The sequence below is a fragment of the Medicago truncatula genome, chromosome 6, assembly GCF_003473485.1.
Source record: "Medicago truncatula cultivar Jemalong A17 chromosome 6, MtrunA17r5.0-ANR, whole genome shotgun sequence".
Taxonomy (NCBI): domain Eukaryota; kingdom Viridiplantae; phylum Streptophyta; class Magnoliopsida; order Fabales; family Fabaceae; genus Medicago; species Medicago truncatula.
This window is the reverse complement of record NC_053047.1, coordinates 8,265,920-8,338,008: the sequence shown is the minus strand read 5'-3', so window position 1 is coordinate 8,338,008 and position 72,089 is coordinate 8,265,920. Positions and strand designations below refer to the sequence as shown.

Below are 72,089 nucleotides of genomic sequence, written 5' to 3'. Positions count from 1 at the left end.
CAAAATTGATGGTAACCAAAACCAAAAGAACGCAATAATAATCTCGAACAAAATAAACATCAATATGAAGGAAGAAAAAGGAAGAAAAACACAAAATGTTGTTTAAATTGACTTACTCTGGATGAAAAAGCAACTCTTAATTCATTCCACTAATCAAAAGAGTAACTTTACTCCATGTAACAATCATTCTCTAACAATCACATTGTAAATTCTTTTTTTTTTTGACTTTTCATATTAAAAATAAGTTAGTTATATCATTAACTGAAATATATTTTAAAAAAGATCAATAAATTTATTAAAAAGTTGTAGAGAGTTTTACAATCAAGAACAAATAACTGTTTCAGAATGGAGCTACTACATGCCAAATAGGACAGTAGGCACCAAACGGTTATTCATTTTCCATGATAAGCATTAAGCATCATCTAATAATAGCTCACAGATGGGAGCTATCAATGGTTATTTGCTATTTATAGCTCCAACGGTTATCCTGCAGAATCCAATTCATCTATGTCATCGATTATCACGAAGAATGATGGTACTGGTTCCACGAGCAGCAGATCCGTAAGAGCCCCTGCATTAATTGGAGCTGGTGTCTCAGGGTTTTTGTGTTTTGCAACAACAGCATCAGCTATCAATGGTCTCACGAGGGCATCCTTTGTTCATATATATGATCATGCTTCTTGAGTTTGACATGAATTTTCCCTATATTTTTAATTTATTGATCATTCTTTACTGAGTTTGAGCTGAGATTTCCCTGTATTTTCATATTTCTGGGTTCAAAGATATCATTTCCAAAGTTTGACCGGAGTCATGCATTCGCTTCCCATTCGTTAACAGAATCAAACAGCTGATGTTTTCACCAAGCAGCAAAACCAAGACAATTTCACGATTGCATTGTCAAGCTTGGGATGGAAGACATCTACCAACCTCCAGCTTGTGAGGGGGTAACAACAGTAAATAGATCAAAGATGAAGAAATAACAAAACTTGACGCACAAGTTACTTAGATATCAGTGCACGTCACCTTCTCGATAGCTTACATGTAGTTAGTTGTGACAGTGAAGTATGAGCTGGCATTATTGAATTGTATATAAGCTCTTCTCATGTACAATTTTGTTATAATGAATCATAAATAACTGATTTTTTTATCTCTCAGTTCATCTGCTGCTTCTTTCTTTCATGGTTTAATTTTTCTCTGATATGTGTTAAAGTGATCAATAATATTTATCATGCAATGTTTTATCTTAAAAGAATCCTAAGTTTTTACTAGAATGTTATTTTCTAAAAGGAATTGTTCTAAATTAATCAATAGAAGTATTTCCTCTTTCTTTTAAGGCCTTTTTCTTGGCCAGGAATCTGTATTTTGCTTTTACTGCTCTATGCCACCATTGCATATTCAAAGTTTCAAACTGAATTTTGTATAATTTCTATATGAATATTAATACTAATTAAGTTAATAAATTTTACTACTTTTTATCGAGAGCAGGATTCGTCGTGGTAACCAAGATTATACTCAAGTGTATGCGTTCTGTCATTCTATGCCTTTGATATCATACCGTGATTTGGATGTAGACACCAAACGGTTATTTATTTTCCATGATGAGCATCATCCAATTTAATCTTTCTCATTTACTTTTTTTCTTTTTCCCTTTATGTGCTCTTCTCTACAGCCACACGGCATTTCTCATTTGATTTCCTCCTCATCCCACAAACACCTCAACCTAATAGTTTTAGTATAAATAGGACTACAAAATCAATCATAGAAAAAATCACAGAGCAAAGTGTGAGAGAAAGGGAAATCAAATCTTCAAACAAATTCACCATCTTCTTTTATATTCTCATTTCTAATCCTGAACCATATCTTTTATATTCTCATTTCTAATTATCATTATTACTTTATAAATGTGGTTTTGGTTTTTCATATTAACTATGCATAATGTAAATTTCATACAACTTTGATCTGCACTTACATTTTGAGCACCATGTTTACTTTCCTATCCCTTGCTTGAAACATAATATTCCTTTTAAAGTTAATTATATCAATGTTAGTTGGGGAGAGTCTCATGGCTTAAGTAGCACATTGAACACTTTTATCTACTTATTTCGGGACTCCTAACAATCACTCATGCTATAAGTTATGAAGGTAAGAATTTATGTAGAATGATGTTCAAAATTGATGTTATTATAGTGGCAATCATATGTTTTCGCTATATATTTCGTCCAGATTTTAATGAAGAATCCGTCAGAACATTATGGAAACAGTGCGAGCTCACAAATTATTATCCCATTTTAAATTTGCGAGCTCTCAATATTTCCATTAAGGCTTTCCCGGATTGTTTTTTCCTGGATTTGGATTGACCATAGCGAATTTCAATTGACACTTTAATAACACAAATCAATATACAATCTCAGATACAAAGCAATTTAGACCTTAGTCAATGTCTTGATGCCTATAGAATCCTAAATGGGGTATCATGACAGATTCAACCATGCAACATGGTCAAACCGCAGTTGCATGAGTTGGCTTGTCACGACCATACCATCCCTGTTGACATTGTGTTTAACGTTAAAATTAGCTATATTATTAATCAAAACCTATGATATTGATTATAATTATTGCACTACTTGTCTTTGTTTGTTTGCCACTTGGCTTCTGTATGTGCAGAACTTGCAAGTCCTATGTTAGTATGAATTATTGGAAATCAGGTTGGATACTCAATGTATAGTAGTATGAATTGGACAGTTACGCGTTGAAAAGATAAGCTACATCTGATCATGCTAAAAGAGCATAATTATTTTTAGCCAGTCTTGATATATTGGTTTTGATATTATTTGAATCTTTTACATTTTGCAACTATAGGGAAGGCTAGGTGTTGAACATAAGTATGTGCCTTCCTTTGATAATGATAATTGCTTGCTTGAAATGATGAATTGAACTTGTTGAGTTAAGTATGCTAATTGAAGAATAAGATGAGTAATCCTTTCATTAGAGACAAAGCTGGAGTAGTGTCTACCGTAGAAAATATTGTAGATTCTTATTTGAGGTAGTTTTGACATGTATTGGTTAGACAATTTGAAGCATAAAAAAATGGAATATCAAGGAGAACATAACATGTTATATAATAGCTAAATTTTGAAGGAGACTATACATAATGATAGGCTAAACAAAGTGGGATGTGAATGTAAACAATCTGTTATTCGATATGATTCATAAAATGTTATAATGATACATCATTTAATTTTTGCAATCGACAACACCTAATGAGAATCTAATCTTTAATTTTTTTGGTCGATAAGACCTAATGAGAATCTACTAAAAATAGATTTAAACTCGTGTAATGTAACGCTTTTGTATTTATATTTCAAAAACCATAGTAATGGAGAAAATGTATAGAAGAGAAAACGAAGAGGATCTTAACCTAAATTCTCGTGACTAGAATGACACAAGGGTTTGACACTGTTAGCACTTTTTCCAACTGCACTTCAATTTCATTTGAAATGCTTAGTAATCACTTTGACTCGAATATATTTTTGTTACAACTTTGACTCGGATCTATTTCCAATTTTAATTTTGATATATTTTACTGTTTTTTCCTAGTTACATATTTGCAACTAAAAATCCATAATTTTGGTGTGTCGTGTGTTTGTTGAATCTCACAATTCTAGTCCTTTATACGAGTGTGACGAATTTTTGTTATTCTTTGCTGTGTCTGTTTGCATTCGCGACGAAGAGCTATATCCCAAGACTGTGTTACTGATTTAATTGCTTCTAGATTGAATATTATGTTGTGTTTTCAGCTCTTAATTGGAATTGATGTTGTCTACAACATTGTTTTCTGTTGTATTTGGGGTTTACCTTATTGTTTTTTGTATTGAGTGTTTATCTTAGGTTGTATTGAATTTATTTGGACTTGGAGTTGTATTTGGCATATCTTATGCCATTATTGTTCTGTTTTAATATACATTTTGTTTTTACAAACAAAAAAAAATTAGTGAATTAGACTCACTATCTTTATCTAAAGTGAATTCACTTATTGATGAGTTAAAATTGACTAGAGATATATAAAATTGATTTTGACAAGTAAATTTGAATTTGTCTTCAAAATGGATTTTAAATTGGAGTTATTTTTTATTTTAGAATTGAATTTTATACTTAAATTTATTGTTCAATTCATTTTTATATAAATATATTCTTTACATTTGAACTTCAAGCCACTTTTAAATCAATTTTTGTCAGAATTGTTTATAAACTTGAACTATAATTTGTACCTTTTGTGTCTAAACGTGATTTTTATACTAAAGTTTATTGTTCAACTCACTTTTAAATAAATATATACAAAATATTCAAATCAATTTTAATCAAAATCAAATATTATTTCATTGGCTATTATGTATGTGAGTAAATATGAGTTTGATGACTTTGTTCATATATCTTTTACTTTAAGCATTCACCAATCTCTTAAATACACTAAAGTCACCTACCTCCAAAGTCATTCAACTAAAATCCAAGTAAACATAGAAGGTGGCACATGGAAGAGAAAATAAAGCAAGAGACTTAAAAAAAAATATCATGATACTTTTTCTCTTTAGCATCATCCAATTTAATATTTCTTATTTACTTATTTTATTTACGTACTCCCATGTTTAGCATCATCCAATTTAATCTTTCTTATTTACTTTTTCTCTTTTTCCATTTTTGTGTTCCTCTCTAATATGTGGACTCACCCCTTTGCATTTTCTGCAGAATTTCATTTGGCTTCTTCCTCATCTCACAAACAACCTAATCTAATTTGAGTGAGTATAAATAGGACCAAAATATCATGATACTAAAATCACATAGTAACATATAGATAGAGAGGAAACATATGAAGAGAGTAAATAACTCTCACCTCGTCAAACAAAATCACCATCTTCCTTTCTTCAATTAAACTCCTCAATTTTTGTTTATTTCCTCTTTCTTTTTTTTCATTGATTGTTTTAAGTTTTAACTCTTGTATCACTTAGGTTAAGTCCACTCATGATTCCTTTTTATTATGTTTTTGATTAGGATTCGCGTGTGTGTATGATTTATACTTTGAACAACTTTTTTAAGGAGAAAACTTAGGTACAATTGCTTAGGTGCTTTTCGTATGGTTCTTAACTAAATTCACCGTGATTTCCTTAAATCCATAATTTTCTCAAAGTTTGTTATATCCAAAAAATATGTATTTTTAGTTAAGAACCATACGAAAAGCACCTAAGGAATTGTATCTAAATTTTCTCTTTTTTTAAATGCTGAACACTATTTTGATTCTCATTTCTAATTTGATGCATTTCTAATCTTGAACCCTAATTTTATTACATTAGAATAAAGATAAAGATATCTTTATTTTTTTTTTATAAAATATTAAGACATCTTGATTATTATTTGATAAAAAATATTTATTATTGTTATATGTTTTATTTTGTTTACTACTACTACTATACATATTATTCCTCGGTGACCATTTTCACTCCATGGCCAATTTCTACAAAAATAAATTGGACCTCACTAGTACATAATCGTTTTCTTGAACAAACCAAACAATTTTCTCACACTAACTCAAACATCAAAAAAGCAAAAAACATATCAAATTTGTGTTTCTTCTCATCTTGCTTTAGTTCTCTGGTGTGTTGTACTCTTTCTGTGTTTAGAATTACCGTTGGTTCTTTTTTTTCATTTATTTACTGTGGCCCCTTTGCAAGTTTTGTCTGATGTTGTTTAGTGACTTTGGTTTTTGCATATTGTCTGTAGTATCACTAATTTTTGTATAACACTAATTTTTTTCATCTCGGTTTTTGAAGGTGTTTCTCCACATTTATGTTCAAAATTAGATTTTCATTTTAACCATTTTTCTTACTATTAAATTTATGTTTTAACGTGTAAAGGACGATTTCTAATGTGAACAGTGGTTCTTTGAAATCATAGGGTTTAGTAATCATTTCTTTTAGGCTTAAATATGTATTACATCCTTGCAATTAGGGGTCGTTTAAAAATTGGTCCTTGTATTCACTAATCCTTGCAAATTACCCTTGCAAAGTTTAATCATTTAAAATTTGGTCCCTGAGCCCAGTTAATTATTGCCACGTCGCTGATTAGCTGATGTAACTTGCGAAAAGACCAAAATACCCCTGCTTTAATTTCTTCCTTTTCCCTTTCCTTTTCCCTCTCACGCACCTTCTTCCTTGGTTGAACTTCATCTTTTCTTCTTCTCCACACCTCACGCACCTTCCTCTTTCTCTTCCTCCTTCCTCAATTCTTCACTCCCTCTTCTCAATTCATCTTCCCCATTCAACCTGACACAACACAAACCAGAAACCAGCAGCAAAAGCAAAATGAAAATGCTACCTCAAGCTTCACTTTTGTATTATTACGACAAACACAAAAACTCAGTCAAAGTTTCGTTTAATCCAATTTCAAATGCAATTTCAAATTCAGTTTCAAGATCAAGGTCTTTGAGGAGTGAATTGAAGGTACCATAGTCTAGGGTTTTGAATGAATTACCAGCGGATTGGTTTTGAATGAATTGTGCTCCTGTTTTGAGTGAATTCTTCCTTGGTTTTGAATGAATTGTGCTCCTGTTTTGAGGTCAAATCTGAGTTTGGATTCAAGGGAGAAGAAAAAAAAAATCGAAGAAGGGAGAAGAAGAAAAGATGAATTCAATGAAGATGAAGAAGGATGAGGGTATTTTTGTCCATTCCCATGCCATTTTGTTAATTTGATGACGTGTCGGTCATTAAGTGGGTTAAGGGACGAAATTTTAAATGATTAAACAATGCAAGGGTAATTTGCAAGGATTAACGATTATAGGGACCAATTTTTAAACGACCCCTAATTGCAGGGAGGTAATACATATTTAAGCCTTTCTTTTATCATTATTATGAAGATAATTATTGGAATATCATAGAATGGGTATGGTTGAAAATTTGACTATCTTGCACCGGCTTATGCCTATGGTTGAGAATGATGTGTTGGGCTTGACCGAATCAGAACAAATAAGATTCTAACTAACCAAAATGTTCTAGGATGGTGTGGAAATGATGGCAATGTCAGTTGGATTAATCTCACTGGCACTATTATCTTCCCTCACCATCATTGAACATCTTCATCAGCCATAATCTTATTTCGTTTTGTTTCGGTAAAACCTAACACATCAAAGTTAACTTTAAGCATCAATTGATCTAGGAGTGTTTATTTTCCAACCTCACGTGTTCCTCTATATTCCAAGATGGTGTATATCTTGATAATAATGAAAGCAGAATTGAGGATTAAAACTATGATTTATAAGAATCATTCTTCAAATTAGAAAAGTAACTTACATATTAAAAAGAGAAATCTAATATTAATAGATATCATAACTAAAATGAAAATCTAATTGGGACAACATACATATGCGGAGAAAGAAACAACTTAAGTAAGGAGATAAAAAATAAGTATATACAAAATTATTGATACTACAAACAAGATGGAAAAATCAACTTCACCAAACAATATCAAACAAAGAAAACATGCTAGGGACACAATATCTAAGTTGATGTTCATGCTTGTATATGGGTAGTAACAGTTACTGAAGAACTTCATTATACTTTTTCAACAATTGCTCGCCATTACTAATTAGGATCATAGAACATGGATTTGAGCCAGGCTGAGCTTTGACTTTAGAAACTTTCTTCTTAAATAGAAGCTTATCTAGAAGTTTAGGATAGGTTCTTGGATTGGTATGACCAGTCTAGATTTATTTTTATTTTTTTTTATAAAGCTAGACAATGAAATAAATGAAATCAGGAGAGGCATGAACCATATACAAAATTAATCCATGGAAAATCTAGTAAAAGGCAGCCCTAGAGAATCCCTATAAAGGTAGGTGGCTACAAAGGGAGGGGGTGATCCCACCATTGTGAAGAGTACAAAGCAAGGCTTTGGCCATTTTTGGCCAAAGTATCAGCCACTAAGTTGACTTCTTTGAGCGCATGAGAAAAAGAGCAATTGATCTGCTTGCAGTAATGCATACAATTATGCCATCTAGCCTGCATCCTCCAAGGCACACCAACCTGTGTATTGAAAGCTTTGAGCACACTGAGAGAGTCAGTCTCAACGTAAATATGTTAAAGGTTCATGTTGGTTGCTTTCTCCAAGGCAAACAAACAGACACTAAATTTAGCTTCTGGGGGAGTTGCGTGCCAAATATTTTGAGCAATATAATATACTAAATATATATAGTTAGGTTCACATACCTTAATCATTTGGTCACGCAAATCTACAGCAGAGATGCCCAAGATTGAAGCATAATTTATATCACATACTGGAAACCTAGCATTATCAAACTTATGCAAAGCTTGCACCTCCATCTTGTATTATTTTTGAACAAGTAGAACATTTTATTTAGGTCATTAACAATGAATACAATTGTGGTGATTTCTTGATAGTTGCCTAATAAAGCTCCATAAATAAATACCTCGGAATGGCCTTATCATTTTTGTGGTTATCCATACATGTGTATTTTCCATTTTCCAAGTTGCAAACTTTGGTACAGTCTTTACATCCATCATACGTCTATCCATATCGGGTGGCATTCAATTTTTTATCTCTGCAATAGTGACATAGATGGTTTCGTGAAATAATAAACAAATTAAGAAATGATATGTTCAACAATAGTAGAAATTGAATGATATATAATGTATAAATTAAACAATGATGTATGAAATTAGTAACAACGATACATACATTCTGGATTTTATTTATTTCTGAAGAAAAAAACTCAGAAATGTAACTATGGACATGATATTAGGTGGTTGTGAAAATTGAGAACCTTGAGTAAATCAGGAAGCACTCTGAGTTGGAGCATCATTATCAATTGGAAGAACTTCAAACCTGCATTGATGGAACAAATGCGAATCAATGAAGAAAAAGATACAATAATTAATTTGTAATAAGTAAATATGAGTTACCTAGTTTTGAAGTCATTGACTTGAGGTAAATAAGGATTAAACAGAACTTGAATTCCATCCCAGGTATTTGTGAAACCAAGAGGATAATTGTCTAAGACACATTTAATAGTATATGAGTTTAAATGATAAATGATAAGAGAGAGATGCAAATTAATAATGATAAGCATATATATTGGTATAAATACATTGTGTTGCCTTAACCCTTGCTTATCTGATAACAATGTAGATATGGTCAATGTAGATATTGTCAGAAAGCATTTGAAAATTGCTTGGCACAATCGTTCCACATGCGTGAAGCAAATTGGAACTACAATAATTTTTTTTTTTGCAGATCCATGTTATAATAGTGAACTAACATTGATATATGAGTGATATAAACAGATACAAAGTTGATAATACTTAGTATCTTTTAGTAAAAATGTAATAGATTTGAGTTTGGGTCCACTCATGTTTACATTGGTAACTTTCTCAAAGGATTCAATAGAATTTAAAGAAAATAAGAATAACGGAGAACCTAAATAGTTTGTAAGAAATAAAGAAAGAAGGTGTTATAGGAAATACCTACCCACTAACAAATATGTTATGTATTCCCCATCAAGCATTTCCCCAAAGGAATTGATGGGAAATCTTGTTTAGCGATGATTGCGACACCTGTGGCAATGAGTTTGTATGGATGCATAGAAGCTTTGACCACAATGTCATTGTTGTTGACCATAATGCGGAATTTCATAGGTTCCATTATAATGCGGAATTTCTTTAAACTCGGAAAAGGAATTCTCTAGGGACAATAAGCTTAATCTTATCACCCTGCATATTAAAGAAACACTTTAGTTGGGTGAAATAATTGGACTTCATTGAAATCAAAGGTGAAGTAAATAGTATACATGTGCATCCATAATGACCATTTCAAAATATTCTTGCTTTCATTTGTTGATAACAGCCAAATATCAACAATCCTAACAGACAATGTCCATACATCCTTGGAATCACCAATGTCTTTGATCTCATCAAAAGGACGAGAATTTACTACACGGTCTTCCATCTTATGCATAGAAATGCAATGATATGTTTAAGAATAATGTTTAGGATATAAATGCAAGATGAAAGTTTTAGATGAAACTTCTTAAATGAAGTCTAATGGAAATGCTTTTAAAAAACGTACTTTACGTAGAAGATGTATCCGATGAAGTTTCATTAGACTTCATTTTAATCTCAAATCTATATGTTTTTTTAAAGTATTTTCATGAAACATTTAAAAACATGGAGATGTGAATCTTTGTGAACACATAAAAAAAATAAACCATAAAGGCGATGTTGCTATAAAAACTGGTGAAGTTCATAAAAAGTTTAACACATGGTGACTTTCATAAAAACATGATATTCAACTCACCTTTTAAAACATAACGATTTTGAAAGAAAAAAAAACGATTTTTAAACATGTACTTAGAATCAACGATTTTATAAACCTAACAACCAAAAATGAACGATTTAGAGGTCTTCACTTGAAGGATATAAAATAAACATAGAACAACAATTTTCAGCATAAACAAAAAAAAAAAACAATGATTTTAAAAACATGCATTTGAAATATAGAGTTCTTCAGTGTAAAGATATAAAAAAAAAAAAAAAAAAAAAAACACCATGCAAGCAAAATACAATGGAATCGGAAAAAAAAATCAAAGCATATACCATGCATTGAGTTGGATGTTTGAGTTTTAAAACCTGGAATCAATCTCCCAACAAGGCAATTTGGTTGAAGCTTCATGGAACCGATGAAGTAGGTACGTAGATTGGGAAGGAGAAAGTGTTTTTGGTAAAGTATGAGTACGTGTGTATGTTGGGAAGGAGATGTTGGTTTTAGCAACCCAAGTAAACGCTTGCATGCCAAGGTAGGGGTGGATAATAGGCTGCATTGCTATGCGTTTCCTCAAAATCAGTGTTTTAGTTTTAAAAAAGACGATACTAACTCATGTACAATGCCTACGATTAGTTGGAATAGCAAGCTTAAAATTAGAAAAATGTCGAAAGTTGAAATGGATGAATCATAAGTGATAATAGGCAGCTAAAATTCTCGAAATAACCCCAGAAAACAGTTAAATAAAAATGGAAATAGAGGGTTAGTGAAGTATTTTTGGTAGCCATTTGATTTTATAGATATATATTTGATTCACCATTTTTCAGATCTAAATTTTTCATTTCTCATAATTGTTTATCTATTTTCAATTTCAATATTGAATTATAATTTATTGTTTTTGTACTCGTCACAAAACTAAACTCGCCCTCTTTATCTATTGATTTTTTACCTTCATACAAATAGAGGTTTAATGTATGTTTGATTCACTTTTGCATATGTTAAAAGTGATTATTGTGATGAAAATTGATTTTGTCACAATAATTGATTAGAACTTGAAATTAAATTTATTGTTCAACTCACCCATGCACAACATATTCTAATATAAACCACTTTAACTTTAACTCAATTTTAGCAAGAACCCGTTTTAAAAATTCATTCAATTAAAATCAATTTTATAAACGTGACACCAAACACTAGTTCAATGGAAAATGGTAATGTTCTTTCTTGACAAGGTAGTTTGTGTTAGTCGATATAGATTGTAGCACATGCCAAAGGAAAAAAAGAAAAAGAAAATAAAGAGGACAATACACAACCAAACAGTTATTTATTTATTTCCATTTTCAAAATCATCCAATTTAATCTTTCTCATTCACTTTTTCTCTTTTTCCATTATTGTGCTCTCTCTACTCTGCAAAAATATCAACAAACACCACGAGCCTATGTCACCTTAAGCCATTTCTCATTTGGCTTTTTCTTCATCTCACATAGAATTTAACCTAAAATTGAGTGTAAATATGACCATAATTTCATTATACCAAAATCACATAGTAGCATATAGATTGAGAGGAAACAAGCAGAGAAAATAATTAGAGATGGAGAAAACTGTCACCTCTTCAAACAAATTCACCATCTTCCTTTCTATAATCAAATTCCACATTATGTTACATTCATTATTATCTTAGGTTTATTCCATTCTTCCCTTATTATTATCTTTTTTATTATGTTATGTTACCTTTACATTTTTGCATTACTTTTTTTTTTCTTTTAAAGAATGATCAATGTTTGAAATATTTAACATGATAAATCATCTCATAAAACACTACAATTTGAAATTCAAATTTTCCTATGTTCCTTTTCGGGCAATGCTCATTTAATTTATGGCCAAGTACTTTTCACTATATATTGAAAATTGTTGCTCCCAGATGAAAATTTGCTAAAAAATTTCATCAAAATGACTTAAATAACCATAAGAATAGTTAACTATTGTTCGCTCTTTTCGCGGCGGCAGTTAACTGTTGTTCCAAATATACATATATAAAAATAAAAAAAATCCAACGACACTTACTTTTATATATATATATATATATATATATATATATATATATATATATATATATATATATGAATATTTGGAACGGTTAACTACTATTAGAGTTATTTAAGTCATTTCCATGTGTTTTCTTAGCAAATTTTGATGCGAGAACAACAATTTTCATATATATTTGTGTACTTGGGACTCATTTTTATTTAAATTTGCTTGAAGATGTGTTGGACCAACCTTGAAAATGAGTATGATTGTGTAGTAATTTTGAGAAGTTAGACGTTCTTTGTTACGTGACAAGTTATTTTTCTTTAATTAACAAAAGTCTCTTGTTCTAAAAGATGCACCTATTAGGAAGAAAAAATAACCGATAGAATTTAAAATGGATTAATATGATTTCAACTATTTAAATTAAAGTTTCTTAAAAAAAAGCTATTTAAATTAAATTAACTACATTAATCCCATGAAAAAGTAACTACATTAATATTTACTATTTCAAAAGATGAAATAGAAGACCGCTATGATTGATGATCTTCTTTATGAGAAAAGATCAAAGGATTATAATTAACAAAATTAATAAGTTCTATGGTGAACATATACAATGTTCGTCTACCATATATATTTGGGATTAAAATTTATAAAAAAGGGATTAAATCAACTCGCAGAAAACATATTTAAAGGACCAAAGTGACGTTTTAGAAGTTATGGGTTTAAAAAGAAACACATAAATTAATTAAGGATCAAGTGTCCAATCAAACCTTAATTTAAATAGTTGAAATCACGTTAACCCATTTTAAATTTTGTTGGTACATCCTTTCGAACAAGAGACAACATTTTTATTAATTAAAGAGAAATAACTAGATGCGTAACAAATACTGTTTAATTCCTCTAAATGACACCGGGTTAATCGTGCTTTACCCCCTTGTAATATATGGTATTTTCGGGTTTGACCCCTGTAAAAATTTTGTTTTGGTTTTTGTCCTTGTAAAATTATTTTTTTCTAAAATACCCTCTAATAGGCCATTTTTAGATTTTTTTTCCATAAATTTTGGTTTTTGAATGGCCTATTAGAGGGGTATTCTGGAAAAAAATAATTTTACAAGGACAAAAACCAAAATAAATTTTTTACAATGATCAAACCCCGAAATAACATATATTACAAGGGGTAAAGTACGATTAACCCAATGGTATCCCAACCGTATTTGTCCCGAAGGTTGGTCCCTCCGCATCTTGAGGCCTAAGGAAAACTAAAAAACAAATAAGGCATAGTTAGCTACTTGTAAACAAATTAATAGTTGAAATTGCATTAACCCATCGGTATTTGTTATTTCATGCTATTTATAATATTTTTTTTGGAAAAACTAATAAGTGCTCTCAAGACACTTCTTAAGAAGTCTAAATAAGAAATTTTGTCTTGAAAATGGTGCATTAAATGCATTGAAACTTTAAAAAGTAATTTTTTCTCATAAAATTTACTAATTATTTCTATTTTTAAATCCTTAACATGTGTCCTTAGGACACCTGTTAACAAGACCCTATTTTTGTTATGTTAATCCACCGGTTTTTAATAAAAAGGATTTTAGAAATTCTAAATTTGACCTAGAGATGAGTAAAGTTCGACAAAAAAAAAATTCTTCACACAAATCTAATTTGAGTTCTTCTAAACGATTCATGATTTAATAGATTGATAGGGATTGTGTAAAGAGTTCTTCTAAACGATTCGTGATTTAATAGATTGATTGGGGTTGTGTAAAGTAAATTAGTGTTTGGGCTTTCACTTCATCTTCACGAATAAGACCAAAAAGCCCATAATCGATTCTAGTGGCTACAACGCTAGAAGCGTTAAGCCTTTTTCGTTCCCAAACACCTCCCAAGTCCCAATTGACTCTTCTTCAATCACCAACTTCTCTCTTTCTCTCTGCAGTTTCTCTCTCCGATTCGATCCTCTTCCCAATCGCGCTTCCATTTCGTAAGCCTCTCTCTCTCTCTCTCTCTCTCTCTCTCTAGCTATCACTTTGATTTGGATCTATTCACTACTTTTTAGCTTTAAGTTTTTCATTTCTCATACTCATATATCGATTTCCAATTTTGATTTCGGATTATTTCAATTTTTTGCCCTAATTTTGCTTAGTTTCGCATTTGCTACTAAAAATCATCACTTTGGTACTAACTACTGAATTCAAATCGTTATTTTCATATATAGTGATTTTATTTAGCGTTTTATTAGTTGTAATTTTATTCATTGACGAGATAGATTCGTGAGTAAATTAGTGTATTTGCTAAGGTAGTTTATGAATGATGTGAATCTTTGATTTTTTTTGTCTTTTTTGTTTTTTTTTGTATTGGGAATATATTGTTTGAGATTTGGAGTGAAATTTAGTGATAATACTGAGTGAATGATTTTTATTTCGGATTTAGGATGCGTGTTGATTTAAATTATTTAGTTTATATCTAGAGTAATGTAAGTCCTAGCTCAACCCGCAAATGCCGATATTGTTAGGCTGATGGACATCTTCACCTGGGTTTGAATTCGGGATCTCACAGTTATGCGTGAGTTTCAGGTGGTGATTGCCTACAGTGAAAGACAAAAAAAAATGAGATATGTAATGAATGAAGTAATAGTTTGGCTAAAATATGTTTTATTATGTCACTTATTTTTTAGTTTAAGTTTGGTATGTATGTAACTTTTAAAAGTTTTAATCGGGTCTCTTATAGCTAGTTTTGGTTTTAATATGGTCCTTTTTGTTTACATTGTGTTAGAAAGGGACCAAATTGGTAAACTTTCACGAAATAAGGGATCATTTTGAAACAAAAAATATAAGATAAGGGATTAATTGAAACTTTTAAAGTTAAGGGACCAAACTGAATATAAATAGTTAGACAATGGTCCATTGAAACTTCTAAAAGTCAAGGAACCGAACTGAAACTAAAAAGCAAGGGACATATTATGTATTTTAGTCTAATAGTTTGATGCACTCTTTCCATTTGCCGTGCTTGAGGCACCAGAAGCTCTTGAACGAGAGGTCTCGAAGTTTAAGTTTCAAATGATTTCAACTGTTTTATGAGCTGATAAAAGACATCTTTTAATGTGTTGGGGTACCATTGATGTTTTTGTTGTACAAAGAACATAAGAGTGAAATTTCTTCAGTTTTCATGATGTCTCATGTTATAAGATTATGTGGCATGTGTTGTTTGTCTTTATGTGTGTATGTCCTTTTGTATTGCCTGTCTTTTCCACATTCTTCTTGTCAAGATTTGTGACTCCATGAATTGGACAGGCTATACACCTTTCTTTCGAGTGTTTAACATGGTTTTTCTTGATTGATCATCCCATGATATGAAATTTGAATTACGCTATGTTTGTTCCAGTAATTTTCATTTTAGTGTTCATTTTTCACGGTTCTTCATTGTAGATACAGTTAATAATTTTTTCCATCACTACATAAACTCATTTTGTGATGCTGTCTTTATCATGTCCTTGTGCGTTATTTCTTGATCTTTGTCATTGAAATTGTGTCAGATGTATTTTTGTACTTATCCTTAGTCTTTTTTGTATGAACGATCCACAGTCTGAACAGAGATGGCTGGAGGTGTTTTTCAACAATTATTGAGGAGGAAACTCCAATCTCATTCTCTGGTAAGAACTTGATCCTCTATTCATAATACTTTTATACTTGTGAGAGTATTGATGTTTCTGACCTTATCTTATGGGATTTAAAATTAAGACCCTTAGGCTAGACTTTGAGGGATGGGGGATAATGGTTTTGTTATACATATGCGAGGGAAATCAGAAGTTGTCTTTTCTGGAAGATATTTCATGTAGACGTTCTTTAATGATTCTGTTGGATTACTGTCACAATACTTTGGAAAATGATATGCTATATCGTCAAATCATTACAGCTAAATTTTGCAAAAGAGTTTCCAGGTTCCCCTCATTTAGCAGTCATAGATATAATAGACTCCCTTGCATTAATAATTTATTACTGTGCATTGAAAAGTATTTAAACACCCAATAGTTTAGTTGACACTAATATGTTTGTAGTTGAGAGAAATCTTAATAAGCATTTGATGATGTATAATAAAAGATAAATTTGAAAATGAAAGGAAAAACTCAAGCAAATGCTAAAAAGTGATATGCAGTACCAACTATGATCAAGCTTATTTCCGTTAGGCGGAGTTGGTGGACTAAACAAGTCATTTGATGCCATTAGCCATTAGGTTCTATCATTTAATGGGATCGGTTCTATGAGAAAAACCTAATTGTTGTTTTGTTTTCTATCTGTCCTTCAAATCATGCAATATATTTATGTATATACATATACATCCCAGTCCAAACAATCCACATCACCTGATGCTGTAGCAATACGTTATGATATGCATCTCTACAATCCTATCATGACCACAATTGAAATTTTAATAGCTTGCACTTTACCATAGTTTAGTAGTTTTGGCTTATGAGCTCAGTCCATTTGTAGCTTGCACAGTTTTGTATGCTTTCTTTATTCTTCTAAATAGACATTGAATTGTTTTTCCTTCACTAATCTAGCATTTTATGTCATTGAACAATTACTGTGTTGAATGATTTGTTATCTCCAGCAACAGTATGTCTACTTTATTCTTGTAAATAGGTATAATATATGTTTTTCCGCTACTAATCTAGCATCTTCTTAGACCTCATGATCTTATTCAACTACTTAGTATGGTGAACTGTACCTTTCACCCATAATTACATATAAAATTAGGTAATTGTTTTTTGATGAATTGCTTTACTGCTGTCCAATCTTCGTCAATCCTCTCTGACTGAAAAAAAAAATAGGTAATTGGGAGTTGGATTTTGGAGGGGAATGCTTTGGAAGGCTAAGTCTATATTTCAATATATATTTGATATTTTAAAAAAATTAAAAGAACAACATGATATTATATTCTCTTGTATCATGTTCTTGTAATATTTTTTTATTTTTTTTTTTAAATATCAAATATATATCAAATATAGACTTAGCCTTCCAACTAGCAAACACACATTTAGAGTTTAAATTTCTTCTATATATTACCGTGAAAGTGTTAATACTATAAATAGGAATCGGTGTGATCACTGTAGTAGTCAAGCTTTTTCTATTGTTGTAAATTCTATTGACTGTTCAGGTGGCAGCATGTTTCACTCAGACTATAGAAACTTTTCAGAGTAATCATTGTATCCAAGTTTCCCACTTCAATCATTATTTATGTTAACTTTAGATGGATCTATTCATATTCTAGATTTAGCTCTTGCCTCTTAGTACTACAACCGAGTTCTTGGCTCCAATTCTGGTTACTGCGTGCCATCTTTCATTATAAGCTTATAGTCATTGATTGTCATATTGGAACGATTATTTTGGATTGTTATGGTGGAAATACATAATTGTTCGTGTCATAGATTTTGATGATTTTATAACTATAACGATGTGTCCCTCGGAAGATCCTGATCATGTCTTTTTCTAATCACTGCTGTATAATTGTTGCAGAGCCCTTCTGTATCATCCATTGTCTCAAAGAAAGACGGTTCTGGCTCTACTGGCAGCAGTTCCTTAAGAGCCCTTGCTTTAATTGGAGCTGGTGTCTCAGGTCTTTTGGGTTTTGCAACAACAGCATCAGCTGATGAAGCTGAGCATGGCCTCGCATCTCCACACTATCCATGGCCTCACGAGGGCATCCTCAGTTCATATGATCACGCTTCGTAAGTTTGACCTGAGTTTTTCCTTCGTTTTTTTTAGACAATTCCTTTTATTTTGCTTAAACGTACATACACTCAAAGTAGTCCTTGCATTTGTGATCATAAGTGGTTGTCAAAGTCAACTATAGGTACATGTTTAATTTACTATTTCTTTATCACATGGCCCTAGTTTTAATTTTTTTTAGCCTTGGAGAATCTAGTCTTCCTATTTTGCTTTCTTGATTTTGAGGTGACATGATCTAACGTGGTTAAAATCTTGGTTCTGTTATACTGATGACTGACGAGTAGTATTTACCATGTATTGCGATAATTGCTAGAATGTAATCTCTGAAAGAAATAGTTGCATTTATAGATCCTGTGATAGGACTCATCCTATTTTAAGGCTTTCTTCTGGGTCAGGATTTATAATATTGAGAATTTCTTGTTTGCTCTACACCTCGGATAGGAGCCTGAATGAGAAGGTGGGCTCAAAGCGACAGTTAGCACATCAGTTGTATAGGTTCATGGTGTGGAGGGTTTAATTTAAGAGAAATAGAGAAAGTGGGAAATGAGCTGTGCAAGGAATTTGTGTTATTGTTGAGTGGAGAGAGAAAGTTATCAAGAGGGATCATGCAGTTTGTTAGGGGCATATAACATTGGTTCCTTGAAGGAGCTTAGCTCTATGCACAATAGGATCTTCATTCTATTGTACTTTCCTTTTATTTCTAGAAATAATACTCTATTTTCCTTTATTGCTTTGTTTTCTTCTATATGATGTTTATATAATCTGGGTTTGCATCAAACCTCCATCATATATTTAATCTGAACTTCACGTGAACATTAGTTTAACTAAGATTAAGATCTTGATGTATTTAGCTGATTGTGTATGAGCAGGATTCGTCGTGGTCATCAAGTTTATACACAAGTCTGTGCTTCCTGTCATTCCATGTCTTTGATATCATACCGTGATTTGGTTGGTGTTGCTTACACAGAAGAAGAGGTAAAGGCTATGGCTGCTGAGATTGAGGTGGAAGATGGCCCTAATGATGAGGGTGAGATGTTTACACGCCCTGGTAAACTCAGTGATCGCTTTCCTCAGCCATATGCAAATGAATCAGCTGCTAGGTTTGCTAATGGAGGAGCCTATCCTCCAGATCTAAGTCTTATTACCAAAGTAATGTCAATTTCCCGCCAGTAATTTCCTTAGGTTTTATATTGTATATATTAAAAATATACCTTTGCCCTTTGTGTTTACAGGCTCGTCACAATGGTCAGAACTATGTGTTTGCTCTCCTAACCGGTTATCGTGACCCCCCTGCTGGTGTTTCGGTAGATTCTTCTTCTTCATACCTTTTTTTTAAAGACTAGATGTAGTCATTATAGTAACTTGCATTCTTCAGAAGTTGTCACGTGGAAATTGCTTGACCACCTTATGGGTGGTGGTTTAGAACCAAAAAGTTGTGCTGTTAAATGTTGTGTGGCTTTGAAATCTAATACTAGCACATCAGTGGTTGACAATTTTTTTCCCTTTCCCTGCATACCAATGTGTAAAATGTTGATGCCTGATGTGTTGTGCGTAATAGCCTTTTGATACCATTGATGATTTTCTTGCAATATAATTTTTCTACGTAATTCGATTTATGAAATTACGTTTCAATATAATACTTTCATGTGGATTTCTTGGTGAAACAGTATTCCAGCACACAATATTAATGTTTCTTTGCACTCATATCATATATGCAACTTAAGTTGTAAATCATGCACATATATGGATATTGACGATAAATGATGAACTTCCTTATACTTCCTCAACTTTGTATTCTTGTCAAGTCTCAGTATTCGGTACAAGTTCATAGCTATTCTGTCCTTGTATCCGTGTGACAATACTGTTCTTGAACTTTTGTTTATGGATATCTTCTTAATAATAATGTAGATCAGAGAAGGATTGCATTACAATCCTTACTTCCCTGGTGGAGCCATTGCCATGCCTAAGATGCTTAATGATGGCGCTGTTGAATATGAAGATGGTACCCCTGCTACCGAAGCTCAGGTACTTTTATGTGTTGCGGAGGATTTCATTTAATAAATCTTATCATAGTTGATAATTATCTATCAACTTAGGAAGAATGAAACACCATTTTTAACTTTTATCCGTTGTTGCAGATGGGGAAAGATGTTGTGTCATTTTTGTCTTGGGCAGCGGAACCTGAGATGGAAGAGAGAAAACTGGTTAGTTTCCTTTATTTTCTTATTCTATCATCAAATGAAATAAACGTATCTGATTTTCTTACACATTGCTACTACTTGCAGATGGGATTCAAATGGATATTTGTACTTTCATTGGCATTACTTCAAGCCGCATACTATCGTCGTCTTCGGTGGTCTGTTCTTAAGTCTCGCAAGTTGGTTCTTGATGTTGTCAACTAGCTGCCTTCAAGCTTTGTTTTTTATTTATAAAAAGATTACTGTTGGCAATAATTTTGCCAAATTCTCGTCATGCCAAATTCGTTGGAGTTACAGAAGCATGTTCTGTTTTTGTTTGAAGTAGAAATAAAGCTGTTCCATATATGTGAGATGCATTTTACTGTCTCTCCCTCTTCTCAAACATGTGTATTTTGTTACCTTCTTCAGGACCTACATACACTTATATAATCTCGAATTTTAGATATTTGTTAAGTGATTGGGTTTATTTTTGGTTATCTTAAGTAAAAAAAAAGGGAAAAGGGAGTGTCAGAATGTTCTTGTTGGAAACTGGAAACAAGATTCTCTTCCAATTCATTTTTATTATGTTGTGATGCTCAGTACTGATAAACTATTCAGTATATTTTGCTCAAAGTTTTAAGCAGATAAATTCATCTGTTTATATATGAAACTGTTATTGGCTAATGAAGACCCTAATATGTTGGTATTTGTATCGAGTTGAGATTCTGAATATTTCTTTTGAAAATGGAAAATAAATAAAAATGGATATTGATGTATAATAAAGGTTTCAAATGTACATATTTCAACAATTAGTACAATATGTTAAATATCCTTAGTTTCAAATCCATATCATTCCATCAATGACTTCATATCAAATGTTAAAACAAACACACCCTATTGGTTTTCTTCATTACCAGAAACATTTTTATCTCCTGATATCTTAATTATCTAATACAAAAACTTGTGAGGATGTTAAGTTTCTAATCTCTACCATTTTGAATACACATTCTCTCTCATTCAGTATATTAGATTGAGGATTGGGACACTATAATCTACACACCAAGTCAAATTAGGCTAACACGATGGGATGAGATCGATAATAAAAAGAGACAACATCTGAAAAGTTTTTTCAAAAAGTGATAACTCTCCTCTAACAATCTAATTTTGATGAGTTAGATCCAATGTAAATAAATATCTATGATTAATAAACTACTTTCCACGATCATATAATAGACATAACATAGCCAAACATTCATATAAACTTGACGCAACATAACCAAACATAAAATCTCATCAAATAACTTGACAAGTCTAAATATTTGTTCCCATAAAAAAAACAAGAAATCAAGTTTGAAGATAATAATGATAATGTCATCAAAAGAAAATAATACAAATAATGAAAAGATCATAGATATAACGATCTAAGCATTCTCTTCTATTGTCTCATCTTCATAATCCATGTTTAGATATTTCACTTTCATGCACTGATCTGGACAATACCAACCAAGTGAAGAAACTTGATCACCAGATTTTCCCACCAACGGAATCATGTGTATTAGCTTTGATTCCATAGAGTAAATGCAGCACCTAGCAGGAAAAGTCTCGAGATAATACACACAATTGCTCAGATGTCCCCATTTACCCGGTCTTCTCATAGCACAATGACCCTTACCTCCTAAGAACAATGCTTTATCACCCAAATCACTCACCTTAATCCACATCATTGTATCGAAATCCATCTCGTAGATATTTAAATGTTTCGCAGGAACAAAATCAACCAAAAAAAGTTGATCATTTGTTACGATAAGCTTAAGATCTTCTGAATCATCATTCGGAATTTGATGCACAGGCATCCAAGCAAAGCTAGCATCAGCTATATTTATCTTCAACTCCCCGAAGTCAGCCTCGCTTGTGACAAGATATACTTTATTACGAAAAATTGCTATGTCTGTAACATTCACGTCATACACCCCATAATACCATTTCCCTACTCCAGAATGATAGACCTTATATTCGCGCTTATTATTTGATAGGGCAAAAAGAACACGAGATTTCGACGACAACGATGTCGCGAGCACAATATGATCATGATGAGGTTGACCTCTAAAGTGAAATGACATTATAGCATACCGAATTTCATGTCCATTCAAAGGGTTGATAAATTTAACATGATGATTCTTGCTTTCAAATATCATGTATCCTCCGGTGCACCCAACAAAGGATTTGTTAGAAGTATTATCCAATTCAAACGTAGTATTCTTACCACGAGACATGTCACACAAATAGTATATGTCCATTTCATTTGATGATTTGAGCAAAACCTGTGGTGATTGAGATTCTAAGAAATCTTCTTTAGTTCTAACAGTAATTTCATTCCATGTTTTGCAAACAGAACCAAATGCACGGAAACCTACCACATCTAGTCCCTTAGAAATCTCCTCCCATAACTCATTTCCAATTTCTGCTAATATTTGAGGGCCTGCATAAATATAAGAGCTAATGATTACATGCATCAAGATATTCCATTAAGATGGTATAAAGGGAAGATGGAAGTGCAAGAAAAGAGGAGATATGAACTCCTATGGAGTGGGCAAGTAGGTGAATGAGACATTCAAAAGTGTCATGGTAATTTAGACCTCGACCGTAAGATAAGTAAAATTTGACTAAAAATAATTCTAGCAAAATTTTGAATCCAAATCTCTCAAAGGATTTGTCATTAGCTAAAACTCATTAACTAAGTTTGATTATTTAGTCAGTAGTAATATATATTAGCTAGTACACGATTAAAAACTGCAATATTAGAATAATTTATCACTAGCAACAAAAGCTAGACAAATAAAAAAAATTGTAATGAAAATTTAGGATGAGATGATGATGCTCCAATTCAAGATAGAGAAGACCTTTGAACTCAAAGAACAATTCTAAAAATATTTTTATTTACTTCTCTTCAAGGGCTCAAACTCTAACTTTTTTACCATTGGACTAAACCCTTGGAGTTTGCAAAAATAAGTTTAATTCATAAAACATGATATGTCTCATAATCATGTATAACAAAATACAATCATATGTGGGACTTCAAATAATAATAATAATAATAATAATAATAATAATAAAAGAATTGAAAAGAAGAAAGTCAAAGGAGATGGATTAAAAAAGAAGATAAAAATGTGATAATAAAATAGAATAAACTAGCATGGTCAAGGAGATTTAAAATATATTAAACGTAAAGAAAAAATCATAGCATAAATAAATAATAGAAAAGCTAAAAGACAACCGGTATGAGAAAAGAAATAATCCCATATATTAATAACACGAATATTTAAAAACATGCTTTATTAAGTATAAAAACAATTATTAAAAATATTTCATTCACCAAAGGATAGTCTTTGAAAGTAAAGGAGAAGAGATAAATTAAGCATCACTTTTCAACAAAAAGAAAAACGAAGGAAAAAAACAAGAAATGCATCATATAAAAGCCAGTATGAATTAGAGGTCAAACAAATTAAAGGTATCTTTTTTTATTAAAATATATTTTAAATTGATAAGGTATATCATGCATAAACATAAATTCAATTTTTAAATGAAACAATTTTTGGCTAAGCTTTATTTACCTCACCACCAATGTGTGGATTACAGTGACCCATTTTCTCTGAAAATCGAGGGTTAACACTAAAAAAACAAACATAAATTCAACACCACAAAAAAAAAAATATATACAAGCAAACTCAAAACATTTAAGTTAATAACATAAAGCAAAAAATACGTAAAAATAATGTGCCAAAAATCAAAATGATCAGAATACTCCTCCCTTCGAATCTAGAACATTGACAACCTAGCCATTGATCGAATCTATAATTGATCAAAGTTTAGATCTTTTAATCTGAACCAAACAAACACCACACCAAGACGAGAAATAAAAAAACATCATCACACCAAGATGCTGAACAAAACATTATTGCACTGAGATGACGAAATCACGAAAAAACACAAAAGAAAAACATATGTTTATGAAATAACTTATTTAGATTAAATGAGGGGAAAAAGATACACATAGGTGATTTTGAGCCAAAATATAACCAAAAACAATCCCAATTTTGATAAATGAAGAAGAACAAAAGAGAAAATTTAGAGAGAAATTGGACTTTATCTCTATAAAATTAGGGTTGGTTGGCTTTATTACTTGGTTTTAGGGTTTTCACCCTTTGACCTAAGTTTATCAAGTCTGGTCGTATGATTGCAACCCTTTTCTTGTGCTGGTTACCATGACTCAAATCTAACAACATATGATCTAAAGTTGATGATTAAATTATACATGATTTTATTAATAATTAACTTTTTTGGTCAGAAAAAGAAAATTCTGCTTTTAAGGTTCTAATAAATTGGGAAAAAATACATTAAGAGTTAATCAACCGATCTCTCTCTAAGATGCGCCGATAAAAAAGAGTGGGTAAGTTATCACTGATTCGCTAAAACTTGATATGCAAGAACCATAGAAAATATTAAGATAAACTGATTAGTAAAAAAAATGAAAAGAGGAATATGTATTGGAAAAAGTGACTACACAAATGTTGAACTTGAACGAAATTGAATTAGCAAGATAAAATAAAATGAAATGGGGAAGTTTAGGAGTTTACTTGATGGTGATTGAGATCCACAACGATGATGATGACTTTTGTCATTTTGATTCCCTGCCATGTTTTTTGCTTCACAAGTTGTCACTCTCTTAGTTATCTTGTATTCTCTCTCTTTCTGAGATTAGACTAAATGAAGAATCTATTAAAGTTTGAGCGTTTAAAGCTCGTGTATAAAAAAGTTCTTTTTTTCATTTTTTGGTAAATCTCATATGCTTCTGTTTCCTGAAAAATCATATTTGAATTTTTTATTATAAAATATATTTTTTATTATTATTTCGCAATTATGTAAACAATTAGTCAAATCAGCGCCAACCTTAGCGTCGTCGGCCGTTACTTTCCTTGCCCTTCTCTCGTTTTGACAGAACCACCGTGCAGGACCTTTTCCATTCTCTAAGCGGTTTCCCTCACCGTCGCCAGCCTTACCCTTCTTCTTCCATCATGTAGTCGCGATTGCCGGTGATGCGATCAGCCTTGTGACTGCGTCATCACCAAACCGCTTCTGTGTTGGTCTCAAAACCTGCACAAGGTTGGTTTCTTTGGTGTCACCGCCACCCACGGTGGCGTTTAGAGGTTCTCGTACTTAGAGTTGCTTTTGAGATCGTTGGCGTTTTGAATATGGTAGCAGATCTGGTGTAAAGATGGATGGTTTTCCTCATCCTTCTCAGTGGCGTTTGCGTGGTGGTAGTAGTTACGCCGCTGCGATTCGTCATGGTTCCGGTTCACAATCTTCAAACCTCATGGTGTCTGCCTTCGCCGTCGTCGGGGGTCGTGGTTCTAGTTTAGAAACTCATCGCTGTTGTGCTAGTGTGGTTTGCAGTGTGCGAGTTCTGTTGGGCTCAAAAGGGCTTAAAATGCTTGTTGTGATTTGTCGCAGAGGTTGTTGGGACATGAATCTTGTAACACCCCGTTACCCAAAAGTAATTAAATAGCAAATATCAATCAGAGTTAAACACCAAAACGGGCATGCTACATTGCAAATTCAAAATTTCTTAAATAGAAAATAAAACTATTTAATTCAACATGTCTAACAACTTCAAAATCATGCAGCGGAAAGTTTGCATTTCAATAACAACGTCAACAGTTTAATTCTCCATCAACATCTTGGCATTAAGCCTAATCATCAATAAGTCAACCAGCAAAGGGCCACATCAACAAGTTCCAAAAATTGATACATAGGAAGGAAAACAACAATAATAATATAAATAGTAGTTCCCATCCCACGTATCAGAGCCCTAGACACGACATTGAGCCACCACCAACTACTCAGGATCACCTGCAAGTTACCCATAGGAAGGGCAACATTTTCAAGAAGAAGGGGTGAGATTCACAACAATAAATATAGATATTAAATCTTCAATTGAATCTAACACCCTATAACATCAAATACATCATCTTGCAAATATACATAATTAATTCACAAGCAACAACAACATCATCAGAATCCACTTATCAAGTATGTATACAATGTACATATTTACCAACAACATCATCATCATCAATGTAACAATTACAATCAACAACTAAGACTCATGCAAATGACATGACAACACTGCTAAGACAACACCTTAGACTCCTCAAATATGCAAATATGCATGTGGTACCAAACAGGACTGAAGCCCTCACCGCTTTTGAATGATTAAAGCATTCATCAGGACCGAAGCCCTCACCGCTGTTGAGCAACTAGTGCTCCAGGACATGAGTCCTCTCCGCTGTTTTATGCATATGCAATGGACCTACTTGTGTATATCTACATACAACTGACCATGCAATGCAAACTCCATGTGACTCCACTTAAACAACATGTATGGTTAATAGATAAAGCATACATTTCAGTCATCAACAACAATCAACAACCAATAATCCAGCAATCCAGAATAATGCATAATTATTTATAAGTATGCTCGAAAACAACAACACCAAGTACTACCTTTCATGTACGCAATTCAGCACTCAAAAACTGTGCAGCTTGCCTCGCGAGCACATCTGCTCGCTATGGCGAGTTCACAAAACCACTTGCTCGCCATGGCGAGTTCAAGGCGAACTCGAGGCGAGTGAAAATTAGGTGCTCTCGGGAAAAATGACATTTACTCACTCAAATCCCAATTCTAAGTTCCCTATTCATCTTTTTAACCTAAAACTTGTTCCAGTCTTCATTAATATCACCTAGGTACCTTAAACCATCCCCAAAACATCTTATTACAACTTTTCAAAAATCAAGTTTTGATCTGGGCTACTCGCCATGGCGAGTTGGTCTGCTCGCGAGGCAAGCTATGAAGTTGCTCACTCGCCATGGCGAGCAAGGCTACTCGCAAGGCGAGCGATGAACTTATGTACGGGCAGAAAACTGATTTTTTCCAAAAATCCCATTTTTCTTCAAATCACTCCCCAAATTAGTTTACAGATACATAATTAAGTGTTTTATGCAACCAGAACCTAATTCTAACATCAAATTCATCATTACAACTCCAAAATCAACATTTTATCATAAAATCCCAAAATCCCAATTCTCACTAAAACTCTGTTAAATTCAAATTCAGAAATTAATAACTACACTATTGAAGTAAACCTCACCCTTACCTTAAATTTGCAGAAGAAATGTGCAGCAAAATCACTCTTGGCTCTAACTTGGTCTTCTCTCCTTTCCTCCCAAAAGTTGGTTTTTCACGTAAAACTGCTTCTGATTCTATTTTCCTAACTTCCCACTTACTTAACTCTCTTCATTTACACTTAACTCCCCATTAATTATATTAAATATTAAATAACCCCCCAAACTCCAAAATAATTATTATTTCACACTTAATCTAATTATTATTAAATTAACCATATAATGAAATAATACACCACATAAATCACCAAACATCATATATATATATATATATATATATATATATATACTCCACATAAATCAAAATAATTAAATATAACAACTAGGGCGTTACAAATCTTATTTGTGTTGGCGGTCGATTCAAACACCATTCCTCAAAAAGATAGGCTCATGCTTGTCTCTGATTAATTGGTTTGTTCAATTCAGAATTGTTGAGTAGATGTGTCAGATTAGACGTTTTCTTCTCCGGCGGCAAGCTTCAGTTCAAATTCCCAACATATCGTCGTCGTCATCCTCAAGGCTGTCGTCGTTCTTTAAGGTCTGATAAGGGATGCATTGTTGTGTTGATCCAGGTGTTTCTCGACGGTGGTTGCAAATCTTGTCAGAAGGAGGGCCTTATTTGGTTTGTACTTTGGGGCTCGAAAGAGCGTTTATCTTTATGTGATTTGCAGGAAGAGGATGGTATGTGGATCTGCTCCATGTTGACGGCTGGTCCATTCACCGCGATCTAGACTTCTACTTAAGTGGCTGTTATAATTCATTTGTGTTGTTTTTAATTTTCATATCACCCGTTAGGGTAAACCTACATTTTGTGGATAAACTGGTTAGGTTTATGTCCCCCTGTTTTTTTTTTTTTTAATGTATTTTTTCTCTTTTTTCAATAATATGTTTATGATCATTTGGCAAAAGATTAGAGTTGGGAGCCACTCTTTTTTCTGTCATTTGCTTTTGTCTTATAAAAAAACAATTAGTAAAATAATAATAATATTAGTAGAGCTCGACGATGAGGAGAGAGGGGTGCTAATGAGAAAAATGATTGTATGTGATCAAATATTCCATGAGTGTTAAATAAAATAAAACATTTTGATATTATTTTTTTACCTTTTACAATAAGAGATATTGTGCCAAAAAATTTAAACTCAGTTTTTGGTGGAACTACTAGTATGATAGATATTATATTCACACAAAATATATCTATCTATTATTATTATATATATATATATATATATATATATATATATATAATGGGAAGATAGTCATGCAATTACGATCTCCCTTTTTTGAACATGTCTTCCCAATTTTGCAATTTCATTCCAATTTTTCCCTCCCATTATTATGATCTCCATTTTTTCATTACATATTGATTTCTTTTTTTCATTTACATGTTGATTGTCTACAATCGAATGCATTTATTTGTTTTTTTCAGTTTTTTTGGCTCATTCACTTTGTAACCAATGGGAAAAATCAAAAGAATGTCCATCTTCACCCTTTCGTTTTATGATAAGAAACACACCTACCCACACATTATATTCTCATTCACACCCTTGATATTCATAGTACCATTCTTCTTATGAACAAAAATAGGTTGAACAATATAGAGATAAATAAGTGTGTTTTGTAGGTACTTTATGGTTTTCTCCTTCTTCTTATTAATTTGTACATTTGATTTTTTTAATTGCATTGTAAAATATTTTCCCTCCTCACTGTTTGTGATATTGAGCTGCATGATCATTACATGCTAATTTTTCAATTTGTTCTTTTAACATAATTTAATCATAGAAGTATATTCTCTATGTTGAGCAACATGATCATTGCACACTCATGTTTCAACTACTTCCAAAATATGTTACTTTATTCCCTATTTGAAATTATGATAATGAATTTTCAAATTTTTAGCTTATTCATAACCAAAATACATGATATATTATGTAAATCACATGTGCGTGGTACATAATGAGAAATATTTTTGGGTTAGATGATATGATTTTGACATTTTGGTTTTGCACACTATTTTTGTGTTTTTGTATGGTTAATATCATGCTTTCATTGCTCGGAATGTTTTCTTAGATGTGATTAGATATGTTGTTGATGACAGATCATCTTACATTATTTTTAGGATGTTTTTCAGTAGATTTTAGCAGCAAAAAGGAAGAGTATTAGAATAATTGTCTATGATTTCGGAACTTTTGTAATATTTTCTATATTTGAGTCTGTAATTCAAGTTTTCCTGAAACATAGTAATTTTACGGGGGTTTTGAAGTAATTCAAGAAGAAATCATGCAAATCGACAAGTCAAGAACATCCGAAGATTTGTGAAGACTTTGGGAAGACCAAGAATGAAGATTCAAGAGACCTCGTGAGACTTTACAATGGGAGGACTTCTGTTCCCAGGTCCCGAGGCAAGTTATTTGAAGAGGAACACCTAAAACGACAGAAAATCGGAGAAACTGGGTCCGGACAGCTGTGCCATGCGCCTAGGGCATGGTTTTGGCTACACTTACATGTGCATAGGGCATGTGCCATGTGCCCTGAGCATCCAAAATGTGCGGGGGCAAGCATCTTTTCCTGATTTTTTATGGGTAAAATCCGCGTTTTTAACCCAAACCTAGTTAGAAACTCTCGCTACAAATACTAGCCTTCCACATTCAAAATTTCTCATTCATAACTGGAGCGTTCAAGAGGAAGGCAATTCTAGAGCTTTAGAGGAGTTTCTATCTTCTCCTTGATTTTCTAGGGTATGTTTTTATCTTTAGTAATTTGTTTTTAGTTGTCATGTGTAACTAATTCTTTTTAGGTTAGAGTTATAAGATGAACCACTATTTATTTTTGTTGGATATTTATTTAATTTAATGTCGTTTATATTTTATTTATCTTTTGTTCATTATTAAGTTTTATTAGGAATTTAGTTTATTTCTATAGTACCGCAACCCTAGATTAGATACTTAGGTTGTGACAAGGCCCAATATTGACATTACTATCATGATGCTTATATGCTGATAATTATATCTTGATACTAATATTTATCTATCTAGGAAGTAATTAGTTATAACTGCCGAAATATACCGAAAGCAAGTTGACCCTAATAAGTCTTCAAATATGAATAAATATTAGGAAGAATATTTATTCATATTGGGCTGACCCACCATGAGAATACTATATAATGAGTTATGCAAATTGTCATATTATATACTCATAGCAAGAATGGTGTTTGTCATCCTTCAACCTGAAGACACTATGATCCATAGATGTGGAGTCGAGTGCTTTGTTTATGTTGAAATGTTGTCCGTAACAAGATGATTATAAAATCAATTTATGGACATCTAACAAATCATGTTGAGGGACATGAGTGACATAGATGATATTTGTCCATTCCATGTAACTAGAGAAATGTGTATGAGCCCAATATTGAACTGGCAAAGTGACACATTCTATCACTTGTATTCAATATAGACATGAAGGCAAATGGTAATTGTATACATGACATTCTCGTCACTTGGTTAGCAGTGATGTGTTATTGTATATTGCTCATTGTTTATAAAATTAAATGTGTCATTCAATATTATTGTCAATGTTACGAGAACCTACATGACCACACAGGGGCGGACCTGAACAGGTCCTGGTGTGGCAAGTGCAACACCACCCCAAGCTGAATTATTTTCTTTTTGTTTTACAAGCCCAGCTCGGTCCAAAACAGTAGGTGTTCAAAACCGAACCAATCCAATATAGAAAAACTGTAAACTGAATCAATTGAAACCGCAGAAAATCGCATTTGGTTTTGATGTATTAGGATCACTTTTTTACTCAACAACATGGGTTGGTTCGGTTTGTGGTTTTTATTTTACAAACCGAACCAAACTAAATCAAACCGCAACATAAGAAAAAACACTAATTAAATATATGTCATCTATGTCAATACTCATAGAAACTCAATGAAAACTTTTATAAATGACATATATTTTCTTTTGTTAAGTTTTTTCTTTGATTTTTATTTCAAAAATGTATTTATACAATTCGAACTTTTAAAAAATGATGAAATCTTAGTCGTTTACATTTCTTACATAATAGAATTACTTTTTGTCCACATTTTTAATTTGTACTATGTTGTTTAGTGAAAATGAAATTTTAATGTTGGATGAAATTAAAAACATTGTTGGAAACATTGCTAGATGTTGTGTTTTAGCTTTTTAACTTGATTTTAATGTTGGAAACAAAAAATTGTATTATCTAGTAAAAAACCGCACCAACCGATTCAACCCAAACCGCATCGGTTTGGTTCGATTTTATTTTAAAAGTCAATCAAACCAAACCAAACCACATGTTTTTTTTTATCTTGCGGTTCGGATGATTTTTAGCCCAAAACCGAACTAAAATGCACTGCGAACACCCCAAAACACAAGTATACCGTAAACATTTTCCTCTCACTTCTCACTTGCGCTTTTCATTCTTATTCAATTTAGTTTTATTTAATTATTTGACAAAAAATTTGTGCCTCATCGATATTTTGAGTCCAGATCCGCCCTTGACCACACATATAAGGACATATATATGAGAGGTTAAACAAAAAGGTTGGACTTATTTATGATTCAATGTTGTGATCTTATGATGTACTAACACTAATTTGAGAAATGCAATATATAGTGTTCAACGATAATACTTCACAATGTGGATCCAATTAACTACAAATTGAAGAATATTTTCATGTGACTTAGTATTCAACGATAATGTCACTGAGGTGCCCCTATTTTGCATAAGACCAACCTACCAATGTATCCCCCAAGCTTCATGGACTTTATAATTTAATTCTATTATGAAACATCTAAAATATCTTACTTGTATGAATGCATATACATAAGGGAAATGCTGCTTATAGCGAAACTTCACCTAGCGAAAGTTTCACGACCAAGAGAAATACAATTTACAATATTACCATCATCAATCAAATTTACTAATAATCAATTTCTTATTATTTACTAAGTCTTATCATTACAAATTAAATCTAATTAGTCATTACATATCTTTAATTAAAAATCACCACACTTCTTTCATAAAACATCCGTAATGAAATAAAAAGTTCACCATAACAATTTCACTAATAACTCAAACACAATTTGTATCTTAAATAGAAAATTCACAAATTGAATGAAAGGTTAAAAGAAAGATACCATTATTGTTGGATTGGTGCTAGTCACATAAAAAAAAAAACAAGTTACATCCCAGAATGATTAATATACCCTTTAACTAAAATAAAAATTTCAAATCAACTAAATTTACATTAACGTAAATTGAACATAAGTAAACTTAATTTACATTAATCTAAATTGAACATAAGTAAACTTAATTTACATTAACCTAGATTGAACGTAAGTAAACTTAATTTACAAACTTAATTTACATTAACCTAGATTGAACGTATGTAAACTGAATTTACATTAACCTAGATTGAACATAAGTAAACTTAATTTACATTAACCTAGATTGAACGTAAGTAAACTTAATTTACATTAACCTAGATTGAAGGTAAGTAAACTGAATTTACACTAACCTCTTATATACATGCGTAAACTAAATTTACATTAACCTAAATTGAACATAAGTAAACTTAATTTACATTAACCTAGATTGAATGTAAGTAAACTGAATTTACACTAACCTAAATTGAACATACGTAAACTTGAATTTACATTAACCTACATACGTAAACTACACTAACCCCTTTTATACACATACACGTAAACTTAATTTACACTAACCTCTCACTTAAAATCAAATTGACAGGCATATCTCATACCAAAACAAACAATAAACAAATAGAAACTCATCGAAAATGAAATTCATGAAATTCACTAACATTTATGAATATAGTACAGATCAATAACAAATATGTTGATTCAGATATTGGTTGCACATCTATGGTGATTTGTGGATGAAAAGGGGTAAGGGTTCAGAATGATCATAAAAGATGGGTTTTTAGAAAATTACATGAAGAGGACAATTTTGGTATTATTATAAAATTTTAAATAAATTTGGGTGTAACTTATTTTTTTTTGGGTGTGACTAGCACCAGTCAAATTGTTGTAATGAAAAAAAGATATCATTATTGTCCTAAAATATTAAGATTCAAATAATAACAAGGATTTATAAACAAAGTTGTATTTCTAATAAATAGAATTAAAAGCATAATTGAAAATGTTCTGAACGGAATTCGAATTTTACTGGTAACAAATTATTACTAGATGATTTCCCACGTTTATAAAATTCCATTGCAATAAACGGATCAAAATGTGTCATGTTTATAGTAAGTTATGGTGGTTTGATTGCACTGAATTTTTTGTGAAAGAATGAAAAGTCTCAATGACATAAAGGAATATAAATGACTCACAAAGTGTGTGTATATAGATCAAGATTAACACTTTATGCGTTTTTACTAAACATTGTTGTGTTTGATGAGTAAATCAAATGATTTTAGATTTATGTATAACTTTAAATGAATGATATATATGATATGACTATATCCAACAGTTAAATTTGAAAAATATGTATCGAGTAAAATGATATCGAATGGTATAATATTAATTAAATATTACATCAATGCAATTTGACTCTTTTTAACAAATGCCTATAAGATTTGTTAGAAGACATCCACTAATTTTTAAGAAGGTTTGTTTTAGCAACATACACGTGAAAGTGTATTTATTCACTTTTTAATTATAACTTGTTAAAAGACACCTTTATAAAAATTAACAGGTGTCTTCTACCAAACTCCGCGCGCGCGCGCGCGCACACACACACACACACACATATATATATATATATATATATATATATATATATATATATATATATATATATATATATATATATTTCAAAATTTATGATAGACTATGGTTTTTAAATTCAAATCCAAGCCCAAAATAGTTTTAGTTATGCTATTATTTTATTTAACCAAGTAAAGAGATGACTTAATCAATTAACAAAAGATAAAACAAAATAACTACACATATATAGACCCAAAACAAACTATTGTTAAAGTAACTTAAATGATTAGGTATAGTTAAATATGAATTAGAGGATTTCTAATTAAATATGAATTATTGTTCCACTTTGATAGGCTCTCAACAACTTCTCTAAAGACGGATTAGTTCACTCGGTTAGATTATTGATTTGTGGATGATAAGTTGAATTCATCCCAAAGCTTGCCCAAAAAGCACTTTGAAAACTTTCCCAGCACAGAAGTGATTCTAGGAACTCTATCTGAAACTATACTAAAAGGTATTCTATGTTGTTAAACCAAAATGGGTTAAAGATCAATATATTCTTACATTTTGATGTTAACAAAGCATTTGAAAATAATTGGATACTCTGATATTTGTTTAAATGTGCAGGAAAATAATTAAAGATCTTATGTGGCTAACATTTCGGACTGAAAGACAACCTTATAGACTATGAAAGACAATCATACGAAGAACAATTCAACACTCTATAGACTCAAAATCTCATTTATGGACAAATATGAAGACAAATTTATAATCAAGGAAAGAGTCAATGCTTTGTGGTCAACCCTATGTGAATCATGCGATCTTATAGACCAAAGTGATGCTCTATACTTCAAACGTTTTTTAGAATTACAAATGTTTTGTTGATATGGACAAAAAATTGCCAATGCAATACAATTAAAGTAACATTATCCGTTGAAGTTGACATTTAGCCATATGACAACAATAGAACAAATTAAAATGTAGCCAAGGAAGGACGACAAAGAGTTGTTGATGCGTGTCAATATAACAAGAAGAAAAAACATAACATGATTTGTAAAAAAAAAAAAATGAAGCTATATATATATATATATATATATATATAATGAATAATGATTAAACAAACACATTTTCAAATCACTTATCTTTTGAATTGACTTTATATAAGACTATGTTGGTAAAATAACATTTACATATATAAATAGCCTTTTAAAAAAGAAAATAATAATATATTTAAATTAATTTTAGGCAATATGTTGATAGTAAAAAAGTTCATAAAATATTGGGAAAAAGGTTTCATTTATATTCCTATGACTACACCACTTAAAGTAACGTTACTAATATATTTACTTGCTTCTTTTCTTATAATAAAATATAATACAATGATTACCCTTCTAAAAAATATATGATATAAGAACTCATAAAAGATCAATATAATTTTCATATGCATACTAACCCTTACTAAAAAAAATGCACATATATACTAATCCTATATCAATGTCTATATTTATCAATGACTAAGGTACCATTCAAGAGAGAGAGAGAGAGAGAGAAATTGGTAAATATTAAGGTTCCTTTTGTAGCTTTACCTAACTAATGCATATGTCCCCATTTAAATAAATAGAAACATATCTCTACTCTAGCTAGTTCAGCAATTCTTCTCTCTAGCTCATGTATACATAAGTTATAATACATACATTGGTAAGCTTAGTGAGTCCTTATCATGCAATATCATACAATTAACTATTTTGTTATATTTGCAAAGTCTTAGGGCGACAATTGTAGTTACACTTACACACTTTAAACTTAGCCATAATCACATAGACATATGGCATATAGCAATAGAAATAGAAGTACCTTTTAAGTTTCATCCCTTTGCATGTTATTCTAACTTCCAATCCCATTTGATTACTTTTTCAACCTTCCATCTCCATGTTTCCAAACCACTTTTCCTTCCTTAATTCATGGTCCCATTTAGTACATGACACATATCCTCTACAAAGATATGAATTTAGATCTTCTGTGATAATTATATCAGTGCAGTCAATATAGAGTTACTGAATTTAAGAGAGAAATAAATATTAAATAATTTATATTCTCTAAACTCAAACTCAATAGCTCTACAATGTCTGCAATAATATAACTATTACAGAAGATTTAAACACTTACATTCGTTGAATCTATCTTTATAAATTCAGCGTTACATTCAGTTCTAATAACTCTGCAACGACTCTACATCGTGCACTTTATAATAAAACATACACTCATAACACATTCTCACACATCTTTTTAGAAATTCTAATAAAGTTTCTTCAAACAATAGTAGAAAACTCTAACTTCAATAATACCTATAACCACCATGAGTGTTGAGAGAGAGAAAGTGTGGTGAAAGGTCTATCTTGCTCCTTCCTCAATCCATGGATCACCATATTGATATTGATATTGATATAGATATAGATATAGATATATCTGTTATTTATATGGTATTGATATTATTCTTATATGTATGTGATCATGTAAATTCTCAAAGTCCCAAACTAAGAGCAGCTTTAACATCTAACCTCCATGCAAACCCACCACACTCTAATCTCCAAACATCACAAGGAACCATTTTCAAACACTTCTCATTCCGCCACGTGTACTGTAACCTAACACCACAAGTAAAAGCTGGGTAAGAATAACACCATGCAACACTTTGTTTCACCTTCAACCAAATCACAACTTCAACTTCTTCACTTTCCTCATTCACCACCATCTTCTTATACGCATCGTTAACCCTCAAAACTTTACCGTTACCGTCTGTAATAAAACACGGACACGTGTCAGTTTCAATATTTTTCACTTTCTCTACAACCATGCACATGCCCGTCACACTCTCCACCGTTATCCATGACTCCACCACCGCTTTCTCCACCGCCGGTAACAGATCTAAAAACTTCCCGGCGTTCATAGTTTCAAGATCTGGATTATTCTGACTCCGGTTCAGATTATCCAAGATCTGAATATTTTCAACTGTTAGATTAAGATTAAGATTAAGATCAACGTTTGAAGTAGCTGCTGCTTTCTCCGGCATCAACTGTAACGTAACAACTGCAAGATTCCTTTTCATTTCATCATTTGAATTTGAATGTTGAACAACAATTTCTTCTTCCGGTGAAGATTTCTTACAACTATTCTTTTTGATGTAACCGTTGTTTCTTCGAATTCTAACGTACTTTCTCTTAGTTCTTTTACCTGGAAGTGAAGCAGTGGTGCTCTGGTTCGCCGGAGTTTGTTCTCCGGTGACTGGCTTCGGTGCGATTGGTCGGAAACGGAGCATTATTCCGTTGAAGATATTGTTGTCGTTGTTGAGAGAAGGGTTTCTGTTGCACGCTCCCACGCGCCACACGTGTTCAGATTCCATCACGTTGTTTTTGAAGAAGAAACGTTTTTTCTGTTTTCTCTTTCTGTTTTGTTTCTCTCTCTAGATTTGTTTAGTTTGCTATACTGACTATGGTTGCTAGGGATGGAAGCAGAAACGATAATGATAACTGAAGCACGGTGGCTGGCTCATCAATCACCACGTGTCTAGGGCAACTCTTGATCAACAGTACTGTTTTTTTTAACTTGCATGCTTTTTTTTTCTTATCTACTTTTATTCGCCACGTTGCGGAAAATAACTTCTTTTCGTCTGGTAGAAGAAGTGTTAAACATCATTATATTATCTACTTGTAAACACAAAATGAACGATCTTCGATATAGAAACTTTTGTAATAAATAAAATTTTCCCTTCAAAAAAATTAATAAATAAATTTTTATATAAATTATAAGTTTTTATTAACAAAAATCGTATTTTTATGAATTGTATTTTCGTAAACTATTTTAAAAATCAGTAAATCCAAATGGGCTAATATCATATTAGTTTTTTGTTAATATGTTTGATCTAATCTATGGGTAAATGTTAATAAGTAGTTCATGCTAGTTTACAATAAAATTTTAAATTTTAATATACTTCTTTTTAACTCTTTTGATGTGTCTTAGTTCATCAATTCAAATAGCTATGTGAAATTGTAAGGAATTTGATAGTGGCTATAATGCTTTAGAATGAGGATTAGTACCAAAGTTGGCTCAAAGAGAGTCAAAGTTTTAAATCTTTATGTCTAGCCAAATACTCTAATTACTATGACAGTGTAACAAAATAAAAAGTATTTTACACGATGAGATATAATTTTATAATTTTGTACATTTCTTTCACACCATCAATACAAAGTCAATATTCAACAAAAAAGAAATCAATACATAGCTAATAAAATATATCAATACTTTTATATTAAACTCTATTGATATTTATGTGAGTACCACTAAAATAATAATATCTATGTCTACTCCATGTGTGATATTATTAGATATATGTACTATGTAGATTTTTTTATAACAATGTATTTATATTTTTTTTTTTTAGGGGATTTATATAATTTTATTAAACACAATCATTTTAGACATACATAACAAAATTTAAAAAGGCTAGGATTGAAATTTTCTCAAGAAAAATAATAAGAGTCTTGAGTGCTTGTGATGTTTAAAAATAGAGGTTGAGAGTGATTGACAAGATTACAAAGGACACGTGTTAGATATAATGGTTTAGTGCATCCTGAAAAGTTAAGTTTAAAATGTGATTGGTCAAAAATATTTCAATTCGGTTGGTATAGGTCCCATAGGGAAAGTGGCGTATCTGGATTTAGGGCATTGTGATTGGTCCCACAATTGAAGGGTATAACCAATGAAAATGAAGAAGGTGTTAAGCATTTGCTGGAAAGAAGGGGTACGTGGCTTCTTTGTAGGGAACAGCACTGCCTATAATATTCTCTCTACCTTTGATGTGATAATCACTTTTGTATTGCTGCAATTTCGAGAAGGTGTACACGTACTTGAATTTTATTTGTGACTAAACAACATTGTATTTAATATCATTGATTTTTTGAAGTGATTTTTATTGTGCTTTACAAGTAAGAGTGTTCCCCGTGGTCTCTAGTTTGGTTTGCTTGCCTAACTCTTTTGTGTATACTCTTTTTTAATTAGTCATGTACACATACTAATAATAGTTACCGTTGCTCGTCTCATTATATGAGTAAAGTATAAGATAAATGCATAGATCTGCTGCTGACTTATAGAAGATCTATATATATCAAAGATGTGTGTTATTTGAATAATGATTTGTGTGATAATTTTATGGATAACCATAAATTTATAAAGAAAATTATATATTGACAAGGAAATTAAAGTAACGGAGAGAGAAAGTAAAAACATAATGTGAGTACATATGAGATAGAAAGTTGTCACAAAATAGTTATACAGATATTATTTATCTTTACTAAATAATGGCTCTCACATTATCTTTAAATTTTAGGTGTCTATTAGGTTTTATTTTTTCAATCATTGGTGAAGTGGGGTGAGAGAAAAAAGCCTCTATAGAGGTACCTGTAACGGACACATGCACACACCAACATACATCTAAATTTAAAGATAAAATTAAATCTAGTATAGGTCAGGTGAACCATATATAAGTGAGGGTTGGAAAGCGAGATCTATCGGTTACTGGTAGAGGGGTGGGTGGTGGTGCACAAGACATAACATATGGCAGATCAGGCAGAAACAACATAAAAGAATCTCATTCTAAGAAAAGGAGACGATACAAGTGGAGGCAATGATGACCTTTTAAGAGGAGAGAAGAACACTGGCGATGCTTAGTGGAGGAATCACACTCTCTGTAACGCCCTCTTTGAATTATTTGATTTATTTAATTATTTAATTGAGTTTAAAATTTATTAAGAAGAGTTTAAAATATATTTATTTGATTATGTGATTTATTAAGTGGCTTATGTTGTTATTTAATAAATTAAGATTTGAAAATAGAAATAAGATTGAGTTGAGAGTTTGTTATGAGATTTTAGAGAGTTTTGGGGGAGAAAGAGAAATAAGATAAAATAGAAAAAGGGTTATAAATAGGAGAAACCTAGTTTAGAAAAAACATAACGTACGATCAATTTTGGAGAAAAGGGAGAAAAAGCCGAGAGGAGGGAGAAGACCTAGGAGTGCTGCGATTTTCATCTATAAGGTAAGGGTGGGACTAACATTCAATAATCTTGAGTCTATGATTCCGAAAATTGTATTTAACATGTTGTAGGTTTAGTTTTTGAGAATTTGGGAATTAGGGTTAAAAGTGATTATTTGATGATTTTCTAAAATAATGTTTTGGGTCAAGTTTTATGTGGTTTTGAGTCTCTTTTGATGTATATAAATGTTTAGACAAACTTTGACATCAAATTTGGGCATAGGGAAGTTAAAATTGGAATTTTGGGGTGAAAAGTCTGTTTTTCCCGAGTTGCTCTGTGACAGCATGTCTTTGTTTCATGTTCTTGCGTCTTTTTCACACGTTTCTGTTTTGAATTAGCCTTTGGTGTAAACATGAAAGTTGTAGATAATTGTGTTAGCTTTCCAGTGGCGTCGGTTTGACTTGAAAATGAATTTTGGTTTATGAGTTAAGGTCAAATTACTGCACATAGGTCACAGTGAATTTTTATGAATTTCAGCACAACTTTATCCGAATTTGAAATGAAAACTGGTATTGATTGGTACAGAATTGGTCTTAGGTGTAAACACGAAAGTTGTAGGTATAAATGTTAGCTTTCTATTGCCGTTGGTTTGACTTCAAAAGGATTTATAGAATTTGAGTTATGGTCAAATTACTGAATGTAGGTCACAATGAATAATTGATTATGATTGATGAATTAGTATATGTATGTATATGTTTGTGAATACGATATTGTCCATGATTGATGAAGTGTTATATGTATATATGATGTTTTAAGATGTTGATTATTATTTGATGTTGTTATATTGTGATATAATTGTATATGCATTACTTGAATTATATGTGAATAATTGAGACGTTGTTGACTTGCATTTGATATTATTATGTCATGCTGTTTTTGTATACTTTTGTGTTGCTGTTGTTATTTAACTAAGCTGCATGAGTCGGTCTAAGTTGATTAAGATGATGAAGTTCCAAATTATTGGATTATATAAGAGGTTGTCGATTTAAGATATTACGAGGTCGAGTCCATGCATTAGCATTTCATTGTTGGGGGCTTGATGCCCTGGAGCCTTTGCTCAATTAAGTTGAGGGCTTGATGCCTTGGGAGCCTTTTTACGCTCAAATAAAGTTGAGGGCTTGATGCCCTGGGAGCCTATTTACGCTCAAAGATTGGTACCACATGCATGATTAGAAGATTAAGTTGCATAGTCAAGAGGTTAAGTTGTCAAGTTGTCAAGTTATCAAGTTGTCGAGTTGTTAAGTTGTTAAATCATGAAATTGTTTAAAGCTGTGATTCTTTATATGAACTATTAAAGAAGTGAATTATGATATATTATTATCTATGATGAATATTATGATGATTACATGATGTTGTCTATGAGTTGTTAAATATGATTGATGATGCTTATGTTGTTAAATGTAATTGATGAATTATATGCTTAATATTATTGTTTGTGAAATCTCACCCCTTCTGTTTGCCCACCATGGGTAACTAACAGGTAACCAAGAATAGTTGATGTCGTGTGAGCTTTCCTTCTCGTGTGTCTTAGGTGCTCTGATACGTAACGGGATGGGAACTTTGTTATTGCTTTTCTATTCCTTACGTATTGTTTTTGAAGATTTATGACTATGTTTTTAGATTGGATTTTTATGAGACATTTATGAAGAGGCCTTCGTGCCAAAGACTGTTTTAGTTATTAAAATAAATTCCGCTGCGAAGTATTAAAGATCTTGTATTTGAATTTTAAAGGATAAATAGTTATTTATTCAGTTTATGATTTTAAGAAAAGAATGTGACATTCCGTTTATGTTGAAAAACTCTGATTATTTATGCGAAATTTTTATGTTGGGAAAACGGGGTGTTACACTCTCCACTCAATGGAGAAAACTAACTCTAACATAGTGATATTTAGGGAAACTATAGTGAACCTATTATTTGTCTTAAATGTGACCAATTTTAAGTTATACTACTCCGATCTTAAATTTAAGACCTTGTTAGTCAAAACTCTAGATGAATTGGTAATTAATATACTTTTATGTTTTTTATCACATTATTTCATTATTACATATTGTAGAAAAAGTTGAAAGTAATTATGAGTATCTTGGTAAAGAAATAAATAAGGTGGTTGAAAATTTAAAAGGATCTTACAAAAAAATTGAACGAAAAATCTCGTGAGAGTCATATATTTAAACATCCTTATCACCTAGATCCTATTCTCTCATTCAAATAATCCCGATAAGATGTAGTATTAGTTTTGGTGGTGTGATGACTTTCAAGGCCGTATCACCTTCGCTTAGTCGTCGGCGTTGCACAACCACAACTGCTTAGACCTCTTGCCACCACTTAGCGACTGGTTGTTACCCATAATGACAAGATCATATCCGTCGTTTGTTTCTAATATCCGTCCTCCTTCCTCTTCCTTGTAAATGGGTTGTTCAACGAACTATATACGAGATTCTGAGCAACTTGTGGGTCATGCATTTTTTGCGTATGGGTCGGTTAGCTAGCTCGAATTTTGTTTTGGTTATGTGCTCTTCTATTGTTGGGTTTCTTTGCGGACGACACACCGTCGTATGCAAGCGTTGTGGCGAGAGTCACTCGTTGTTGTTGGTCCCGTTTGATGGCATAGGTTTCACCGCAGTTTGTCGGGATATGCTGGTTTTGTTTCAAGATTTTGGCTCGACATCGTTGTTTGGTTGTCGTTTCTTTGATCTCTTTATTTGTCTTCAAAGAGTAGTTAATGCTTGACGTTGTTCTTCAAAAGGGAGTTCAACTTTTTAAAAGTTAAAAAATTGTTATTTCCAATACAAAGTTACTCGTCCTATTTTATGTTTAATTAACAAGTGTCTTAAGTACACTTTGCTACCAAGACCTAATAGTTAAAAGTAGGACATTTTTATTAAAAACAATAAATTATTGGCTTTTAAAAATTGAATATACAACTTTTCCGCATTTCTTGTACAATTTTTTTTAACCAGTGTCACATAATTACTTCCTCCGGTCATATTTATAAGAAATATTTGACTTTTTTAATTCATTGTACAAATAATGTATTTAGTCTTTATTCTAGACAAGATACATCAAAATATTCAATGCATTTAAAAAGTCAAAATTTTCTTATAAATAGAACTCAGAGTACTGGTTAACATTTTAAATAAAAAAAGCGCTGCAATTTAGAACGGGTAGGTACACGTGTCTTTTGAAAAGTAGATGCATCAAATGAATTCATTGGTCAGCAATTTTTAACTTTGAAGTTGTCTGTGGGCCTTAGCACTAAAGTGAAGTTTATGTTTTCGACGCGTGTATGTAATAGAGAAATTTAAAAGTCAAGAAAGCAAATATAAATTCAATAAATTCTGAGATGTTAATTAAAAAAAGGTCTTGTTAACTTGGTGTATAAGCTAAAAGTAGGAAGAAAATACTCTATTCTTGTCAAAATGAATGTCGTTTTAGTCAATTGCACACAAATTAAGAAATGAAATGAAATAATCATTAGACATAACACTTTTATTAAAATGCTCAAGTGAAAGACAAACCTAAAGTTGCATTGAAAATTGTGGGAGAGAATAGTTGGAGTATTTATTGAGGGTAAAATTGGGAGAAAAAATTAAAGTTGTATTAGAAATATAAAGTGACATTCATTTTAAAACAATGTTTTTGGGTTAAAGTGACACTCATTCTGAACGGAGGGAGTATATAATTTTTATTGAAAAGTGCAACTTTTAACTTTTAAAACATAGAATACACAATTTCCAAGGAATAATTTCCTTTTATAATTTCTTAATCAGTGACCCCGGGGACACCGGTTAACATTTCCCTTAAAAAAAGGGTAAAATATACATCATCCGATCATAAGTATAAGCAAATTATTCCTTTAGGAAAACAACATGGTCAACCTCAAAAAAAGAATTGGATTTGGTGTTGTAATGAATGCATGCAGTATTCGATCTCAACCGTTCATTTAAGATCAAACGAGTAAAATTAAAAATTGTGTCTTTTTAATTAAAGTGATCACAATCCTACAAGTTTTTCTCTAAAAATGAGAACTAGTAATATTAAAACACTTCTGCTTATCAAACGAAAAGAAAAACACTTCCCTTGACAAAAAAATAAAAATAAAAATTCTACTTGCTAGAAGTTGGATTAATTGATATTGGTGCTTTGACTCATTTGTAGTTATATTTTCATCGTAGCCCATAGGATAAACTATTGATTTTTCCCTATTCATTTAAAGTTGGTTTAATGGTTGGTTTGAGATCATAGAGTTTGCTCTTTTCAAATTCGATTATCCTTGGTATCAATTTTGATGGGTTAAGTTCAGTCAGAGCTATGTTCTAACTTTAAATAGGTCTACTGTAAGTGAGCTGTGAGATTGATCCTTTTCAGATTAGTTGGTTCTTGAATCAGATACCGAGTTTAAAAAAAAAAACAATAATTTTCCTTATCAAAATTATCTTACCGTAATTTAAAATAACGATTTAAATATTTAATCTTTTATTATTTTTCACTTCATTTTCATACTTATAATCAATATGCATATGAGTTTTTAAGATATATCAAATCTATAATTTTATTAACATATTGCGTTTTTAGTTTTCAAATCTATGAGGCCTTTTACTTATGTTTTAATATAAATTTTGAATTTAGTATTTAACGGACAAAAAAATGACGTAAAAACAATTTAAAAACAAAAATTATTATTAATTTTTTTAAAGTAATAACAAATAACCAATGACACGTGAACCACATTCCAACTGAACTATTTCAAAACTATAGCGCTCCTTTTTTTAGGAAAACACTATAACGCCCCTTGTTGAGTGGAATTTATGAATTTTATTAATTTTATGTGGAATATATTTTTGAAGTATTAGACCTACTTCATCTGGTTACATTTATTAAAAAATAATTTTTTGGATACATTTAATAATTAATGTATTTAATCACATTTATAGATTATATACATTAATTATTCAATATATTTAAAAAATTATTTTTTGGTTATAAATGTAACTAAATGGAGTATATTACTTCATTTGATGTACTTCTTCGACACTTCTCTCTAGTATATAGAACTTCAATGTATATTGCATGAAGGGGATCACCCTCTATCTGAACATTTAATTTATGAATTCTATCGTTACATATTTGTTTCTTGAAAAATGATTAACTTTATACCTTAAGATATAAGTTAAAAAGTTAAAAGTAGATTTTTGTATAAAAATTTTGTATTCAATGTTTCAAAGTTTAATCATTTATCTTTTGCCGCTAAGCAATTTTTGTCCTTAATTTCTATTTTAGTTTTTTAACTTGTGCAAGGACACAAGTTAGCAAAATCATTGTTTTTTCCTTCTTCTTTAAGGGTGTATTAATGTTGTGTGAAGAAATAATTTTTGTGTCTTTTTTACTAAAAATAAACGATATTCATTTATTTAAATTGTCAAAGTTAATTGATATTATATAAATTTGCTAAAAATAAAGTGATAAAACAAACTCATAACTTTCATGTTAATTGCATAAAACAGAAAAATGTTTAAATTTAAATTATGACTATATTCAAGTGTTCGAATTACTCATGTCTCCAAATATGTAACATTGACGATACTATCGATATGATATGCACTAGATCAAATCTAACTTGAAAATCTAAACGGAACAAACACCATAACTAGACATGAAAGCAAAACAAGGTTGAACAAAGACGACGAACAAAACAACAATGAACAAAAATGTCAAAATCACGAAAGAAAACTAAATATATGTGACATACATTTACTCAAATAAAAGGGAAGGAGAAAAATGATTTAGAGTAAAAAATTGACCTAAATTGATACATGAGGTTTTTCTTAGTAATTTAGTAGTATTTATTATTTCAGCATAATTTTATTATTTGTTTGTTTTATCTTCAGTTTGTTATTTTTTGGCCCATATTAGGGTTTGTTATTTCCCTATTTAAGCTTAACAGTTGTAGCCTAAGTGGATAACTTTTATTCATTCAATAATACTCCCTCCGTTCCTTTTTATGTGTCTTTTTAAAAAATTAACACCAAAATAGCGATGTGTGTTTTTGCACATTTTCTTCCTATTATACCCTCATTTTGATCCACCAATAAATTCTTATTTTTTTTTGCACACACTTTATATTTCCAATAAATTTAATATGTTATCTTTCTCTCATAACAAACAATTGTTACTTATTATCTTTTTCTCCATCAAATTCATATTTTTTTGTGTGCTCAGTTTATATTTCCAATAAATTTAATATGTTATCTTTCTCTCATAACAAACAATTGTTGCTTATTATCTTTTTCTCCAACAAATTCATATTTTTTTTGTGTGCTCTCTCTCTCTCATAACAAACAATTGTCAATTTTTTTAAATATTGTGCACCTCTTTTTAATTATTTTAAGTCAATATAAAAATTATATTGATGAAACTTCTTATTCATTGTCATCTTATTCTTGTTCTTGTATCTTGTCAAATGAGTATTCAACTATTGTTCCCTCTTCACCTCTCATCAACAATTCCAACGAGTCTTCCACTTTTTCTCCCTTTTGAACATCTGTGGAGTCTTTTATTTTTCTTTTCTCAAATCTGTACTTTTACTTTACACTTGAAATTTTTAACAATTGCTACTCATCTTTTTTATAGAATTTTAACTTACTTGGAACCATTGTTTGTAACAAAATTACGTTAAAATGTGAAGATAACAAGAAACAAATTTTGTTTAAGAAAAACAAACTTTAGTTTTCCAAATAGATATCATTAATTAGTTTTATTGAAAAAGATAAGAGTAATTGACAAAGGGTAAAATTGATAAATCATACCTTTAAAATATCAAAAAGACAATTAAATAAGAACGAAAAATTCACCCTAAAAAGACACTTAAAAAGGAACAGAGGGAGTATTTTAGAGAGTTTTCTCAATTTCTGGTGGATCCCGGAGCCTTATTTTCACAAGTTTGTCACTTGCAAACTTTTTCTTTTTAATCTAGGATTAATGCTTGCTAGCCTACGCTTCTGTATTGGGTCAGTTGGTATCAGAGCATGGTTTCTCCTGTTCTTTTCCTAACGGATTAGCCATGGGAGATCAACTGATGATGAGGGTAGAGTTTGTCGGCATAACGACGACTCTTACCACGACCATCAAAGCTTTGTCAGATCAGATGACGACGTGGATAGTTAAGGTTGACAAAAAGAATGCCAACAACAACACCACCAACAACAACAGAAACAATCCGAACATAGGAGGACCAATTCCGATTATTAGGCCTTCGTAATAAAAAACATACTATTGTTACGTACCAAAAATCAGAACATACCTGTGAATCTGATTTGGAATACTATGAGCGTAGATATTACAACAAATTGCCGGATGATTACTACAAGTTTAAAATCTCCAAATTGATATATCGTTGTTCGTTTTGTTACAACAAAGATTACTCCTTGACCGACCTTTTGAGACATGCTTCCAGAATAGCAGGTAACTCACGTAACACAATTAAAGATATTGCTAAACACTCTGTTTTGATAACGTATATTCTAAGAATTCTTACGCCGCTGAAAGAGGAGATCGACGTTGCAAGGACGACCGAAGCGTTTCCGACACTTAACCTATTGTTAGTATGGTCGGAGAACATTCAGTCACCGAACCTATTGTTAGTATTGAGGAGACTGATGGGAAGTCAACACCTTTTGCATCTCCTCTAGGTTTGAGGGTACCGACGAGTGATGAGGTTGGAAGTGTCAAACAAATTGAAGAAGACATAAAGGGTGCAACCACAGATGATAAGGTGATTTTGGAAATGTTTAAGCATACTGAAGAAGATAGAAATAACGACTTTGTTATTCCATTGGATGTTGATGAGTTAGAAAATTCAGTGGCAGATGATGTTCAAGAATCAAGGAATAGGAAAACTCCATTTGAAGGTGTACATGAGAACCAAACTGTTAGAAAGCATGTGGTGTTCTTGGAGGTGAATCAAGGTTGAAGCCAAAAAAGAGGATGGGAAATGACTCCAATGGCATAAAGGAAAAACCTTAAAATTACTATGCAAATGGTCGCGGCTGGTGGGACTACTACATGGAAGGTGTTGATAATACGGAATTAGGATGGACAAAGAGTGCTGAAACTTGGAATGGAAGAGCATCTCCTACATTCCTTCACTGGCATAATGGAAATTGCTATATTTTTCAAATTAAACCATCTTTACATTTTACTCAATGGGATCGAGGAGGGTATTCTCTTTTTATTGGAGGGGTCAACAATGAATGGAGAGTTCTTTATTAGAATTAGAACTCGGGGTCAAGTTCTTCAGAGGTGGAGGAGACCGATGCAAAAGGTTTTTTTTTTAGTAATTTAATAGTATTTTATTATTTCACAATAATTTTATTATTTGTTTGTTTTATTTTCAGTTTGTTATTTTTCGGCCCATTAGGGTTTGTTATTTCCCTATTTAAGCTTAACAGTTGTAGCCTAAGTGGATAACTTTTATTCATTCAATAATATTAATATTTTAGAGTTTTCTCAATCTCTGGTGGATTCCGGAACCTAAGTTTGTCGCTTGCAAACTTGCTAGTGCTTGCTAGCCTACGCTTCTGTACTGCGTGATAAATCATCCCTCTTTGAATGGATGAAGAAGAAGAAATTAGGATTGTATGAATGAGAGAGAGATTCGTTTAGTTATGAAATTGTCACTTCTAAGACCCGTCTACTTTGTAAAAACATTATTTTAATTTCATTTTTTTAAAATACGTGTTCGTTTTAAATTGTTAATAGGAAGATGTAATATTCTGGAGAGCTGGTCCCTCTTATTTCTCTTTAGGTTTTCTCTTTCATTTTATTCGTTGAGGGTGATTTCGACACAAAATCATAATTTTTTTTTTATTTTTTATCTTTTTATCTATTTCAACCTAAGTAAATGGTTTTTACATAGAACTAGGTTTTTTTTCCTCTGTGATTTCGTCATTTGTGTACAAAGTTGCGTTGTTCGTCGTCTTGTGCATTGTTGTTTGATTTTTCGTCTTGCTGCGGCTGATTGAAAAATTGGTTATTCAATCGTTGATTTGGGCGAACATGTGCAGATTCGACGACACCAGTATTTCGGTCACTCTAATTTTATCATATTATCTTTAGGCATTTTGCTGTTGTATGCTAATAAGTTAAATGCGTACACAATTTATCCTTTACATTTTTAGCGGTGCTGAATGATAATTTAAATGAATAAATCTCATTTTACTTTTGTCAAAAAAAAAATATAATACTCTTGAAGTGGATGATGTATTTATGGAAATACTACAACCAAGTTTTGGAAACTTCAAATTCACACAATTGTTTCAATTGTTTGTTAGGAAAATGATGTATTTAGGAATTAAAAATTTGAAGGGTTTCAATTGAGGGCTGTTAGGAAAATGGGAATGGTTCCGATGCGCACCAAAAAAACAGTCTTTGGTAGAGTATTGGAGTTCAATTATGGAGTGACAAACAGAAGACTTGATAGGGAGAGGAAAAATGGTTCGACGTGGTGGAAAGATTTGCAGAATATTGAAAAAGGGATGTGGGGATTCAACTGAATTGGTTTTTTGAAAAATTAAGATAAGTCGTTGGGAATGGTGAAGAAACTTTGATAATTTGTTCAAAAGAAGGTGTTTTGAACGAGTCTCAAATCAAATGTATAAGCGGGTGCAATGTGGTTGAAAATATTGCTCATTTAACTTTGAATGTCCTACAAGTGTGGGGGTGTCGCAAAGGATTGTATTAGGTTCAGTCTTGCTACTAATATTTGATTTAGGAATTGATGAAAAATTTAATATCACTAATCAAGTTATTCCCTGTGTTTTAGCATATCCAACATAAATTAGAAAAACATATGCATTTGATCTAATTATGCATAATTAGGTAGAATACTTTCTATTTTAAAAGATTTAATTTTTTTAAGATTGCAATAGTGATGATGTAAGACATCAAGAAGAAAGAAAATCAAGGTTTTCTCAGCTTTATGTCAAGACACCTATTTATATTCTTTGGATATGTTGCAGTGCCAAACCCCTCCAAAATCAAATAAGCCAAACTTGATAAGAGTCATAAAGCTTGGAGTCCAATACATAACATATACAACAGTGACAAAAACTTCTAAATAAGAGTCATAAAACTTGATTAGAGTCATAATTAATGCTTGGAAATTATTGTGAGCCCACCATTGCTTCCTAAAATGAAGTTCTTTAGTTTGAAGTTACAATGGAAACAAACAAAAGTTGTGTTTAGAGACATGCAAACAAATATCAAGACACAAATATATTACAAATTAAAACAAATATCACACATTAAACCATGACAAAACCATCAGTTCATACCTCTTACACAATCTTTCAATTTTCCATAGAAGAAAAACAACAGTTAAAGACTAAAAAAATAACAAAAAAATATAACAGATGAGGAACCAAGAAAAAGAAGCATAACCCAAGAATCTCTATAACAATAAGCAGTTAGCTAGTCAATGCCCACGAAGCTTGAAGAATGAACAACAAAATCATTATGAAATAAGCACATATATCCAATAGAGAAACCAATTAAGAAACAATAGCATAGAGGTACAATCCAATATATTCATAAATAATGTAACCAATCACAACATCAAAGTGCACATGTATCATTGGTCTTTAGTCATATGAGTAACATTTGGTAATGTTGTTGTTTGCAGAAAAAAAATGATACCAAATGGGGTAGCACTTCGGTGACATTATCGTGCCAATGTCATGTGATGTGATATTGGCCAACCATAATGTGACAAGTGATTTTCTCTCTCTCTCTCTCTCTCTCTCTCTCTCTCTCTCTCATAAAAACTTAACACGCATCATTATCAAAATCAAAAGAAATCATTCGACAATTGCAAAGCAGGCAACAACAAGAAAAAGAAGGAAAATTGAATACTTCATCCATCCCATAATAACTTAGTCTTTTGTTCGTTTCAAACATATTAAGAAAAAGTGTATAATTTCGGGCTAAAATTAAATACTTTCAATCAAATTATGAAAATTAGTTTGGACTAAAATGAATGCCTCAGGGAGTATAATTTTGGTTGTACAGTAAAAAACTTTCCAAGGATAGATGGACCAAATTTTTGCGCAAATCGGGAGGATGTGATTCAAGTAGAGTCAGTAGGATATGGACTATTCGATTAAGATTAGACGGTTTAAATTTGACTAATTGCATGCAGTCGTTTGCACTCAACCTAAATCCGACGATATGCAATGCTTCTTTGTTATACTTCTTCATCCCCAACTACAATACCCACCAAAGGTTTTACCATTTTTTCTTTCTCTCTTTCGGAACCTACCTATTCTTTCCACCTAACAACTGTACCTAACAACAATTTTACCTTTTTTTCCTACCTCTCTTCTAGAACATATCAATTCTCACTATTAGCAAGCGATCAATATGAGATTTTGTAGTACAAAAGAAACGTTTGAAGTTATAGCAGTCTAGCAGACTATGAAGGTTGCTTGATAATTGATATGCCACCTTAATCCCAGTGCCATATGCATTTTTCTAAGAAATTCGAGAAAGAAATATACAAAATTAAAATACATCGCTTGTAGAAAAATTAAAGCAAGCTAATCGATCTGAAAATTTGCTCCAGAAGTATACTTTCATCGTATATTTACAAGTGCCAACTATGACGCAACAAAGGAAACTTAAAAAAATAAATCATACATTGGTAGCTGAAATTATCGTCAAAATAACATCGTGGTGTAGCTGAAATTATCGTCAGAATAACATCATGGTGTAGCTGACGCACATTGCTAATCAATTAGAGCTATAATCTATTGTATTACTGCATAACAGAAAAACAGATTTGACCTACTTGATTTGCAGAATTGATCTCAATTATTTCTAACTGGTATGGATTTAAATGACTAGAATTTGAACTTGCCCTACCTATAGATACAAGGATTTCACCACCTATATAATGTCACTGTCTCATTTTATAAATTTTGAATCATAACAAAATTATAAAACCTAACTCATATTATGTATCTGTAGTTTAATTTTTCTCATCCTTTTTCATAGTTTCTATGTGTTGTACATCAATCAAGCATCTATTATAGAAGCAATTTCCTTCATTAAATCTTCCACACACAAAAAAAGCATCACTTAAAACATTTAAGCTTTAAACAAATCATTGAATCTTCCACACACAAAAAATATCATTGAATAGAAACAATTTCCTTCATTTTGTTCTACCATTGAAACTCAAATATGTACATTGAAATTGAAAAATAGATAGTTCATTGGCAGAAAATAAACAAATCATAGAGAAAAGCATAGAGAAAATAGATTTCATCATTGTCCAGGGAAGTTGTAACTTCGTTATAATAACAAAGTTAGGTGATCAAGAGTAAAACTGGTAGGTCTTGGCTTCAAGTATAATACTCCTCAATGCTCCAATGGGTGCTAGAACCATTATACATACCCCAAGAACAACACATATCTGTAACATATGGAGCAAATATTAAACATGTGCTTATAAACATTAATAAATTATTCAAGAACTTAAAGAAGAAAAAAATACAATAATTAAAGATGCCTACCCAATTAATCCACCAAGACAAGCTGAATCTCTTTGGTTTGTAGAGTTTAAGCCACACAATACATGGAAGCTGAAAATTTAATAGAATGAAAAGTTAAGCAAGATTATGATTATCCTAAGAAAATTTAGTAATTACATTTACAATTTCTCATGGCTTACATAATATGTTGCTGGAGCAAAAGCAAATCCTCCAAAAAATCCTAAGAGGCCACCGAAAAATGGGAAGGTAATGGCAATGAACATTGTTAATGCTGAAAGAAAAAAACAATGCAAATATTAATATTTGTCGTTAAAAAATCAAAGTTGTACACTACTTTATTTCACTTACCCACGTATACATTACGCACAACAAAACGAAGCATTTTACTTGATTTGAAATTCAGTTTCTCCACCAACCACTTATTTTCAATCAAGTCAAACACTGGCATCGCAAAAACCTACATCAACAATCAAAATATGAAATTAAAATTATAAATGTAGGACTTTGTTATCATAAAAAAAAAATACAAACTACAAATTTTTAAATGATCTATAGAATTAACTTCTTCTTTTTATGAAATTAATTATGGAAACATATTTTCAAGACTAAATTGTGTACCCAAAAGAAATGAGATCGATACTTTTAAATTCAAGAACTACTTTGAAATTTAACTTGATCATGACCTTATGTTCCCATCTTAAAAATTTATGGACTAAATCAAAACAATGGTTAACTAAGAAGTTTTGTAAAAGAATTAAATTTTACCTGATAACTTCCAATCACATGCAAAACCACAAAAAAGTTAGCCATTGCAATAAGCCAAGCTGGGTTTTCCAAAGACACGAGGATATTATCCTTAACCCCATTGCCAAATATCCAATAACCGATAATAGCAACAGGGAAGTAGCACAAAGCAACAATAATGTAGGCAACAACAACTCCTTTCCACATTGGACCCTTAGATGGTTTCTCCGGTGTAGACGGAATTGTTGCTTGGATCTCCAGCACCACACTGTGTCCAGCAAAGGCAAATGCAACAGCGCCGAGTGCATTAAAGAAATCAAAGACAGATCCTGCAGTAGTTGTAGCTTTGCTACTATATTGTACATTTTCTAGTACTCCCTTGTGTATACTACCAGCCCAAGCAATTGTAGAGTAACTGAAACACAAACATAAAAGATTTAAATTAGCTTGTTTCATATTCCACAAGTTGGATATAATGAGTGGTGAAAATAAAATGAGCAAAATAATGGAATATTTGCATAATCCAAAATACAAATTTGAGCCTAAAAAGTAATATAGAGAATAAAAAGATGTCGATATACCTCATGGACATGACGGCTGCCACCAAAGATACACCGGAAATGGAGTTCAAGTTTGGTAGATGAGACAATACAAAATGAGCAGAGGCAAAGATCATAATGAAAAAGCTCAATTTGATTGGTTTGCAACTTGGACAGACTGTATTGTGAAATTTTTGCAATGATGCACCTCCGGTGACCATGTAGACAATGTCCGACCCGACCTGTACCACAAGTTGTTGAGGCATCACAATCCACAACCCTAACTTTTCACCAAAAGCATGTTGCCCTAATTCATTATATGTATCAAGACGTTTTCCTGGAACCATCTCATGCATCTCAACCATTTGCCACAAGGTGTACAGTGTGATGATCCATGAAAGGACAAGTATAGCCAAACCTGGACCCCTGAGTAGAATAAAACAAATATTGATTCATTAAAGGAAAAAGCTTGTTGGTGCAACATGTTAGTGCATGAATAGCAACGAATTAATATTGGTCTTTAGATATACTTGAGATTATAAGCTTTGTTGACTTTCATTTATTTGAAACATATAATAACACTAGCTTCCTTTATCGTGTGCCAATCGGGTTACAGTTTTTCGCACTGTATAGCAATTCTCTTCATTAAATCCTTTAAAAAATGAAAATAAATGTAAGTCGTACAGAGAATTTGCAACTTCTACTAATCATTTTAGTGAAACCTTTATCAACTACACCAGATTGGTAAAAAAATAAATTAATACAGTCAAATAATACTATAGTAAAGTAAAAACTAAAATAAAAATTATATTACATTATGTTTTTTTAATAAAAAAACAACTACAATATATAAATCCAATTTGCTTGGTTTTAAGTGATACTATATTTCTTTAAAAAAAAAAAGTAATACTATATTTTCCTTAAAAAAAAGTAATATAATATATTTGAAAACATAAGAATCATACAACTAATTATTTTTTGTTAATTTTATTTTACAGAATGGTTTATTTTATTTTAGAGAATATTTCATGGTGCGTGTAATTAGGGTTTGAAATATACCATCCAAGAGCTGCCATGGAAAAGGGGAGACCAAGAACACCAGCTCCAACCATGGCAGTGACATTGTGGAAAGTCGAGTACCACCATTTTGCATTCCTTCCAGAATTACTTGGAAGTTGGTCTTCCTTTTGTTTTTCCATCTATTTGAAAGAGAACAATAAATTAAAAGAGTTATCAAATAGGTATAACTAAATATGTACTTTAAAATAAAAAGAAATTGAGGAAAGAGTCACATAATATATGCATTTAAAATATAAATAATTTTTGTTTTCAAGTAGAAGATAAAAGACACCTAACTAGTTAAACCTTTCACCCCATTAGAAAACCTATTCTTAGAAAGTCACTTATTATAGCAATATCCTCGTAGTAGTTATATTAGAATAATATTCTCATAGTCTATCTAGAATTTAAATTGTAAATGAAATAAACCCTAGGTTTCTCTCAAATGATTTTAATTATCTATACATACATGAATTAAACTAAACTACCTTTTATTCACAATTATCCTTTCTATTCATAGAAATCCATACTATACATAAGATGTCAAATCATGTTCATGGATTGGACTCTCCTACCTTTATACTTTGAATCTATAAGAAATAGAGATGTACTATGAATTTAATTTGAATTATTCTATTGAAATCCGAAGCTTCTATATACGATATAGACAACTTCATCAAATTCAAAATTTCCTAAACACAAATATGCCTATTTTGATTATTCCTCGCATAGGATCATCATTCTATTTTTTGTTTTGAATTGAAATATATGACTACTTACACCTCTACAAAATTGATTAATTATAAGGAGTATGAACAAAATAATAACCTCTAAAATAAATAATAGCTAAACAAAAAACAAAATAGGTTTGAAACCTACGGTTTGATGCTGAGGACCAGAGTTGATTTCCAGGAATGCTGAAACCGAAAAAGAAAGAAAGAGGAGTGAAGGATGATGAAATGATGTACTCAGAATATGAAATGTGATTTTAAAGGATAAGTGATGTGATTATTTAAAGGATTATGAAATGTGATTTTAGATATACTCAAGTAACCAAAAATCAAAGTTTGTTACACACAAAATTTGTGACTCAACAATTTTGTTTTTGTTTTTGTTTGTTGAACTAAAAAATGGGAGAATTTGTTACTCTTTGCATTTGTAACGAATATCGCCTTTAAAGGAGAGAAAAAGAAAAGAAGTGTCGTTTTTTTGTTGGCGAAAGAAGTGTCGCTGTAACAACTTTATTCAAAGACATTAAATTATACTATATTATATACTATATATATATATTTTTTTTAAGGATCTATACTATATCTATGCTTCTATTATATACTACTAGCAAAAATACGAACACGTTTTCGCTCTTTTTATTACACTAACGCGTGTAGATTATCAACGATGTTTTATATAAAATATTGTTTGTAATTTACACACAATTTTTTTTTATAAAGTATCATTGATAATCTACACACGTTAATGCAATAAAAATAGCGAAAAAAAGTGCTCGTCTTTCCGCTAGTAAATATATAAAGAAAATAACATGTTTTGACTTCCTTAAATAACAATTTCAAGGCAAGTGTTATTGACCTTACACTGAGTTGTGATTGCTAAAGGTCGAAAGTTTGACGTTGGAGCAAGGGATCATGGAGGTGCTTATATTGGCAGAGCAAATCCAGGTGTTGACTAAGTCATAGTAGAATTTGCCGATTCAAGAAGAAGTAATAGAGATGCATGATCCTAATGTCACTGGATTTGTAGATAGCGAGAACCGAAGGGGAGCGCGGAGAGGATCCAGAAGAAAGAGAGAGGGTTATGACTTATGAGAGAAGAAGAGAGAGACATCATGGTCGGATTAGGCAAGTGTGCCAAATCGTTTACCAAGTAATAAAGTGTAAGTGGAGTATCGTATGATTGTCGTTTCATCCAAACAATTCGTGTTACTTATTTTGTTTGACGATATAATAATAATAAAAGAGTTAAGGGTTAGAGATTGCAATTTTTATATGTTTGCAATCGAACGAGTTACCTATTTTGGTTGTAGAAAAGTAAGTAGTGGTTAGGATATTAAATAACATTCATGTCGCGTTTATTTATGCACTTTAGGTGTCTAATTCGTCTAGTTTCTTAACTAATTAATTCCTAGATAGGCAGATGTAAATATCAAGATATAAACATCAATATTAAGTCATGTCACAACCTAAGAACATAAGTTAGGGTTGCACTACAATACCAATAAACTAAACCTACTAAAACTTTATAGCAAACAGAAAATAAATAAATAAATAAACGACATTAAATTAAATAATTATCTAACAAAATAAATATAAGCTCATCTTAGAACAATAATCTAAAAAGATTTAGTTACACGTGGTAACTGAAGACAAATTAGTAAAAGATAAAATCATACCCTAGAAAAACAATGAGAAGATAGAAATACTCCTCATGAAGCTCTTAGAATCGCCTTCCTCTTGAACTGCTCCAGTTCTGAACGATAAATTATGAATGAGGAAGACAATATTTATAGAGAGAGTTTCCACCTGAGTTTGGGATGAAAACGCGGACTTTACCCATAAAAAAGCATGAAAAGACATTTTTTCCTGCACTTATTTAGTGCACGGGTTGCACACCACATGCCCTAGGAGCATGTGAGTGCATCACGACCCCTTTTTCTCCGTTTTTCCGTCGTTTTGGGCGGTTGCTTCCATATAAGTTGTCTTGAAACCTGGGAACATATTTTCTCCCTCTGTAAAATCTTATGAGGCCTCTTGAATCTTCATTCTTGATCTTCCCAAGGTATTTACAAATCTTCGGATGTTTTTGCTTTGCCGATTTGCATGATTTCTTCGTAAATTACTTCAAAAACACCCTAAAATTGCTATGTTTTGGGAAGACTAGAATTGCAGACTCAAATATAGAAAACATTATAAATGTCTTGAAATCATAGGCAGTTTCTCTAATACTCCTCCTTATTGCTGGTATAACTTAGTGAAAAAGATTGAAAAACAGGCTAAGAATAACGTAAGATGACCTGTCATCAAGATACCCTTTTTAGAAAGAAAAAAAAAAAAGAGACGATAAAGAGTGGATGTTTTGGTGAGTTCATGAGAAAAAGAGGGGATTGGGACACTGGCAGAGATAGAAAAATAGTTTGGGTGAGCCATTAAAATAAACTATAAATATGTAAACACAAAATTAAAGTTGTAATAAGCATTAATCATGAAGTTGAAGTGGTGGAGTTTGAATAAGCATCTCTGGGTTGGGATTCATGAGGGAAGAAGAAAGAGATATGTTTCAATTGTGCATGAATAACATTCGACTTGTTGTCTCTTGACACTTGGATAACAGTTGGGTTGTTGCATGCATTCCTCATGAGATTTGGTTTATTTCATGAGTAACATTTGGTCGTTGCATGTATTTTTCTTGACACTTAGTTTATTGCATGTATTCTTCACGAGTCTTGACATTTGTTTTATTGCATGGATAATGATAGACGAAAGATGTAAGGTTTAAGTATATTTTTGGTCATGTCAACTCTTTGTTTTAGTGCCTCTAATTTTTTTTTCAACTTTTAGTCTTCTAAATGTTTTTCATCTTAACTTTTGGTCCATCTTTTAAAGTAAACTTATACGTAGAATTCATATTTTTGAATTAAATTTTGCAGAAAATTTAAAATATTATATGAATCTCTCCAAAAAAGATTTAGAATTTGTTAACAAAACATGAATTTTTATATTTGCGGCGATTAAAAATTCATATTTAATTTATCTTTTGTTAAAAAATTCTAATTTTTTTAAGAGATTTTTACAATATTCTAAATATTTGTGCACAATTTCATTTAAAAATACAAAAAATTATTTAAAAATAGAGACCAAAAGTAGTGATTGAAAATTTTATAGGGACTAAAAGTTGAAAGAAAATTTTAAAAGGACTAAAACGAAAAGCTGGTATATTTATAGGGACTAAAATTATATTTAACCCATGATGTAAATATTGGCAAGTGCACTAAATCGTAACAAGTAATAAAGTAGTAAGTTTACCGTCTCCACATAGATTGTCATTCAACTCGGTAATTAGTCAAACTTATTTGAAAGTAAATAAAAGTAAATAGATTAAAAGGGTTGCAGGGTTAGATTACCTTGCGCAATACAAAGTTAGGTTGGCTTGATTCAAATGCATAACAACGATTAGGGAATTATTGAATCCCCCATTCTTCTTTGTTGGAATCAACTCGATAATCATGTAATATCCCGTTAAAATTTCTTAGACTGCTATGTCATTTAAACGTGTCAGAGAAGAGATCTTTAAATCATAATTAAGTTATTTTGGAGAAAACTGTCATAAATGATTAGGAGCTGTGTGTACATGTTTGGTTTGCCGCCGTAAAATTTAAGCTATAATTGATTACTTCAATTTTATTACTTCTTAACTTAGCTTAAATCTCCTCCAAACTTATCCTCGGAACCATCTGAGGAAGAATTCATCGCTATAACCCAAGAAGAACGCTCAACAGGAATAATCTATGATTTACCCATCAATTTATGATGATTCGATTTCTTCATTGGCATTGTGAAAGCAAAAACAAGAAAATAGTTGGAGTATCCCCTGATTGTGGGAAGATCATTGTTTGCAACTGCAAATCTACTTTTGGACGGAGAACAAGGAGAATTAATTATCCCCCGATTTTCTTATCATATATTTTCTTCAATTTGGAGATGTATCAAGCATAAGTGTTTTAGTTGTCTTGGACAATGTAACTTGACAATTTGGTAATGGTGATGACGTTATCATTTGCATGGTGTTTTAACTACAAGAAACTTGTTCCCTAGTGAAAGCCAAAATCGGTCATTAGGGTTAATTTCCGTAGTTAAATGTTCCGAGGACATTGACTGATGGCCACATTAGTTGTGTATTATTCTCAACGACTTGAAACAGAAATTTGCCCGTCTCTCATTGGCAAATGGCGGTCACTACCACTAAAATTAGTTTAATCAATATAATAAAATGTCATAATCAATATTATTGGAATTTGAAATTGATTACTATAATCAATTTTTAGAATAAATTCTTGAAGTGACTTAACTAGAATAATTCTCCCTAACTATGAACTATTATATCATTCATTCACCAAATCCAATACTCAATACTCATAGAAATACTCAATACTCATAAAATTCAAAATCTATATATACTCCATTGCTCATTTAATTTATGGTAACAAAATTTGAATCACGATTCCTAATAGCTTATCAGACAAAATGACATACTATCAAGTTATAACTTACAATCACTTCTAAAATCACTTCATACCTAAAAAAACTTACAATCACTTCTACAACAGGGCATAATAAATCATATTTTAACTTCTAATTTGTGGATCTTCAACAAATCACACTTGGAGAAGCTACATAATTTAATGATCATGCATAACCTACACTTCACTTCGTCAATATATGTAATCAACACATAATGAACAATGTATATAAAAGCTGAAATGCACTCATCTCGTTGTTAACCAACTTATTCATTAATGAAGTTATCTTCAACAGTAGCAGGTGCACCAAAGCTATTACCAACATCAACAAAAGTTGGAAGTCCACGAGTTGTCAAGTAAAATAATCTTATATGCTCGTGAGAAAGAATTGTTACCAAACAAGTCTATTTTGATCATATGAACTTATAAGCTACGTTATCCGCTAAAAACTCGAAAACTGACATCGCCAAACAAGACCTAAATTATGATATCATAGTATACACAAAGTCATAATAATCTTGTGACGGAGAAAATTACAAATTTTGGTCTGTTTGGATAAACAACTTATACCATAAGCGCTTATCATAAGCTATTTCCATAACTGTTTTCATATAAGCTAGAAGTTGTTTTCATAAGTTATCCTAGAAAGCTTACGAAAATAAGTTGAAAACAAGTTATGACCATGTCATAAGTTGTTTTCTTAAGTTCTCCCAAATAGTCTCTCAAGTTGAAATCCTACTGGAAGACGATCGTGATTCATCCACGATTTTATTTCTATGACATTTCAAGTAAGTATATAATCAACTTTACTATAACAAAAATTGAAATCAACAACATTTCAAGTAGTAATACAGAGATCAGTAACCAACCTTGAAAGAAGGTACTGGGAGCAACAAAATCAAACCTAAGAACATAGCATAACACAGTTAATTAATTGTAAATTGATAATGGTGGTTGTGATCAACGAGTGTTGAATACTTGAGAGCATCGGGAACGATGGTAACGAGACGGTTAATTAAAGGTTTGGTCCAACAGGAATTGGGAGAAGAACAACAAATAGATAGATGATCACACCAAACTTCTTTGAATAAACAGTGCAAGACTTGCATGCCATAGGTATTGGGCACTTTTCTTGGAGTGTGGATTTAGATTGAAAGGTTAGGTATTTCATTCAGAAAGATGAGAAATTTTATTCTTTGGAAAAACTCTCATGATGGAATCTCTTTTCAAAATGCATATTCTTTTAATTGCACTCCTGGTCAGTACATATCTTGGACTAACCTATATCTAGCACAATTCATTCCCTCCTTCTAAACCTATGTTTCTTTGGAGGACCTTGCAGGATAAGTTACCTATAGATGATAACCTTTCATCATTGTAGTCATCGGTAGCTCAAATTGTCGTCAAAATAATATACTGGTGTAGTCGACGCACAATGCTAATCAATTAGAGCTGTAAGCCTATAACCTATTATGTTATAGTTCATAACAGAAACACTGGCCTATTTGATTTGCAGAATTGATCTCAATTATTCCTAACTGGTATGGATTTAAGTTACTCAACTATTTCGACCAAACACTCTTAGAAACATTATTTATTCACAATTTAAAGTAGAATGAATGATGGCAATGATGCCCTAAATTTGGAGGTTTAACCAAATCCTGTATTATGAGTTCCTTGAAGATCTACACTTTGCTTCCATTCTAAGCAATGAAAGGAATTTTCATATGGTGTTCTGCAACATAAGTTCTGGGTCTCTGGATACAAGGATTTCACCACCTATATGATGTCATGGTCTCATTCTATGAACATCTTCAACAAAATTACAAAACCTAGCTCATATATATAATGTATCTGTAGCTTAATTTCTCATTTTTTTTTTTAATACTTTCTAATTTTGTACTTCAACCAAGCATCTATTATAGATGCTACAGCGCCAAATTCACATAAAACACTTAAGTTGGAAAAAAAATCATTGAATCTATCACACACAAAATAGATGCAATTTCCTTCATTGAATAGAAACTCAGTTATGTACATTGAAATTGGAAAATAGATAGTTCATTGGCAGAAAATAAATAAATCATAGAGAAAAGCATAGAGAAAGTAGATATCATCATTGTCAAGGGAAGTTGTAACTTGGTTATGATAACAAAGTTAGGTGATCAAGAGTAAAACTGGTAGGTCTTGGCTTCAAGTATAATACTCCTCAATGCTCCAATGGGTGCCAAAATCATTATACATAAGCCAATAACAATACTTATCTGTAACAAAATAGAGCAAAGAAATTAAACATGTGCATATAACAATATAAATTATATTATAAAGTTGATAGAGAAAACAAACAATAATTAAAGATACCTACCCAATTAGTCCACCAAGAGAAGCTGAATCTCTTTGGTTTGTAAAGGATTAGCCACATGATACATGGAAGCTGAAATGTAATATAATGAAAAGATGAGCAAAATTATGATAATCCTAAGAAAATCCAGTGATTATATTTACAATTTTTCATGGCTTACAAAATATGTTGTTGGAGCAAAAGCGAATCCTCCAAAAAATCCTAGAAGGCCACCGAAAAATGGGAATGTAATAGCAATGAACATTGTGAATGCTGAAAAGAAATTTGTAAATACACAAAACCAAAGTTATAACATGTCATAACTACAATTGTACATATACTAATATTGATCATTCCAAAAAAAAATAATTTATAAACTATTTTATTTCACTTACCCACGTATGAGTTACGCGCAACAAAACGGAGGATTTTACTTGGTTTGAAATTCAATTTCTTCACCAAAACACCTTCAATCATGTCAAACACCGGCATTGCAAAAATCTACAACAAAAACCAAAATATGAAATTAAAATTGTAAGTGCAAGACAATTTTATGCTAAAAAAAATTAACAAAATATTAAAATGATCTGTTAAATTAAATTCTTTTTTCATTAAATTAATATTGTAAGCATAATTTCAAGGACCAAATTATCATACAAAAAAAAAAAGAAAAATCATTGTACTGACAAGCTTGCAAACATAATTTCTATATAGTTAAAATAATTTGAATTTTACCTGATAGCTTCCAATTACATGTAAAACTACAAATAGGTTAGATATTGCGATGAGCCAAACTGGTTTTTCCAAAGAGATTAGGACATTATCCTTAACTTCATTACCAAACACCCAATAACCAATAATAGCAACAGGAAAGTAGCACAAAGCAACAACAATGTAGGCAACAACAACACCTCTCCACATTGGACCCTTAGATGGTTTCTCAGGTGTAGATGGAATTGTTGCTTGGATCTCGAGCACCACATTATGTCCAGCATAGGCAAATGCAACAGAGCCGAGTGCATTAAAGAAATTAAAGACTGATTCTGCAGTATTTGTAGCCTTGCTACTATATTGTACATTTTCTTGTACTCCCTTGTGTACACTAGTAGTCCAAGCAATTGTAGAATAACTGTGTAAATGCAAACAACCAAAATTTAAATTAGCATGTTTCATTCCTCATTTAAGAAGCAAAATAATGGAATATTTGCCTAATCCAAAATACATATTTGAGCCTAAAAGTAATATAGAGAATAGAAAGATGTCGATATACCAAATGGACATGACTGCTGCAACCAAGGATACACCGGAAATGGAGTTCAAGTTTGGTAGATGACACAATACAAATTGAGCAGAGGCAAAGATCATAATGAAATAGGTCAATTTGATATTTTTGCAACTTGAACACACTGTATTGTGGAACTTCCGCAATGATGCACCTCCGGTGACCATGTAGACAATGTCGCCCCCAACTTCTACTATAAGTTGTTGAGGAACCACAATATAAAGGCCTAACTTTTCGCCAAACGCATGTTGACCTAATTCATGGTATCTATCAAAACGTTTTCCCGGAATCATTTCATGCATCTCAACCATTTGCCACAATGTATACAGAGTGATGGTCCATGATAAGAGAAGTATAGTCAAACCTGGACCCCTGAGTAATAGAAATGTTGATTGATTATTAACTTTAAAGCATAAAAGTTATAAATCTATTTTGTTTCTTATTTTATGTTAGAGAATACTTCATGACAAGTGTAATTAGGGTTTGAAATATACCATCCAAGATATGCCATGGAAAAGGGGAGACCAAGAACACCAGCTCCAACCATTGCAGTGACATTGTGGAAAGAAGAATACCACCATTTTGCATTCCTTTCAGAACTAACTGGAAGCCAGTCTTCAATTTGTTTTTCCCTCTCTGATGATTTTCCTCTTTTTCCTGCACTCTGTGGGTTTCCTTCAACCTATTTGAACGAGAACAATAACTAAATGAGTTCATATACACTTGCATGAGTAAAAAAAAAAAAAAACTATACACTTGCATATACATTAAAAAAAAAACCTTGGTGCAAATAAGATAAATACTAGAAAATGAGCAAGCCTTGACCAAACAAATAAAAAAAATGAGCAAGTCAAATCACAATGATATATATAAATACAGAAACTGCCTCTAAAAAAATGAACACAAAAAATTAACTATTATAAAAATAATTTGATTTATTAGAAAAACTAAAAAATAATAATTCTAGTAGCATTTAATGAGAATATCAAGATTATCAGACTTAGCAATTAATGATATTTGACCAGTATGTAATTAATTATGGCACGTTATTTTGTTGAGAGAGAACAAAATTTCAGAAATTCCAAGTATTTGGACATTTTGTCAAACAAAAAATGTATCTAGCCAAAATCTGAGACATAAGAGAAACTGCCTGAAAATTTTTTTTTTTTTGGTCAAAGAAACTGTTTGAAAATATTATACGGCAATTAAGCATCATAAATTTGAGCACGTATGATATGCTATTTTCTATGCAGAATTTGACAGCTATGATATGCTAACAACTGCGCTCAGACAACGGTTAATGAAGCAAATATAGTAATTTCGTATTGAAATTCTTCATTCAACTTCTCAAAAGTTTAAAAAGTGCTATTTTCAACTTAAAACTTTCTTTTTTTGGTTTTCTTAACCATTGCCCTATAGGCACCTGTTAACCATTTTTTAAAATAAAATTGAGTTAAAACTCCAAGGTAATACTCCCTCCTTTTCAAAATAAATGTCGTAATTGAAGGGTACAGTTGAAAAGAAAAAATTATTATTACATTGAAAACTGAAAGTAACATTCATTTTGAAATAATTTTATACTCATTTTAAAACGGAAGGAGTAGTACTCCATGATACAACCATGATTACGTTGATTTTGTTTTTGAAGAAACTTGCATTCATCAAATTCAAAATTCGTAAGCATTTGACTTTTTTTCTCAATATTGAATTATATTTATTGGTATGTTCTTTTCTAAAGAAACCAAAACGAAATACATCCTTTGGTCATAAATATAAGCAAAAATTTATCTTTTAAATTCATTCAATAAATAATGTATGTTGTCTACAATAAAGACCACATACGTTATTTATTTAATGAATTAAAACATGAATTTTTACTTATATTTATAATCGAAAAGTGTACATATTAAAGAACTATGAATACTCCTTCCAATCTTATTTATAAAAAAATAATTGACTATTTAGATTTAATAAATAACTGATGTATTTGGTCTATACATTAATTGTTCAATGAATTTAAAAAGTCAAATATTTCTTGTAAATAAAATCGGAGGAAGTATCATCTAAAAAAATGAGTATATTCTCTTCTTTGTTTTGAATTGCAAAATCAAAGACTTAGAGAGTGCTCAATTTTAAATTCGCATGTAAAAGTTGTACGGAAATATATTTGTTTAGGTAGAAAAATGTACAGCAGTATATGAATGTTTAAAAGCAATATAAATTAACGAAATCGTAAATAATTTATAATAGTTCTTTAAAAAAAAAAATTATAATAGTTGAACATAATTAAACATAAAAATAGTTTTGAAACTTACTGTTTGGTTGTGAGGACCAGAGTTGAAAGCATTTGGTTGTTCAGTTCCCAAACTTCCCATGACTGCACAAATGAATGTTTTACAAATGAAAATAGAAACAAGGAGAAGTGAAGCTCTCTGAGTTTTTTTTTTTTTTTTTTTGGGTGTTAGAAGGACTATGAGCATACACAAGTATTTAAAGGGTTAGTGGTGTAGTTTTTGGTATTCGATGCATTAATAAGATACTATGAAAGTAAATAAATATTATTTCCTCCGGTCAATATTATAAAAAATATAAAAAAATTAAGTTTATTGAATAATTCATGTATTTGATCTAATATATAGTCTAAATACATCATTTATTCAATGAATTTAAAATGTGATTTGTTTCTTATAATAATGACCGGAGGAATGAAGTATTACATCCGTTATTAATTATAAAAAAATTTGACTTTTTAGATTCATTCAATTAATGATTTATGTGGTCCACAATATGAACAACATACATCATTAAGGGTGTGTTTGTTTCAAGTTATAATTGTTGATTCCCGGGAATAAAATGATAGAAATGTATATGCCTATGTTTGTTACAAGTTTACTAAAATTTTTGCTCAAAAAAAAAAGTTTACTAAAATTTATTCCTTGGTATAAAATGTTCCTGGGAATAGAAAAAATTTCCCAAAGAAAAGGGTGGGAATAAAGTTCCCATGGAGATGGGAATAAATTCATAAATAGTTTACCTATTATAATCCCTATTTTTATGGTTCCTAGGAATATTATAAAGCCAACCAAACATATTTTTCCTAAATTTCTTGGAATAAAATTTCCATCTTTATATTCCAAGGAATGTTATTCCTAGGAATAAATTTGGTAAACTTGAAACAAACACACCCTAATTAAATGAATTTAAAAAGCTAAATTTGCTTATAATTGATAACTGAGGCAGTACTTTTTGTTGAGTTGGAGCCACCAAGATGGACGCAAAGGACTGCGAAAGATTTATTAGGTCCGATGGTCAAATGTTTTGTAAGCTCTAAGATTGATTAATCTTGCGCTTTTAGGGAATTGGCGTTCGAGGTTGATAACAGGAGGTGAGGCTTTGTCGAAGGATCATTGGAGTCAGATATTCAAAAGGGTCTTCGTGTGACTTTGAAAATGTTTAATCTGTAGCGAATTTTTTTATATAATGACTTTGTTAGGGATATAAAAATTCCTTCATAAAATTCAAGACATCACATTGACTCATAACTCAACATAATTCACTTTTTGTTTTAATTTAAATTATAATAGTAATAAATAACAATAAAATCAAATTCCTGTTTTTTGAAAAATAGTTTCTTTTACATCATAGATAATAATTTCCGTCACTTTTTGTTTTAATTTAAATTATAATAGTAATAAATAACAATAAAATCAAATCCTTGTTTTTTAAAAAATAATTTCTTTTACGTCATAGATAATAAAATTCTTATAGAAGAACAAAATCAATAAGTATATCCCTTTTCCACTGGACTTCCTTTTCTCCCATCTCCCTCTTCAACAAGCCGACCTTAACTTTCTCTCTTTAGGTTTTCTAGTACAGTTTCTTCATTGAGAGGTGATTTTGGGTCAATTATTGATCTGGAATCACCCCACTTCATCTTTTTCTCTCTGTTTCAATCTAAATAAGTGATTTTCACATAGATCTAAGTTTTTTTCTTTATGATTTCATCATCTAAGTGTGGTGGTTTGTTGTTCGTCGTCTTGTGCGGCGTTGTTTGATTTCCCGTCATCGTACGGTGTTCATTTGATTCATATTAAAAGATCGGTTATTCAATCAAAGATTTGGGCGTTAACATTGCAGATCCGAAGGTCATGGATATTCCAGTCACTTTAATTTTATCATATATTTTTGTAGGCATTATGCCATTATATGCTATTAACTTTGATGATGTGAGTTTGTTCGCAAATTCATCCTTTACGTTTTTAGCGGTGTTGAATAATGTAATCTCTCGATTTGAATGAATGAATATCATTTTGTTTCTGTCAAAAAAAAAATATATATCCCTTTTCCGATGTCACTATCAACAAAACAGAGCTTTTTCCCAAACTTGAACATTCAATAACCTATATACTCTGCGATTTTGGAAACGTAAGGTCAAGACAAACAAACACAAACAACGAAGGGATGAGAGTCGAAAACATGTTATAGAATAAAACAAATGAGAAGACCATGCAACAAATCAAAATTGAACTGAATAAGATTAATCACGTCAATATGAATCAATAATGGTAATCAAGACTATTTATTCATCTCAAGTTAATCATATTAATCTGAATCCATAAGGGCAATCAAGAATATTCATGCATCTCAAATTAGTCACATCATTAATATCATCATGTATCCTCATATAAGGTTATCATAACGTATCATATAATTAGTTAAACTTTACTCATCAAACCACACATACAACACAAACTTATTGGCAGATATGCACCACAACAATCACATCAAATACCACACATTTTAATGTAAAATTAAATCAAGTAACCTTTTAATAAAGTTTCTAATTTCTCTTTTAATCTCACAATTTTTAATTTGCACATTAATTTGATTATCTCTCAAGAGTTACAACCCTTTAATAAAGCTTTCCCATTTATCACATTTATTTTACACTTATAATTTAAACTCACTCTCACCCCATACCTTATTGAAGCTTTCACATAGAATAACGAACTCCACAACGGAAATGAATCCAAATGGCTTGACAGTTTGCTTCCTCTTTTTGTCGATCTAGCAATCGATAACCCATGAAAGACCAAACAATATTGACATGAACCGAAAAATATAAATTAATGATTTATCATTACAAAATATAATTTATAATAGTCCAAATAAGTAACCTAATTTCTAACGATGTTGTTAAAATTTTAGAAATAGGAATTACATCATTAGAAATAGGTTCAAATTTGAAAAATAAGAGATTTTGATGCTAAGAACTCAACACGGTCAAGAAATAAGTTCTAATTTACGTGAATGACTAATTTAAACTCAACATATTGATCTATATAACCATTTAAAATAAAACAGAAATAAATTGAACTTCAAACACTCAATTCAATCAAAATAATATAATCGAATGATATATCCTAAATTTGTTAATTTGCTAATTCACTAATCACTACAATGTTAATTTGCTAATTCACTAATCACTACAATTATGATTTAATTTATTTTCTCACGACCTATTATTAGAAATCGTGGTTGGGCCTAACACAACCCCACAAAACCGGCTTGTGAGGTGAGGATTGCCCCCAGGCCAACTCATAACCGATGTGGGACTCTTAACACACCCCCTCACGCTCAGGATTACACATCTGAAGCGTGAACATAAATAACGGGTGGCCGATAACGAAAACCTGATAACAGGTGGCCCAACAAATCGTGAAGAGGCTCTGATACCATATTAGAAATCGTGGTTGGGCCTAACACAACCCCACAAAACCGGCTTGTGAGGTGAGGATTGCCCCCACTTATAAACAAATTGTCAGGCCAACTCATAACCGACGTGGGACTCTTAACACCTATAATTCTGAAACAACGTTTATGAGAGTTCTGCGAAAATCATCAATTTAACTAATATGAAGTTTTAGTGAAAAATAAAAGTCTGTCTAAAAATGATACCAGTGAAATGAAAGTTTTATACTCCCTCTGGTCCTATTGTCCTATTTATAAAGAGAAAGTTAGGTCAACTTTTGTTGACGTATCTGGACTGAATTTTTATCCGGATGCATCAACTTTTGTTGACCTAAATTTCTCTAAGACCGGAGGGAGTAATATAAATAGTAATGAAGAGATGAATTCTACTCACTTATAAAACAATGGTTTGAAATTTGAATGTTGAAATCACCAAGTATCACTCACGTAAGCTGCTCAAGTAGTTTAATACACAATGGTGCGGCGCTAATTCACCAAGTATATATATTAGGTTTAAGCTACTAGTAGATTCATCCCAACCGTATCTCTCATCTCTCATGATTATAATTATCTATTTATTATTTTTAAAAATAATACAATTATCTACACATTATTAGTTTTAATAAAATAAAGATATTTAATATTAATAATTCAAATAAATTACTAAGACAAACACACAAAGACAAACACGAAGAAAGTTATCACATCACCAGAGAAACATGTTTTAAGAAATTTGGGGCATTACGGATAGTATCGATAGGAAGGTTAGAGATGGTCGCTCTACACATTTTTTAAAGGATTCCTAGTGGAGTGTTATTCCTTTGAGGATTCGTTTCCCTAGGTTGTTTTAGGTTTCTATGGAGAAAGAACCTAAAATGATTGATATGATTGCGAGAGGGTTCTGAGTGGTTGTGGGGTCTTAAGTGGAGGGGATGATTATTTTTTTTGTATGGGATCGTGTGATTTTGGGAGAGCTGCTCTAGACTTTAGAGAGTCTAATCCTCTCTAAAGGTGTATATTTTTAGGTTTGGAGCAATGATTCATAAAGTACATATTTGGTGAGGTCAACTTATAGTTTCCTTCATATCAGAACTAGTGAGGTGAATGTGAGGTCAGGATAAATGGTATGGCTTCTTTCAAGTATGTGGGAGTCTCGACCTCCTCTCAAGCTGAAGGTTTTCACACAGCAGCTGTTTCAGAATAAAATTTCAACTCGTCAAAATATATTTTCAAGGAGGAATATATTAGACCTTGTGAGTATTTTTTGTGTGTTCTGTAATGAGCATGTAGAACCGGCTTGTCACATTTTTGTTAAAAAAAGAGAGCGAGTGAATTTGATCTGTTAGTGAGAATTTCTGTTTTGTTTCCAATATGTTTGTGAGAACTATAATAATAATAATTAATTAATAATAATTTTAAAAATGATAAAAATAAATAAAATAGAGTTTTAGTGACAGTTTTCTATAGGTCCATTGGTAAAAACGTCCCGCTCTGGAAAATGGCCTTAGGGACAGGCCACTTTTCTTGTAATGATATATCTGAAATTTGGATACCTTGCAGGAGTTTTGTTCAGCTTTGGGTTTAAGGATTAATACTTTAAAGTCCAAAGCTATGTGTTCTAGGATGGTCCAAGGGGAAAGAAAGCGTGTGATACAAGATATCTCAACCATTATATTTGTGGCGGATTTGGGCCATTGCCTTTGTTTTCCTCTTATCAAGGGTCGTGTTTCTCGAAATGTATATAATAACGTTGTTGACAAAGTTTTAAAAAGGCTAGCTACTTGGAAAGGAAATATCTTGAATAAAGCAGGACGAGCCTGCCTAGTGAAGTCTGTTACAACAGCAATTCCCGTTTATACAATGCAACTTCACTACCTTCCTACTTATGTTTGCAATAGGTTAGATACGATGGAAAGGAGTTTCCTTTGGGGGGGCGATGGGCTCTCTCGAACTTGGAATCATGTTAATTGGAATATGGTTACAACCCCTAAACGCTTTGGTGGCCTAGGTATTCGTGAAGCTAGACTTACTGATTTAGCTCTGCTTAGTAAGTTAGTGTGGAACATGCTTCATAATAAAGATAAATTATGGGTGAAAGTTCTTTCCCATAAATACTTGTACAACACATCTCTATGGATGAATAAGAAACATAATAAACCTTCAATCACTTGCCGCGGTATTCTACATGCCATCACAAGTTTTGCTCCAGGGTATAATTTTCGTGTAGGCTCCGGAGACT

At 31.4% G+C, this 72,089-nt stretch overlaps 4 protein-coding genes across 4 annotated transcripts; 1 reads left to right on the top strand and 3 right to left on the bottom strand.

Annotated features, from left to right (window-relative positions):
* Positions 1 to 14,172: 14,172 nt before the first annotated feature.
* Positions 14,173 to 20,940, top strand: LOC11422541 (cytochrome c1-2, heme protein, mitochondrial). The gene is made up of 8 exons (XM_003618759.3): positions 14,173 to 14,330; positions 15,931 to 15,998; positions 17,863 to 18,074; positions 18,945 to 19,224; positions 19,308 to 19,379; positions 19,984 to 20,100; positions 20,214 to 20,279; positions 20,361 to 20,940. Exons 2-8 carry the CDS (start codon positions 15,942 to 15,944, stop codon positions 20,475 to 20,477), a joined length of 921 nt encoding a protein of 306 aa, XP_003618807.1. The 5' UTR covers positions 14,173 to 14,330; positions 15,931 to 15,941; the 3' UTR covers positions 20,478 to 20,940.
* Positions 20,941 to 36,767: 15,827 nt separating this feature from the next.
* On the bottom strand, positions 36,768 to 37,646 carry LOC11420081 (uncharacterized). The gene has a single exon (XM_003618755.3). It carries the CDS (start codon positions 37,644 to 37,646, stop codon positions 36,768 to 36,770), a length of 879 nt encoding a protein of 292 aa, XP_003618803.1.
* Positions 37,647 to 53,041: 15,395 nt separating this feature from the next.
* On the bottom strand, positions 53,042 to 55,365 carry LOC25495716 (lysine histidine transporter 1). The gene is made up of 5 exons (XM_013595944.2): positions 55,226 to 55,365; positions 54,209 to 54,592; positions 53,649 to 54,042; positions 53,232 to 53,340; positions 53,042 to 53,154 (listed from the first exon to the last, which is right to left on the bottom strand). The coding sequence occupies exons 1-5, from the start codon at positions 55,363 to 55,365 to the stop codon at positions 53,042 to 53,044; spliced, it is 1,140 nt and encodes a 379-aa protein (XP_013451398.2).
* Positions 55,366 to 62,482: 7,117 nt separating this feature from the next.
* On the bottom strand, positions 62,483 to 66,542 carry LOC25495715 (lysine histidine transporter 1). Its single transcript, XM_039835110.1, has 8 exons — positions 66,415 to 66,542; positions 64,594 to 64,781; positions 64,088 to 64,471; positions 63,553 to 63,946; positions 63,213 to 63,318; positions 62,999 to 63,090; positions 62,842 to 62,910; positions 62,483 to 62,740 (listed from the first exon to the last, which is right to left on the bottom strand). The coding sequence occupies exons 1-8, from the start codon at positions 66,472 to 66,474 to the stop codon at positions 62,642 to 62,644; spliced, it is 1,392 nt and encodes a 463-aa protein (XP_039691044.1). The 5' UTR covers positions 66,475 to 66,542; the 3' UTR covers positions 62,483 to 62,641.
* Positions 66,543 to 72,089: the final 5,547 nt, after the last annotated feature.

Excerpts from the sequence above, each read along its gene's own strand:
- LOC11422541 (XM_003618759.3), top strand. The coding sequence starts at position 15,942 with ATGGCTGGAGGTGTTTTTCAACAATTATTGAGGAGGAAACTCCAATCT. Across the intron at positions 19,225-19,307 it reads ATCTAAGTCTTATTACCAAA|GCTCGTCACAATGGTCAGAA; the intron begins GTAATGTCAATT and ends TTGTGTTTACAG. Across the intron at positions 20,280-20,360 it reads AGATGGAAGAGAGAAAACTG|ATGGGATTCAAATGGATATT; the intron begins GTTAGTTTCCTT and ends TACTACTTGCAG.
- LOC11420081 (XM_003618755.3), bottom strand. The coding sequence starts at position 37,646 with ATGGAATCTGAACACGTGTGGCGCGTGGGAGCGTGCAACAGAAACCCT.
- LOC25495716 (XM_013595944.2), bottom strand. The coding sequence starts at position 55,365 with ATGGAAAAACAAAAGGAAGACCAACTTCCAAGTAATTCTGGAAGGAAT. Across the intron at positions 54,593-55,225 it reads TCCATGGCAGCTCTTGGATG|GGGTCCAGGTTTGGCTATAC; the intron begins GTATATTTCAAA and ends TATTCTACTCAG. Across the intron at positions 53,341-53,648 it reads ATGTGATTGGAAGTTATCAG|GTTTTTGCGATGCCAGTGTT; the intron begins GTAAAATTTAAT and ends TTGTTGATGTAG.
- LOC25495715 (XM_039835110.1), bottom strand. The coding sequence starts at position 66,474 with ATGGGAAGTTTGGGAACTGAACAACCAAATGCTTTCAACTCTGGTCCT. Across the intron at positions 64,782-66,414 it reads CTGGTCCTCACAACCAAACA|GTTGAAGGAAACCCACAGAG; the intron begins GTAAGTTTCAAA and ends TCGTTCAAATAG. Across the intron at positions 62,911-62,998 it reads TTGCTCCAACAACATATTTT|CTTCCATGTATCATGTGGCT; the intron begins GTAAGCCATGAA and ends ATTACATTTCAG.